This window comes from Monodelphis domestica, chromosome 1 (genome assembly GCF_027887165.1).
Source record: "Monodelphis domestica isolate mMonDom1 chromosome 1, mMonDom1.pri, whole genome shotgun sequence".
In the NCBI taxonomy this organism is placed as follows: Eukaryota; Metazoa; Chordata; class Mammalia; order Didelphimorphia; family Didelphidae; genus Monodelphis; species Monodelphis domestica.
The window spans coordinates 110244701-110316789 of NC_077227.1; the positions used below are offsets into that span (position 1 = coordinate 110244701).

General features: G+C 35.9%; 1 long non-coding RNA gene across 2 annotated transcripts; it reads left to right on the top strand.

Moving 5' to 3' along the window:
• The first annotated feature begins 30638 nt into the window (after positions 1-30638).
• LOC103096549 (uncharacterized) lies at positions 30639-36922 on the top strand. Of its 2 annotated transcripts, none has more exons than XR_460388.3 (3): positions 30639-31080; positions 33827-33902; positions 34684-36922. It is a non-coding gene; the product is annotated as an uncharacterized LOC103096549 (long non-coding RNA). The 2 variants fall into 2 exon arrangements; XR_460387.3 differs by having other exon boundaries at positions 30640-31080; positions 34687-36922.
• The last annotated feature ends 35167 nt before the right edge of the window (positions 36923-72089 follow it).

Below are 72089 nucleotides of genomic sequence, written 5' to 3' on the forward strand. Positions count from 1 at the left end.
CTGCTTCTGCATTCAATCTATTGTGATATATTGTTTTTCACTGTACTAAAATACAGTATCTGAAGAAAATCGGGCTTGAGATATATACTTAGAAAAGTGAAGAATGTTTTCATAAGAAATATATCTTGGTATTATAATGACAAAAATAGCTTTGATTTTGAAGACTCTGAAAGATGTTACTGTCAGGTTCTAAGGAATGTATTTTGAAAACTAAAAACCTAGGTACTGAAATCACTTCCAATCGTACTATTCTATGATTCTCTTTTTCCATATCTACTCACAACACTTGGCTGTGTTTAAATCGTGGTTGCGTGTGTGGGTATGTGTCTATATGTAAGTATACATGTCGACTCCAACAATCTGCTTATGCTATTTTCACAGTAGAACTAAAATGTACCCTTTCTGTGTCAGGGATAGGTTTAATGGAAAGTATATCTTCTCTCAGAAATTACCTGGTAGATGGCATAAAAATGTAAGTAGCAATTTTGATTCCTTCAGTTAAGTAGTGATACCAGGAGGAGCAAGGCAAAGGAAGGCCACAGAGGAGTTTGGCTATAGTCATAGATTAAACATACCAGCTGGTAGATGACTATTTTAACTACTTATTCTTGATAAATAAGAGATAAACTGTCATTTCTGTACTGGGGAAATAAAAAAGTGATCGGTGTTCTCTAAATTTTGGAAACCTCCATCACTTCACCCTTTCTCGGGGTTATGAATCTGGGTACATGGGATGAGAGGATAAAGATATTTCTTTTGCATTTAAATCCCTGCATAGAAGTTGTTTCTTAGAGATTTGGTTTTATGGTTAGGTGATTGTGAGCTCACTTGCTCTTGCTGTCTTTTGAAAAACATCACATATGGCTATAATTTGTGCATTCACATTCTATACATCAGTTTTAGGCACTTGGAAAAGAAAAAAAAAACAAAACAAAACAACTGAAATGCTCATCACTCAATCCATTCTGAGGCCTAGCCTCTGCTGACCTTGGAGAGAATGCTCATCATTGCCATCCAGAACTCCATCGTCTTTAACATGCTCTTTAGAACTTTGAATTTTATTTTTATTGATTGGGGTCGACAGGGAGGTCTCTCCTCAACAAAGGTTTACTGAGGTTTTACTGCATGTCCAGGGAAAATAGAGCCAAGAACTGAATCAGCTCCATGTCTACCTTCAAGCTCATTTGCTTTGCAGTGACATTAGGCTAGGATGTCAAACATCAAGGACTCCAGCAAAATATATTTAAATACATCAAATCAACAAGTATTTATTAAGTACCTCAAAAGTGTGTAGTGTTTTGTAATATAATGTGATCAAAAAGAAAAAAGAAATACTTCCTGCCTTCCAGAAGCATTCATTTTATTCAATAGTACAACATATGTACAGAAAAGCAAAATTCTGTTTATTCAAAGTCCATATTCAATATTTTAATAAGCATTTAGGTTCCTACTGAATGGAAGGTATGATACTAGATATTGGGAAATACATAGACAGAAATTAAATAGTATTTATGACATCCTAGATGTTTATATTCACTTCAGTGAAAATATGTACTTAGAAAAGTGAATATAATATAATATTATTTATATATATATATATATATATATATATATATATAAAGTAAGTAAAAAATAACCACAGGAGAGAAATGCTATTCAAAAGTATCTGGGCATGCCTTGAACAAGATAGAACATTTAAGCTGCACCTTGACAAAATTATCCAAAGATTTAGGAGAGGGAAGATAGAAATACAGACAAAGGGGCTAGCCACCACAAAAATACAGAAGTGGTTCATTGAATATTGTCATGTGTGGAGAGCTCTGAGTAGGCCCATTTTGCTTAAATGAAAAATGTGGGAGGAGAAATAATGTAAAGTATATTCTGGAAGGTAGGCTGCAGCCAGACTGGGAGGTGCTCTAGATAACAAATGATGAAGCTGGTATTTTGGCCAACAGAAACTAAGAAGCCACTGTAGCTTGCTAAGCAAAAGCTAACATAGGCAGACCCATACTTAAGGAAGATTGCCATATAGAGGGATAGTTTGGAAAGAGGATAGACTGAAAGCAACTTAAACAAAGTAGAAGATTCTGAAATGGTCAAAGAAAGGGTTACAGGCCTGTATGAAGTGGTGGCCACATGAAAAAGAGAAAAGGGATAAATTTGAGAGTGGGTTTCTGGGGACAGGTGTTATTTTTGTCTTTAACTGTTACTCATAACTTTAATTTTCAAATCACCTTCATTTTCCAAATCCCCATGCTAACAAAGAACTAAAAAGATAGAGGGGAAAGTGTTTTAACAAAAAGTAAGCAACACATCTATTGAATGCAATAGAAATACAATATTCCATATACATAGTATTCTATAAAGAAGATAAAGAGGTAAATTTTCTCTTCTATGCCAATATCAGTCATTGTAACTGAATGCCCTTTAGTTTCCTTTTTAGGGTACATTATTTCTCTGCTTTTGTTTGTTTTATTCTGCATAAGTTCATATATAACATCTTGTATTTCTTTATCTTCTTGCTGTAGAATACTATCCATTATATCTATGAACAGCAATTTGTTTCGCCGTTATCCAATAAATAGGAATTCACTTTGTTTCTAGGTATGTTTGATTGGTTTTTGGTACCACAATGAATATAATTAGTTAATCAAAAATACTTAGTATTCAGGGAGGGCTAGCACCTCTGACATGAGGACTCGCTGAGCCCTTTTTAGGACTGCTTATCCATCTTTGGTGACTACTCATCACCGAACTCTCACTTATGGATCCTTGATGCTATGGTATACATGGCAGCCATAACCTGGCAAAACCATCTTGGCAGATGGGATAAACCAGGCTGATGATAGCCATGAGACTTTAAACCCATTGGTGATCTGGGAGATTTCTCCCCCAATCATGGGAAAAATGAAAACAATTTGTTCCAAGGGCCATAAAGGAGACTGAAACAAATGCTCTGGAGTGCTTAGAGTTTGGTCAGATATCAAAGAAGCCAAGGTCATCCTCTTTATCTTACATCTTCATTAGCCATCCTAACTTTTGTCTTGCCACTGGACTTAGATGACTAGAAGAGAGAGTAAGGCTCATAAATCGTGCAACTCTACCTCACTTAAATTGGATTCACACTCAAGTCAAGACATCCTCCATGATTTCATTGATCCTCTCCAAAACAAAGGATGAACAACAAGGATTTATTAAATGCCTGCTGTGAGCAAGGCACTGTGCTAAATGCATAAAGAAAGGCAAAAGAAGGTCACAATCTAATTGGGGAGAATACAAGCAATAACTATTTACACACATGGTAGGAGTTAAGATGGATGAATGAGAGTCAGCATTTTTACACAGCTTTTCCTACATAATTGCATAACAAACTATAAAATGTGCCAGTTTAAAATATTTTACAAAATCAAAAAAAAAAGGCATATGTAGCAAGTCATTTGCCCAGCCCAATGCAACTTAGGAAGAGAGAGAGAGTGACCTCGGGACCATGGGGGTGGAGATGATCTGGAGTGCAACATGGTGACAGTTGTAGCAGCAGCAACAGAGATGACAATGGGAGAAAGCATTCCAGCCCCATAGACTGGGTGCCATCAATTAGCTTTGTCACCTATTACTCAGTCCTAGGTTATAGAAACAGAATGAAAAGGAGTAGCTATGACCAAGAGTTCAGTCCTAACATAAAAAAAAAAAATTAGCTGTGTATTTCTGAGTTCATTGGCAGAGAAGTGACTCAGTTGTTAGCATCAGTCCAGCATATAAGCCTGAAGTAGAAAAACCGGGGTTTAAGACCAAGACCTTATGAAAAGATTGGAGCTAAATAGATAACTTAACATTCATATATAGAACTCAAGAGAAGCATAACAAGATCAATCTGAGTAAGAAAAAATGGATAAAAATGGTTAAATTATTTACATTATTATATGGATAAATATACATGCAACCTCTCAGAACTTTGGTACGACTGTATTATGTTTTTATGATCCTAAAAGAAATTAAGTGTAGGGAAGAGAAATGCTCTGGGATAGGTGGGAAGGGAGAGGCAGAAAGGGAAAATTATCTCTAATGGAGCACACAAGGAAAATGAAATATAATAAAGAGTGGAGTGAGAGGAAGTAGGTAACATTTGAACCTGACTCCCATCTGAACTGATTTAAGGAAGGAAGAATTCACATATAGACATAGTTGAATGCAGAAATTTTATCTCACCTATCAAAGAAGTAGAAGGGAAAGAGATTGAGAAATGCATGGGGAAAATAAGAAGAAAGGAAGATTAAGAGATGTAGTGGTCAGAAAAAAAAACATTCTTAAAGAAAGTACAGGGTAAAAATAAGGAAAATAAAATAGAATACAAGGAGATATTTCAGTTAGCAATCACAACTGTGAATGTGAATGGGACAATGTTACACTGTTTTAGAAAGCAGAATTAAATACTATGTTGTTTACAAAGTATAAACACACACACAGAATTGAAACAGAAAGACATATACATAGTTAAAATAAAGAGCTAGAGCAGAATATATTATGGCAAAATGTTAACAGTCATGATCTCAGACAAATCAAAAGGGAAAAAACCTAATTAAAAGAAATTATATTATACTAAAAGGTACTATAAATAATGAATTAGTATCAATATTGAACATATATGCACCAAATGGCACAGCATCATGATGTTTAAAATTATGAGAATGTTTGTAGCTTAATAACTTTATTAAGTCAAAAGTAGTAATAGTAGTAAGGAAAGGGAAAAGTAGGAGAGAGGTTGAGAAATACTTAGTTTTCTAATCTGTTGGCCTCCATAATGGGCCTATAGCTACAATCCAGCAAGAGTCCCCTCTTCTCTTCCACACACACACCAAAGACCACCACTTGCACCTGGTCTGAACTTATAAGCTTTTTTCTCCACCCACTAACTCTTACACATCACATCTCAGGAACCAATCATAGTTTCTTAATTTACCTGGGCCTCCCAGGGGACGCAATGCCTGTGGAATCAGTTTCTTGTCTCATTGGTTCCTTGGTTCTTTAACTTCCTCTTCTGTGGTTCTTCTATACGTGTTACTCAGTGGTATTTGATTTCTAGGTCACTGAGAGATGAAATTATAAAAGGCAATCCTGGAGAGAGAGAAATTTGCTTCCAACAGCATTTAAATTCTTAAGGGAAAAGTTAAATAAGTTAAAGGAGGAAATAGTAAGCAATAACAGAGTAGTAAATAATTTTATCCCTCTAGGATACAGATAAATCTAACCATCAAATTATCAACAAAGAAGCTAAAGATATGAATAGAATTTTAAAAACATTAGATATGATAGACCATTAGGGAATGTTGAGTAAGAATAGAAAGGATAATGTTTATTTCTTAGCTGTATTTTGCAGCTTCAAAAAAATTGACCACATGGTTATAAAAATCAAATGAAGAAATACAGAAATATTAATTATATCTTTTCCTGAAAAAAGACAAATTATGCTCAGTAAAAGGATTTTGAACCTTAGATTAAAATAGATTAAAATTGATTGAAACTAAATAATGTCTGAATGGAAGTCAAAGAAGATATCAGAAAAATAATAATTTCATTAAAATAATGATAATAATGAAACAACATACCAAGATTTGTGGTATATAGTCAAAGTAATACTTAGGAGGAAATTCAAATTTCTTAACATTTATGTCCATATAAAGAGAAAGAATAGACCAACATTTTGGATATGCAACTAAAATTTTAGTGAATCAACTCCCAATTAAACAGTAAAATAAAAAATTCCAAAAATTAAAGAAGAGTAATGCAATTGAAAATTTAAATTATATATATATATGATTTTATAAAAATTATTTAACTTTTTAAAAATGTATAAGAAAACAGCTAAAGCATAGGATAATTTGATTTTTAATGGAAGAAAATTAGATTTCCAGCATCAAGAATAAAAAGATAATTTCACCAAATGATGAATATTAAATGAAAGCAATTATTAGGAGATGTTTGTCCAACTTCATGCCAATTAAAGTGACAATATAAAATGTATTGATATTTATAAAAATTATTATAAAGATTAACCAAAGAGGAAGTAGAATACTTAAATAACCATATCATAGAGAAAGAATTTGAACAAGTCTTATCATGAGAAAAATCATGAAAGATAAAATTCCAAACTTGGTCAATTTATTAGCAAGAAAGAAATTTCCAGTAAATGCATTCTATGGCTTCTTGATGACCAGAGACCTAAGTGGAGATTGATAAGGTATTTTATAGTGATTTAAAAGATGATAAGCAAATTTTTAAGCAACATAGGTTTGCCTTCTTCTGATTGGCTAGAAAGGGAAAAAAAAAGTTCCTATTACACCAGCTTTATATAACATTTTGTCCTCCCCTTCTAAAATCCTTTTGCCACAAAAAAGACACATGATTTCAGGGAATCTGGGAGTTCTTTACAGCAGTTTATATTGAATAAATTTGATCTTTACATTTAGTAAGTTTCTTAGGAATATAAGATATGGGTGAAGTTATGAGGATAGAGATACAAGTCACATGACAAAAGTGGAAGTAGAAGTCATAGGAATAAAATTATGAGTCATATGACCTGAGATTACAGGAGTAAACTTACCCCTGTATAAAGGATAAGGATAAACTTACTCCTAAAAAAAGGATATGGAATTTGGTCTCACACAGTAAAGGAGGATTAATTAAAATCTAAACATCAACTTTCAATTTCATAGCCATAAATGAGCTTTCTAAAGGAAAAAAATACCAGGACCAGGTGGATTTATAAGCAAATTCTACCAATCATTTAAGGAAAATTTAAAACCAATAGTATGTAAATTGTTTCAAAAATAGGTAAAGAAGGAGTCATATAAAATTCCTTCCAAGATAAAAATATGGTCTTAATACCTGACTCAGGAGAGTCAAAGCAAAAAAAAAAAGGAAAACCATAAAATATTTCCCTAATGAATGCAATAATGAGAAATAAAATACCAATAAGAAAGTAACGCAAAGATCACACACTGTTTCCAGACCATATTTATGACAGGAATCGAGGTCACATCCAATATTAGATGAACCATTAGTATAACAAACAATATTAACCAAAATTTTTATTAATTTGAAATATGCAGAAAAATCTTTTCACCAAAAAAGTACCCATCCCTATTTTAAAAAACAGAAAACATAGGAATACACAGACATTTTCTCAAAATGATAAATGGTATTTATCCAAAGCCAAGAGAAAACATTATTTATACTGGGGATAAACTAGAAACCTTTCCAGTAAGATCAGAAGTAAAGCAAGAATTATCACCATCTCTATTAAATGTTTTAGTAGAAATGCCAGGAATACAATAAGACAAAAATATTTTTAAGCAATGAGCACAGGAAATGAGAAAACAAGACTGTCACTCTTTGTAGGTATATGTATGTATATACATATATAGCTTATATTTATATATATGTATAATAGTTTACTTAGAGAATCCTAGATCCCAATAAAAATTGAAATATTTAACATCTTAAACCAAGTTGTAGGGTATAAAATAAATCCACAAAAATCATCAACATTTCTGCATAATACCAACAAAACACAACAAAAATAATTTGAAATAGATTACATTTAAAGTAACTCTAGACAATAAAAATATTTAAAAGTCTAATTAACAAGACACATAGAAACTATAGAAACATAACTTCCTTCATACAAATAAAGACAAATCCAAATAGCTACTGAAACAGGAATTACTCACATGTAGCTTGACCTAATATAATAAAAATAACAATTAATTTACTAAACTAATTTACTTAGTGGTATATCAATCAAATGATAAAAGAATGATACATCTGAAGGAAAAAAGTTAAAGATATCAAAGGATTAAAAGAAAAGGGGACTGGGTAGTACTAGATCTCAAATTCTATTACAAAATAGTAATCATTGAAACAATTTAGAGATGTTGATCTATGGGATACATTATATATAATATACAGAAACAAATTATTACAATCATTGAGTTTGATAAACCCAAAGATGCCAGTATAAAGGCAAGATCTCAATATTTAACAGAAAGTTTTGGAAAAATTAGAAAGTTGTCTGGAAGAAACTTGTCATGGGCCCACATCTCATATAGACAGGGGACCAAACAAAAGTTAGAAAAATTTACTGGAACTAAAATAATTAATTTTTATTACATAAAATTAAGAAGTATTTATATTAACAAAATTAACGCAGCCAACATTAGATGAATATCTGGAGGAAATCTTTGTAGTAAGTTTCTAAGATTAAAGGTCTAATTTCTTCAATATATAGGGAATTGAATCAAATTTACCAGAAGTATCATTCCTCAACTGGGAAATGATCAAAAGATATGAATAGGCAATATTCAAGGAAAGAAATCAAAGATGTCTATAAAAATATGAACAAAATCTCTGAATTACTAATAATTAGAGAAATGCAAATTAAATCCTGAAATACCACCTTACACCCATCATATTGACTAACATGACAAAAGAGGAAAATAATGAATACTGGACAGGGTGTGAGAAAATTGAACAATTGATACACTATTTTGAACTAGAATCACCACCCTAGAAATCAATTTAAAACTATGCTCAAGAAGCAATTGAATTATACATATCTTTTGATCCAGTGATACCACTACTGGGCTCCACCTTCCCTCCCCCCGTAAAAAAGATGAAAGGAAGAAAAGGGTCTGTATCTACAAATACATATAGATATATATTTATAGAATGTTTTGTGTGTGTGTTAGTGAAGAATTGGAAACTGAAGAGATACCCATCAATTGAGCAATGGCTAAACAAATATGGTATTTGAACAAATTGTGGTATATGTTGGTGATGGAATACTATTGTGCTAAAAGGAATAATAAAGTGGAGGAATTCCATGGAGTCTGGAACAACCTCCAGGAAGTGATGCAGAGTGAAAGGAGCAGAACCAGGAAATCATTATACACAAAGACTGATACACTGTGGTACAATCGAAGGTAATGGACTTCTCCATTAGGGACAATGCAATGTCCCTGAACAATCTGCAGGGATCTAAAAAAACACTATCTGTGAGAGTAAAATCACCAAAGAAAAGCCAACAGCTTGACTACAGGGGTGGAGGGGATATTGTAAACCTCAAAATTTCTTAGACTTATAAATGTTGGAAATTTCACCATTGGGAAATTTCATACTTGAAAAATTTCCTATTGATAGTGGGTCTTGACTATTGGAATGTGAACCCCATTGGCATGGGAGGTTCCTTCTCCTACCTTCTTAAGATTACTTTAGGACAGAAACCTTTTGCTGAACAATGGAAAGGACTTTGACCTATGCTTAAGCATAGAACAGGAATTTCTTTGAGTCATGATTGATTTTAGAATTGATACAATGGAGATACTTGGAATCAATCTCCACCCTATTCAGTCCTAACAGGATTGAGTAAGGGCTGCAGCCTAGATCAAAATTGAATTATTCCAATCTCTACCCTACTCAGGTTAACAGGATTTAGAAAGGGCTGTAGCAAAGGATCAAAGATTTAATTATTTGAAAATATGACCTTCAACAGACATGTGCAAAAGCCAGAAACCTCTGGGCGGTCCTGGGTTAAGCTAGAGCCTCCATTGGCACAAGGAAATTGATGGACAGTGATTGGTAGATGGGAGAACTGAGGGGAGGAACTTGGATGGTTTCCTTAAGGATAGGGGGGTCTGAAGACTCGGTGGTGGTTGAGAAGTTGGTCGGTGTGGTTGGTGTGCTCTGAGAAGCTTGCTCTGAAGGAAGCTGAAAGTGGGGGCCTCTGAGACTGTTTTTCCATTTTTGGTCACGTGAGTAATAGGGATTGATCTCCTTCCTTTGCCCCAGCTATCTAAGGGCTTGGGCCTTTTGGCCCAGCCTAAACAGAAGGGGTATTTAAGCCCTATTTCCTTCTCTCCCCTTTCTCTCTCTCTCTCTCTCTAATTACTTCCTCCTATTGTAATTAAACTCCATAAAAGATTGACGGCTGACTTAAGTTTTCATTTAGGAATTACATAGCTGATTCCTTGGCGACCTTAAATTAATATATATCAGTCTTTTAAAGTGATTTCCTTGTCACAATATGACTGAGGAGAGACTCTAAATGAACACTCTAATGCAAATACCAACAACATGGAAATGGGTTCAAGTCAAGAACACATGTGATACCCAGTGGAATCATGTGTTGGCTATGGGAGAGGTGGTGGGGGAAGGAAAAGAAAATGATTTATGTTTCCAATGAATAATGTTTGGAAATGACCAAATAAAATAATGTTTAAAAAAAGATGAAAAACAAACAAACAAACAAACAAACAAAAAAAGAAACAATCTAAACTTGGAATAATTAGCAGCGGGAAGTCACTAGAATTCAGAGGAATTAGTACTCTTCAAGAATATAGACTGTCTTTTACCTTTCATTGGATCATCATCATTGCTTTACATAATGACTGGCACATAGTAGGCTCTTTAAAAATGCTTATTTGCCTGGATTTGTATAGAAGGTGGAATCATTAATCAAACTGGAATACAGGGTATCCAAACCCCCATATCTATTACCTGCCTTGCCTGAACTCCCTAAGGATTTCCAGACCTGTCCATTTGACTTGCATCCTGAATCTTCCTATATATGTTATCTCCTCCATTAGAATGAGAGTTTCTTGAGATCAAAAATTGTCTCACTTTTCTGTTTTATGGCCAGTGATTAGCAGAGTGCTTTGCATATAAGTGATTAATAATTAATCATTCATTTATTCATTTGAGTGCATATAGGACCTGTCTATCTGATCTCTGTCAGGATAATTCAGAGCAGTGGGAGTTGTAATTCAAAGGGCATAGGTATCATTGTCACTTTTTAGCATAATTTCAAGCTAGTTTCCAGAATGATTGAACCACTTCACAGTTCCATAAACAGTATATTTGTATGGCTGTCTTTTCAAAGCCCTTCTAACACTGACTAATGAGACCTCTAGTATTTTCCCTGGAGTCATGCAGTATTGATTGCTGAAAATTCAATATATTGATCTGAACTCAGTCACCCAAAAAAGCTTCACAACTGTCTTCTTTCCATGCCATCTTCCTGCTGTCAGCTCTATATTCTTCCAAACAGTCCTTATCATATGTAGCCAGTCCCAGCTAGCCAACCATTCTTCTTCACTATCTTTCCTTCATATGGTCATGTCCACTTTCCACCTCATGCTCTGGACGCAGTAACCAAATTGTTATTGCCATGCTGTTAGGAAAACAAGGTCAGTTAGCTACACTATTGATTAACATGCCATCATTTGTAAATTTCCAGAAATTTTTTTTAAAGGACACCACTGTCCTATATGTATTGTATCTTGCTATTAGGAAATTAAATTCCCTCAGATAAGGTACTATTGCTCTTTTCTATCTATATCTTTGGTACTTAGCATGGTGTCTGTCATGTAAGAAGTGCTGAATAAAATACTTATTCTTCATTCATTCACCTTTTTGTTGTCTTTGCCAATTTTCTAGTAATGAGGTATAATTTAAGAATTTTTATTGGTATTTCTCATCTCCTGGATGAAAAAGAGTAATCTTTAATATGATTGCTAGTAGGATTTGAAGTAATTTCTAGTACTGTTTATATCCTTTGACCTGCTGTGCATTGAGAATGGCTCTTGGTCTTATGTTTGTGCTAGAACCCTATGCATCTTGGATGTCAGATCCTTTTCAGAGATAGTTGATATGATGACTTTCTTACCTACATGGCAGTTTCCCTTCTAATTCTAGTTTCATTGATTTGTTAGTGTAAAAGTTTTTCCATTTCAAGTCATTAATATTTTAAATTTTTTCTTTTGTGATTAACTATATTCCTTGTTTGGTTAAAAATTATTCCTCTAACAATTGCTATGAAACCTTCTAATATTCTTATGCTGTAGCCTTTCATACTCAAGCCAGAAATACATTTTAGCTCATTGTAGTATATGGTTATAACAACTGATCTAAATCTAATTTCTGACAGATTGTTTTCTAGATTCTACATTGTTGCTTTGGATTTTTTAATCACTGAATTCAACTGTTTCTGATCCTTCATCTAGTCTGTCAGTGAATTATTTTTCTATGATTTAACTAATACCAACAAGTTTTGATATTGCTGTTTTAGAGTATTGTGTCATTCTCTAATCCTTCATTCATTATTACTATTTTCCATTATTTGCCTTTAGAATTAAGACTTTCCTTCCAGTGAATTTAGCTATTATTTTGTGTACCCTTTTAAAGTATTCCTTTAAGAGTTTGATTTGTATAATAAATCTATATGTTAATTTAGGCAATGTCACCATTTTTGTTACCTCGGGATAGTGCAATTATGAAAAATGGGCATCTCTTTAATTAAGATGTCTTTTTTCTTTAGATTGTCTTATAATTGAATCTATATGTTAGAATTATTTTGCAAAATTTACTCCTGGCTATTTTCAGCATTTTGTAGTTTTAAAAAAATATGTAATCTATTTTATCTTACTTTTTATTCAATTAACAAGCATTTATTTTCTATCACTATATTACAAAGAAAAGAAAAAACTTGGGAAAATATATTTGGTTAAGCAAAAAAAAAAAATTGGCATATCCAAAAAATGTCTTATTCCACATCTTGAGTCAACTCTTTTGAATAGTAATTCCCTTTCAATTATTTGCTTTTGATTTTGTGTGATTTTTATACCCTACTATATAGCTAAAGCTATTAATTTTCTCAGTTTCTTTGCCAATTCATTGGGCTTTTCTAAATAAACTGCCACATGAACAGCAAATGGGGATAGTTTTGCCTCTTTTTTTACTTTATTTATGTCCTTAACTTTTTTATCTAGTCTTTTGTTGCACAAGACTTTAAAAGATAACATAAAAGCTGCTGAATCCCTTCTTCAAATCCAATTGTTTTCTATTCTACTTTTTAACCCATAGATATTAGTGGGCTCAACCAAACTCTGCTTCTCTCTTGGCTGAATACAAGCAAGATAAAGTTAGCTTAATGGAGCATGATAAAAATACCCAGACAGGTCTCATGGCTACAATAGTTTAGAATTATTTTGAAACCTTAGAATATTTTTCAAGCTTTATCATTAGCTTCCTATTAAAGAATAAGAGATCAGCTGCCTCTAAAAGCAGCCTCACCTTTGGAAAACTGCCTTTATTGATGGTTATTTTCCCACCTTTTAGTACTTTCTTTTTTCCTCTCTGTTAGCACAAATCCCAATTATCCTTCCAAAAGCTATCCTTATAGAAGTACCAAGCTAGATACCACATGGTACCATAACAAAGACAGAATAGTCCTAGAAGCCTGAGTAATTCACATGAGCCCCCAAACAAGAAAGAATCAGAAAAAAAAACTCTGCTGATGATATAAAAATTGACAAGTTATGAATCCCAGAAAAGAGGAATAAGAGATCCCAACACAAGAAGGAACTTATAGTTATCATAATGGGACCCATAATTAGATTATGACTCTGGTCAGGTATACTTCATTGAATAGTATCATGATACTGGAAAAGAAACATAATATTAAAGAAACTGAAGGACCAGTGCACATTAGGAAGTTACCCTCATCTGAGAAATTCAAGGAATAGGGTTAGAGAGAAGGGGAGGAATCATGATAAAAAAAATTGTATGAAAATCAATGAAAATATGATGTTGAAGAGCCCTTGAGACCTTCTGGACAAAAAGACGACATAAGAAATAAGTCTGAGAAATACATCAAAACCTGGCATAGAGGTCTAAACCAATGGTAAATGGGATTTGAGCTTCCCAGACATCTGCTGAAATATCTTCTCAGCCAAAAAGTAGGTTTTTGGCAGGAATTAGTGATAAGTCCATCCTTTAAATGGTAAAGAATACAACCAGGAAAAAAAGGCTATTCGGAACCAGATGAGGAAGAAACTAATTGCTTAAGTAAAGATGATGAGAAATAAAATTGCTTAAGTAAAGATGGGGAAATTTACCAACTTCCTTTGGGATAAAAATGCAAACTTCTTACTTTCTCTTTCATTCCAAACTGGTCCCAATCTGTTGTTTCAGATTTATTTTATGCTGTTTCCCCTCATTCATTCAGCACTCCAGTTCTACTGACCTACTTATTGGTCCCAATATGCCATATACCATTTCTTCTCAAAAGAATATTTGTTGTGTTTAACACAATTCCTTGCACATAGTAGGCACTTAATAGTTTTTTATTCCTTCCACAAAAGCTTTACATAGATTATCTTTTATGCCAGGAATGCACTCCCTACCCATCTCTGGCTTTTAGACATCTAGCTGCCTTCCAGTCTCATCTCCTACCTCCTACAAAATTTCAAGTAGGTTGACAAGTATTTTGTGTATCTACATCAATCTTTTTAAGAAGTTTCTTCTTTTCCTCTTCATTAATAATGTTTCTATTTGTATTTTTCAGAATTTTATCACTGATAACTTCCCTTCCCTCTTGGGTTGACTATTTCTATGGAATTTTAGACCTGTCTATACGTAATCTGAACTCCAAGAGACCTGCACTGATTTGTCAGACTTAGTGTTTCTCAAATCCCTAAAATGCTTTCTATTTTAAACTTTATTTCAAGTTTGTTTCTACTATGTAAATGTGTTAACTCTCTACATGGCAGAATAATATAGCAGAAAGGGCAGTGATTTGGAATCATAAGACCTGTGTTTGAATCCTGGCTGCACTATTTAACTACCTGTACAACCATGGGGACATCACTTAAATTCAGTTAACTTTGACTCCTCATCTGTAAAAGAAGGGAGCTAGACTAGATCCCCAAAACATGTACTTATAAAGTGTTATTCTGTGCCAGGCACTGTGCTAAATGCTGAGTATACAAGAACAAAAAAAGGAAGGAGAGAAGACAGTATTGGGATTGGGCAAAGGGGTGCTTTCCTAAAGGAAAAATATAAACTGAGTCTTAGAGGCTAGAGAAGCCAATAGGTATATGTGAGAAAGGAGAGTATTCCAGGCCTCTGAGGGCCTTTTAACTTTAAATATCTAGTCCTATAAGCCTACTTAATTTCTATATAGTAGAATAAAAGCTTTTTGATGGGAAGAGCTATTTCATTTTTATCTTTGTATCTCTAGAACCTAACAGATTCTGACACATGATAATCTCTTATTAAATGTTTCTTGAATTGAATTTAGAATTTACAATAGAGCAGAAAAATCCCAGGAAGATTTAGGCATGAACCCTAGATTTGGAGAAAAATGATTTCAAGGAGTTCAGATTAAGTATAGACAGGTCTAAAACTCTATAGAAGTAGTCAACCCAAGAGGGATGGGGAATGATTCACAAAATACTCATCAACCTATTTGGGATTTTAAAAGATATGAACAGCAAACAGAAGCAAAGGTAGATAATAGAAAACAAATATAAAACATGGTGCACCAGCAATTGTCAGTAAACATTTATTACATGCCCAATATGTGCCAGGCACTGTGCTTAATCCTAGGGATAGAAAAGTAAGGGTTAGGAGAGACAGTCTCTGCCCTCAAGGAATTTACAGTCTAATAGGGGAAGACATAATATGAAAGGAAGCTGAAAATGGCAGGTAAGGGTGGATTGGGGCAGAAAATACCATTCTTTGGGCATAATGCTAATGGAGTCAAAGCTAAGCAGGCTAACTGTTGGGAAATACAGAACTGGAAATTCTGAGGCCTCTATAAAGTGAGACTTTTAAAGGAAGCTTTTGCTCTAATTCACCAATCAGAGATGAGAGGCAAAAGAGGATATTGAGGAAGCATTGACGATGGAAGCTATCTGCAGGAAGATGAGATTTCTGGGGGAAGCATAAAGTTCCTAAAGTCAAAACCAAGTAGAGTAGTTTCCTATAAAAATAGGTTCATAATATTTCTGAGGGACTTATGAGAAAGAATGCTATCTACATCCAGAGAAAGAACTGTGGGAATAGAAATGCAGAAGAAAAACATATGGCTGATCATATGATTGGGGATGTTGACTTTAAATGATTGCTCTATTGTAAATATTAATAATATGGAAATAGATTTTGAACAATGATACATGTAAAAACCAGTGGAATTGCTTGTCAGCTCCCAGAGGGGACAGGGAAGAGGGAAGAGAAAAAAAAAAACCATGAATTGTGTAACCATGGAAAATTTTCTAATTTAATTAATTCAATTTAATTTTTAAAATAGGTTAATAAATGCTAAAACTAAGGCCCTTCATAGGGCCTGGTGAAAAAGCTGAAAGACAACAAAAAAACTAGGATTTGATTTTTCACAAATATTGGGGAAAAGAGGACAGAATCTTTTAGTCATCCATAACTTGGCCTCCTTCTGCCTTTCTAGTTTTCTTATACCTTATTCCCTTATCCCCCAAAGCATAACATATTCTCTGATGCTATGTCACTAACTTTCTTGAAATTGCATACATATGTACACACATATACACACATACAAATGTGCGCATGTGCACACACAGACACACACACCCACACACACACCATCTTCCAGTTCTGGTCATTTTCACTGATTGTCCCCCATGCCTACAGTGCTTTACCCCCTCATCTCTTTCTCCTATTTTCTCAAACTTCCTTCAAATGCTAGCCAAAACACACCACCTTTTACAAAGAAGTCTTTCTAGAGTCCCCCTTAATGCTCATATTGACTTGTTGATTAACTCAAATTTATTCTCATATATCTTGTTTGTACATAATTAAACAATTATACATGTTGTCTTCCCCCTTAGACTCTAATGTCCTGAGGGCAGAGGTTATTTTAGCATTTCCTTGTATTATCAGTTCTTAGTACAGTGTTAGGCCATTAATACATGTCTGTTGGCTAACTGACAAGTGCCAAAGATAAATAGTAAAATGATAATGGAGGACAGAGAAGAATTATAACTTTCTAATTCTCATTTTACTTCTGTTTCCTTCCCCAAAGAGAATGATCTCTGGATTGAAAAGAACAAAAATATAGATAATAGCCAGCTAAAATCCAGGACTAGCCAAAAAAATAATAAGAGATCCCTACTTTTCCTTGATGAGTTCATGCCATCGGGGCCAGATTAAGTAGAACCCAGGGTATTGAAAAAAATGGTAGACATGATTGCTGAACTACTGTCAAAGATATTTTAAATAACATGGAGAACATGAGAGGCACTGCAGAACTGGAGAAGGTCAAATATTCTAATCATGAAGGGGGAAAAAAGCAAGCAAATAGAGTTTACAATTTCCTGGGCTTAATTGCCATTCTTAGAAAAATTCTAGAGCACATTACTGGATTGGTGATTTGTGAACATATATAAAAAATGTAGGAGTGATCATTGAGAGTTATAATAGCTTTTCAAGAACAGGCTCTGCCAGATGAATCTTATTACCTTTCTTGATAGGATTACTTAATTGGTAGATTGGGAAATACTATAGACACAGTTTATCTGGATTTTAGCAAATCTCATCAGTCTCACATGTTTTATTTGAGTAAAAAATACAGAGATGTAGACAAGATCATAGTACAGTTAACTGAACTCAAAATGAGTTAGATGACTAGTCATTTGGACCTAACAGCTAGCCAATTTGACATCTCTTTGGAAGGAGTAGAATGCCTTGGAAATCTATTACTGGTCCTTATACTACTTGAAATTCTTATAAATGACTTGGACAAATCCACAGATATGTCAAGTGTTAAGATTAAAATTTGGGGAAACTGAGGCATGTAGAAATTAGTTTCTCTCTGCAAGGAGTATTATATTTTTAGAGGTTTATTAAAGGTTAAGGATTAAAGAAAATTACCGAATAAGAAAGCACGAGTCTAGGCCCAGAGAGGCCTAGATTCAACCTCACCTACATTATGAAAAGAGATGCGTCTGCTTGCAAGTGGAAACAGGAAAGAAAAGAGAGGCCCAAAAGCCTTTCCAATAAGCTTAAATACCCCATCTCGATCTCGGCCCAGGTGAGAATTCAGTGATATTACAAAGCATTCTGGGGAAGTGGAGCAAGGACTTCTGGGGATTTAAGTCCTATATTCAAGTCTCCATTTTTACACAAGCAAATAGTCAGTATGCATTTATTAATTACTTACTATGGCCTAAGAACTGTGTTGGGTTCTGAGATTACAAAAATAGAAATGAAACAGTTGCTATTGACTAGTAGTTTACCTTGTATTAGCAGAGACAAATGCATAAATGACAAAGCTAGAAGAAAAGTAATATGTTAACTAACTTATTAGATATGTTAGAGCCCAAAAGAATCTTGACAGGTTGAAACATTGGGTTGAATCTAATAAAAATGAAAATTAATAAGGATAAATATAAAATACATGTGTTAAAATAAAACTAACTTTATACACAAAATCCTAGATATCAAGATCTTAGAGATCATTTAGTTCAAGACTATCAATTTACTCATAATGAAACTGAGGTTGAGAGAGTTTCTAAGGTAGTATTTGAATCCAGATCTGTAGGCTCCAAATTCCATACTTCTTTGACTATATCACCATGCCTTAAGTGAGGTGCAGCTAGATAATTCATCACAAACAGATGTGAGGATTTTAGTGGACTGCTATGGGTTACAGGATGACAGAAATTTAAAAAAATTAATCAAGGCCTTTGGTGAAGATTGCAGAATAATCCCAAAGATCAAAGATAGGGGAAAAGTACCTACTTGTTCAAAAATATTTATAGCAGCTCTTTTATGGTGACACAAAGAGCTGAAACTAAAAGATTGTTCATCAACTGGAGAATGGTTGAACAAGTTGTAGTATATGGGTATAATGGAATACTACTGTGCCATAAGAAATAATTAAAAAGAGGAACACAAAAAAAAAGAACCTGGAAAAAGTTCTAGGAAATGACACAAAGTGAAGTGAGCAGAACTAGCAAAACATTTTACACACCAACAACAATAGTATATTATGATGAGTTGTGAAAAGATCTAACTGTTATCAACAATGCAAGGACTATATATTTAACTGTAAGAGACACAATTTAGAAATTAATAAGGTGAAGAATGTGCCAATGGGCCTGACCATAATGGTGAAGGACCTTACGATCATGCCATTAAAGAACTAGAGCTATTTAACCTAAGGAAAATACTCAGGGGGGGGACATGATATAATTGGTTTGTGACAGAGAGATTAGATTTATTCTACTTTGCCCCAGAGGATGGGACTAGGAGCAAAGGGTGGAAATGCAAAGAAATGATAATAGGGGTGGAGAGAGGTAAATTCCCAACAAGATCTTTAGATAGAACCAAGCTTAAAAGAGACAACAGTAGGTGTTTAGAGTTTTCATGGTATCAAGTGCTCATCATAGCTGGACTTTTCCCTACAAGCCATGTGTTTGCTAAAAATAGGGCCAAGATGACAGAGGTGACTGTTTCTATGGGAATCTTTGTTTCCAATCCCTTGCTATTTATTCCCTCTTGAGTCAACACTGAGGACATTTTTATCTCTTTTTTTTATGGATACTTGAATTCTTTCAACAGAATATTTGGGAAGGATCTCCCCAGTGTGAAGATCACTTTTGGACAAGCTTTGTTCACATTGCATAAAGTCTCACAAGGGAGAGATGGATATTCTGCCTAGATGGAGGAAGAAACAATCATATCTTTCCTTTTATTCCAAGCTTTACTCCCATCTCCCTCCCTCTAAATCACCGTGTAATCAATCTGAAGCAGCAACATGCAACCGCATTCAAATTAGGGATGTTTGAAGAGGGAATTAGTCTACTTACTCATTATTCTTGATTAATAGAAAATTATCCTGCTAACATTTACTGTTCTATTCATTTGTTATTTGGAAGTGATTAGCCACCAAATAGCAGTTAAGAACATGCCGGTTTTGTGGTTTCAGCTGCAGCTGTAATTACCTCTGGAGCTCAGCTCCCAGCAGACACGCCTCCCTCACTTGGATATAACTCATACCCTCACTTAAATGCCGCTGCTGCCTCTTAGCTCTAGGCTCCATTCTCACGTTCTGAGAAATATCTCTGAACTTCAGCATGTGTGATGGATGGTAAACTTGGTAGTTCATGAAGATTTTCTCACCTGCTTCTTTGAGATGTTTCCCTCAGTAGAAAGTAAGATCCTTGAGGTCAGGGAAAATTTCATTTTTTACCTCAGACCCATCTCTTTCAGATTTCCCTATTAGTGACCAGGGACCTCGCACTAAAGAACGTGTGTCAGGAAATCCATGTGTCTGGAACAACTCAGGACTCTGAACTACAAAATTTCATGTCTTCCACCTTTGTAAAGAAGTCTATACTACACATCACCTACTAACTAGGAAAGTGTCTTTTCTGGACCTCTTCACTCTTCTGCTGAGCAATGTTTCTTTGTTATTTTCAAGTTACTGAAGCAGTATGAAGTGCTAGAATAATAATAATAGCTAGTGTGGTTTAAGATTTGCAAAGCAAAATAAATAAATAAATAAAGTGACCAGGATAATACCACCAGTCACCCTAGTTTGTAACCTCAGTGTTATTCTCAGTTCTTTTTTCCCCTTCAGTGTCTATATTAATTTATTTACAATATTTTGCTTTTTCCACCTCTACAACATGTCTTATACCTGACTCCTCTCTACTCACAAAAATCACCAATAACCTAGTTTAGGTCCTCCTCTTCTCTTGATTGAACTATTATTACAATGGCCCCTTAATTTCTCTCCCTGTCTCAAATCTCTCTCCTTCCTAATTTGTGCTCCATAGAACTGTCAAACATAATTTTCCTTAGGCATAATTTTGACCATACCTTTAAGATCAAAAGTAAGATTCCTATTTGATTTTTAAAGCCTTTAAAATCTAGCAGCAACCTACCTTTTCTAAAGTACTACCAAGAAGTAATTGGTACTACAGCTGAAATTGCACAACTGGAATGATTTTAACTGTTATTTGATAGTTAATAACTTCCAAACAAAAATTTATCTGTTACTTCCTTACTGGCACTCTATGTCCTAGACAAATTGACTTTCTTGTTTTTCTCTGCTTTTTACTCTTTCTAAAATCCAATCCCTCTCCAGCTCTCTCTAAAGCTAGTGAAAGAGATGCCTCTGACAATCAGACTTCTCAGAATATGTTTTAATTGAACAAAATAAAATTCATACAGTTAAAAAGTAAAATCAATTATGCTAAAAAGCAGTGATTGAAATGTATATGCATAAATACATACATATGTTAAGTTAATGGATCTCAGGTTAAGATTTCTGGCTTTAAGATCTTATAAATCTGTGACCTTCTGTTGGTCTCTGATTTTATAAATATGAATACAATCCTTAGAGACAAACCTAAGTCTTCAAGATCAAAGGGGAAACAGAAATAGAAAAGCTTTTGCATGAACAAAATTAATGCAACCAGGTTATAAAGGGAAGCAACTGATCAGGAGAAAATTTTTTATCATATATCTCTTGTAAGTGTCTATTAGATAAGATGTTATGGGAAGCTAACAGAAGTATATAAGACCTAAAGTAATTTCCAAATAGTTAAGCAGTCAAAGAATGTGTACAAAGTTTTCAAAAGAAGAATCTCAATCTATACAGTATATTTGCATTTCATCAGAGATTCAAGATTTTAATCTAATGAATAAATATAAAATGTTGGAATTTCAGACATCAGAAATGAACTAATGGTGGGAATATCTTGGTGCAGAGCTGTCCATCCAAATGCCTTACAAATCATTTAGCACATGAGCCAGTGGGAAAACAGAAATTCAGAAAGACCAAGCAACTTATTTCTAATCACCTCAAAGTTACTGGAAGAGCTGAAAACTGAAACCAGTTTTCTCAACTCATTGACCTACCTACTTCCCTCCTGATGGCTAAGAAATCTTGTACACAGCATCCTGACTGCCAAGCTGCATTTTGCTTAAACAAGTCTTAACGGACATAGGCATGAGTTTATTTCAACTTTCTGAATTAACAAGCAAAGCTGCTTCCAGCACAACCATGCTGGGTGAGTTTTCTCTGTTGGAGGGAATAGCTTTGAAGTTGAGGCTAGAAGAAGCTGTCTTGCAGGGAGGCAGCATTGTGTCTGCCTCTATCATCCCACAAGCTTCAGTCTTGATTGCCAGGCCCCTAACAGGGCCCAGTCCTCCCACCAGAGCTTAAGGAAACTCTGCAGGCTTTAAGCACTCCATATGCCAGGCAAGTCTTTTTTAAAAAAAAATATAAACTTAGAGGATGGAAAAATCAAACAAAAGCAAATGGTGGGGAGGATTGAAAAGAACCAAATGATTCACTTTTAGCAATTGTACTATTTCCCTTCTAATACTCTGAGGCTATTGTTTTTGTTGTTAACCCTGTTTCAGAACATTCTATAGCAGAGCAGAGCAGTTCAACATCTTTTTATCACAGAAAGGTACTGGGTTAGGTTGCTATGCCATAGACTATCCTATGACTTTCTGGTTTTTTCAGGATTAGTTTAATGGTAATGATACATGGCACTATCACTAGATCTTTTGAGCTAATACACTCTGCCCTTTGATAAGACTATTCTCCCTTTGTGTCTCTCAGTTGACAAGGAATAGAAGGCTATTATTTCTTTTACTCTGATTTTCTCTGAAACCATCAGTGTTAAGGGAGAATGCTAGGGGTGAATAATGGACAAACATCAAATAAGAGAAAACAACAGTGTAGCAGCTTCTACTTTCCCCAAATTAACCTATCAGCATTTGGGCTTTGGGACATGGTCACCATGCCCCAATATGCTATTTTGTTTATTATATATAATTTATCATAATTATAAAAAAGCCACCATTTCTTGTAATAGTGAGTATATTTCACTTTATTTGAATCCCAAAGTCAAAATGTTAGCATTGGCATTTGGCAGCAAAATCACTTTTCACTGTAATTCAAGAAAATTTTATTAATTCTCTAGTACATGAAAATTATTGTTCCTAGTTACTAGGAATACATGGACAAAAGAAAGTCCTATCCTCCAGGAGTTTACATTATCCCAAGGGAACACAACCTGTTTACAGTTAAATATTTATTTAACATAAAAACACCAATCTACAAAGAATGATTTACAAAGTATGTTCAAATGGTATGAAATGTTAAAAATGAGAGCAGCTGAGAAGATCCTCATATAGGATCCTCACATAAGAACTAGTATCTGAGCTAAGTCTTATAGGAAATATAAGAGGTAGAGATAAGGAGAGATATATTACATTTGTGGAGATCCCACTGTGCCAAAGCTCAAAGAGAGGAAATTGGCTATTATGTTTAAATGAAGGGAAAAAATTAATGAGAATACAAAACAAAACTGGGAAAGAAGATAGTCGACAGATTGTAGATGACCTTAAATGCTGCCCTTGGGATTTGATATTTAATCTTAAAGATGATAATGAGATGATGAAATGCTTAATCATTAATCAGAATTACTTTTAAATGAAAGTAGGAAGAAGAATTTATCCCTATCATCATATATGGTGTCAGGAGACCCATGACTGAGTCTTGACTTGTCTCTTACTAGTATTATAATTATGAAGAAGTCTCTTCAGTTATGTAAGCTTCAACTTCTTTAAGTATAAAAAGAAAATAGCACTTATATTCCCTATCTCCTATAATGTTTATCAAGAGATTACATTGTTAACTGTAAAATGTCACATAAGTAGCATCTACCCAAAATATTTGGAATTTATTGTCTATATAACTTGCTTATTCATAGTTGTTTTTTATGTTGTTTCTCCCATTAGATTGAGAATGATCCTTTGGAGAACAGGGACCATCTTTTCCTTTCCTTTCTATCTCTAGCACTTAGCACAGTGTCTAACACATTAGGCACAAAATAGGCATTTAATATATGTTAATTGATTGACTCTGAATATTTGACCCAGAGTCAGGAGGACTTGAATTCTTCCTCAGACACACACTAAGTGTGGAACTTGGGCAAATAATTTCAACTCTCTATGCCTAAAGCAACTCTCTAAGACATGGTGTGTGTGACCCATGAAGTCACAAACCTTTGACCTATATGGTTCCCAACTTTATGACATTGACCATGTACCCAGTAAAAGTGGATCACACATAATTTGAATGGTTAACCAACATATTTCAGAAGTCTCCTAGAATCGAGGTACAATAAAGCCACGGTGTATCTGTTATTTCTTTTTCAAAATCAAAATGTGTGTGAGTATGTTCATATGTCAATCTATGGTATTCTCCTGTCAAGCTATATTTTTCAATAGAAATTTATCTGGCAGCCTCTAATGTAACTTTATAGCTATTTTCTTGAAACTTGCCAGTCTACAACGAAGTTTTTTATTGTATTATGAAATCTTCTCCCACCCTATCCACTTTCTCAGAGATATTTGACTTCTTACTTCAGAAACAAAGAGTAGGAGAAGGTTGCTATATTTTCCAAAATAGACAAGACTAGAGACTGGGCTGAATATTTCATTTGTATAAGTAACTCTTAGGTAAGAAAATTATTTTTACTAATCCAGGTGGGTGCTTTCTCTGTAACTTAGAGTCTTAGAATTTTGCCTAGTGCACAGAGAAGTTAAGTAATTTACACAGGTTCACACAGATGTCAGAAATAGAACTTAAATCTAGATTCCCTTGAACCATGCTTCTTCCATGTTTTCCACCATATTTCCTGTTTTTGTAGATATGACAGGTAAGCCAAGGAGTCCTAAGAGAGATAACTAACCCCTTTTGTGTCTCTAGTATTTTTTCTAACTCAGATTACATAACCATCACCCATGAAAATAGCCCCTATGTGTTTGCAATCAGAACCAGTAGTTTTGCAAGTGTCCTTGTCTCCTCAGAAGTCAGAAATACTGACTGAGCATCCAGAAAAGAAAGTAGTTTACATCAAGTACTCATGGCTGTAAAATAGTTCAACATCAGAAATAGATATGGTTTTATCAGTAGAAATTACATTAAAAACACATTACTATCTACTTTGATGCTGTGTCCCCCAAAACATGGGGTCTTTCTATTTAACTTGTAGCTGAAATCTCTAATATATGTGTTATCCTTCTGTGATCTCATTGAGAACAGGAACTATCTCTACTTTTCTATTTGTATACTAATTGTTTAACACATAATGAGCATTTAATAAATGCTTTTCAATTCATTCATTATTTACAGCATGAATTTTTCATGGTACATCCAAACTAACTTTTATTTTATTTTATTAAGCTATTTTATTTTCCTAATTACAAGTAATAATGATTCTTAACATATATTTTCCAAAATTATGAGATCCAAATTGTCTATCTCTCTTTCCTCCCTCTCCCCTCCTGGAGATGATAAGCAACTTGATCTGCATTATATATCTAATATCATGAAAAACATACTTCCTTTGGGGCATTATTGTAAGAAAACACTCACGTAAAACTAAAACTCTAAAATAAAACTATAAATAAATAAATGTGAAAAATGGTATACAGCATGAATTTTTCAAGACTTATCATCTCAAATGTATTGATATGGAAAATGACCATTTTCACTAACTACAATGCCCACTTGTGTTGATTTTTATATTCTACTTGATTTTTACAACTCTATAAGACATGTTGTATATTATTATTATCCATTTGCAAGGATGGAAACTAAGGCTGAACACAGTTATTATTTGTACAAAGACATGCAGCATTCTTGAACTCAAGTCTATTACAATTCCTATGGTCTTTTTACTCTCCCAAAATATCTCAGTTTTAGGGTTAAGAGAAGCCTTATCTGTGTTTAGCTCTATCCTCTCCCTTTTTAATAGACAGGGAAACTATGGTTCATAGTGCCAAAATTTCAATCAGTTACTGACAGATCCTAGATATCCAAGTCAACAAGCCAGCCTCTTTCCACAACACCATAGATGTGGTGGTTATCTATTTTGTGTATTGAATTGATGTCCTGAATTAATTGAGTAATATTCCAAAAGGTTCTCATTATCTCCTACCATTGTCACCTTTGGTTAAAATGACTTGGAAGAGCATTCACTGACATAAAAAGGAGTTCCTTTCCTGAAAAAGGTTGGGAAATCTCTCCCTTAAAATCTCTCCCTTGCCTTAAGCAGAAATCTTCCACAAACTGACTTGACAAAATTCTCTGATTTAGATAGACCTTTATGTTGTATTTTGTACAGCCGTGGGAGAACTAGTATTATTGATTGCAACTCCTGTAGTCAGAAACCAGATGCAGGTCACCTGGTTTCCTGAAATGGTCACGGTTTATATCTCAGAAGTGTATGATCACTATTGGAAGAGATTATTGGTATCCATTCCCAGGGCACTGAGGCAGCTCACTCTGAAGGTCTCTGAGGCGAGGGGAACTTATGCTTCTTTTTTGTCATCACTGTCTCACTGCCTCTGAGTCACTGCTTAACAGCATTCATAAGGCCCAGAGTGGTGCTCAACAGCATATTGGAGGTCTTGAGTATTCTGAGCTGGAACAAAAGCTATAATGGTCAATCAATGTGTGTAAAAGCTGCTTAGGAGAGAATGAATGGACTTTACATTGTGTGTGGCTGTTCTCACAGTGTGGTGATAGGTTTTGAAAATGTTATATTGAAACTCTTGTTTACCATGTTGAAGGGAGACTGTGGTCTTCCCAGAATAAAGACATTTTTTTCTGCATGCATGCAAATCTATAGAAACCTCTTCATCATCATCACACTAGATTTAGAGAGCAAATCAATCTTAAGGTCATATAATTGACTTCTTCATTATAGTAGAGAAACTTAAGTCTTTACATGCAAAGTTAGTCCCCTAAGGTCACACAGTTGTGATCAAAAGAGACAGAAATGAAATTTGGGCCTTTTTATTACCTTTTTATTACCAGGATTATAATCCTGGGCTCTTTCTGCCATATCATACTTTTAGTTCCTAATTACTGAAGATATGGTAATCAATGGACACTAGAGCTACTCTGTGCTGTTGTTTTGATTGTCATTTTCAGTTATGTTATATTTTGTTTTAGCCTAACTAGAGAGCTCTCAGTATGAAAATTCCCTCAACCAATGCAGATCTGCAACTTCTTGTAGCTCATAACCCCAGAGAGTGACTCTGTGCATGGGGCAGTTAAATGACTTCTCCACAGTCACATTGTATGGGTGAGAGGAATGACTTGAATTCATACCTGCAAAACTTCAGTTCCAGCCCTTCTCCAAATGCTACTTCTGCTGACTTCTATAATCAAGAAATCATGGTCCATGAAGATAATTCTCTTGGCATTTTCCTGATTGTTTCTTTTCTTTACTCTCCCTTTGAAATTAAACAGGTTTAGTGGAAGAGAGAATTTGAATTGCTCAATATGAAGCTGTACTAAAAGGTAGGGACACTGCTTATTTTGAGGAGGCTTAGGGATAGTACAGACCAGACTGTAGGGAGAAACCTATCTTCACTCATTCAATAAATCTACCAAGCATCTTTTGTGTACAAGACATTGTCATATGTTCTGTAGGAATGTGGTTTCTGTTCTTTCAGAGCTCATTGTCAAAATTGGTGAAACACGATATATGAAGACAGCTAACAAAGAGAAAAGCTTTCCCAAGTGCCAAATAACTAGAACAGAGAAAATTGAAGAGAGTTCATTGGAAACAAAAATACATCTCTATAAACTGGGATGGTTAAGAAGGAAGGAGGAGGAGGGAACCAGCATTAATTATGGTCTTGCTAAGCACCAGGCAGTGTGCTAAGTTCTTCACAAATATGATCTCATTTGATCTTCACACAATCTCAGGAGGTGGGTGCTATTATTTCCCCCATTTTATATTTGAAGAAATTAAGGAATTCTACAATTAAGGGACTTGGCCAAGGTCACAAAGCTAAAAAGTGTCTCAGGTCTTCCTGCCTTCAGGTCTAGCTAGATCAATCAGTCAATAAGTGTTTATTAGGCATTTGTTATGTGTTAGGTATTTTACAAAGAGCTGGAGATACAAAGAAAGGCAAAAGATAGGCATTGCCTTCAAGGAGCTCACAATTTAATGACTGAAACCTACACTTAAACAGAACTGAAAAAAGGGAGAAGAGAACCCTACTCATAGACATGATGAAGTCCCGAGGAGTGTAGTCCATGGGGAAATATTGAGAATGCTAGGAGTTACAAGGGATGGGCTCTAGTCCTGACTCTGCCATTCATTGCCATGAACAAGTTTCTGGGCCCCATTGGCCACCCTCTATAATTTCAAGCTAGAGAGAGAGAGGAGCCCCAGAAGAGAGCATACTAAGGAGGTGGGAGCATCAAGGTTGATAAAACCCTGTTGATAAGGAAGTATATTCAAAGATGATCTTGCAAGGTAATGAGATTCCAGAATAATACACTGAGCCACTCAGTGGCCCTAGCTGAAAAGATCTCTCAAATGCCATAAAACCTCAATTAGGTATCCTGTAGAATTGGATGGACAGAATTGGATAAATTGCCATTGCCCTCAGAAGTATCAGTATAAGCAAGGCACAGAAAAATGAAAGTCTGAGGTAGGTGAGAAGAGAAATGAAGTGAAGAGCTAGTAGAAAGAATGGAGAATAGGGCTAATGATTTGTGTTTGAGCCTAAAAGGAAATGAGACTAGAAAGGAGGTTAGGGACAGATTGAAGGTGTCCTTGAATGTCAGGCAAAGGAATCTGAATTTTAGTTCTGAGACAAGGTTAAACATAGAAAATCTCTGGGTAAGCTGAACAATTCAGAAGATAACTGAATCCAAATTGGCAAATCAAGTGACATATTGAAAGTATCTAAAGAATGAATTTTCTTTCAATGACTCACCCCATGTTCTTTCCCAATTTTATTCTCAGATTCTAGATAGGTAGAACTTTATTTAGACATAGCTAGAATGTATTTTAAATCTATTTTTGGCATCTTCCCATCTATCCTTTGTCTCCAAACATGGAGAGACCTAGTGTCTCCATATACACTGTAGTGGAAAAAGCACCCAGCTGACTAAGAGTAATAAGGGATGGGCTGTAGTTCTACTGCCATTAATTGCCATGAGCAAATTTCTGGGCCTCAGTTTCCACAAATAGAGAAATATCCAAAAATTAGTACATTTTAAAATTATTAAATCTCAGAAATACACTAAGACTTTTGAGATACTGTATAAAATTAAGGTACTAGATAAAATTATCTTAAACATCCTTCTGGATCTGAGAGTCTTTGACTTTTCTTTTGCTATCTTGAAGATGACCCCAAAGTACACCAATCTCCACCTTCACCAAATCTGTAATTACATGGTATTCTAGCCATTTCAATAAAAAAATAAGTAATTAAACTACTACATATTTTATGCTTTCCATAAGATCTACTGAATCTAGATTTACCTTTCCTATAATGCACCCCTGAAACCTTTCTGTTTTTGAATAACTTGCCTCAGGAGGAAGGGTAATAATAGGAAAAAATTCCACTTGATATTCATTTAGCATTTTAAGGTTTATAAAATATTTTACATATGTTATCGCATTTAAACCTCAAATCAACTCTGAGATAGGCAGAAATGAGCACTAAATTTGTGAAGTCATTGGCATAAGAAATTCTCAGATGAGGAAACATCATCTACCAATGCAGGTGAACACTCTTGCAATTTACAATCTTAGAGAGAGGACTACAACACAAAAAGTGTAAGTGCCTAGTCAATAGTCATGTGGCCATTATATGTCAGCAGGAAGACTTGAATCACATCTTCCTATGTCAAAGCTAGCTTTCTATCAGATCGGAAAGTTTAGGTCCTATGTTTGTTTATCCCCATTTTACAGGTGAGGAAATTGAGGGTGTTAGTGATTATTGTGTTAGTGGGTGGCAATATCTCAATGGAAAAGGGCTAGTCCCATCAGTCCACCCTCTCAATATAGCAAATTGTGTTTATATAGTAATCTCTTAAGTAAAATCCTCCTACTTTTTATTTATAACCCCAAAGAGTAGCTCTCGGATGTCCATTTCAGGTCAGGTCAAAGGGAAGAGAAAGGCAATAGGCAGTAAGTCAATAAGCACTTAAGTATCTACTATGTACAAAATGCTATTAGTATTGAAGTCATAAAATTTGACAAAATACAGAAAAATTCATATTTAGAAGAAAATGTGAAAACAATATATACAAATAAGCTATGAACAAGATAAATAGGAAAACATCAATAGAGAGAAAGCACTAGAAATAAGAGGAATTTACAAAGGTGGAGTTTTAAGTGGGAATTGAAAGAAAGCAAAAGATGGAGATGAGTGAGAACATTTTAGACATAGGCAATATCAAGAAAAAAGTACCTGAAGCCAAGAAATAGAGTATCTTATTCAGAGAAGAACAAAAAGGGTCAGTGTCAGTGGATCCGCAAGTATGTAGAATGTTATAAAGTATGAGAAAGATTGAAAAAATGGGAAATTCTAGTTTATGAAAAGCTTTGAACTCCAGAGAACTTTGTATTTGATCCTGGAGGTAAAAGGGAATGGCACTTTGACAATGGAATGGAGGTTGGATAAGAGTGGGGAGAAACTTGAAGAAGGCAAGCACACTCACTAGTAAGTTATTGCAATAGTCTAAGCATTCCTGAGCCTAAGGACCTGGACCAGAATAGCAGAAGCATGAGAGAACAGAAGAAGTCATATTCAAGAGATGTTGTAAAAGATGAAATCAACAGACCTTGGCAACAGATTGGATATGGAGCTTAAGAGAGAGCAAGGAGTCAAAGATGACACCTAGTTTGCAAACCAGAGAGTGGGAGGTTTCTGGTATTGTAGAGATTAATAGGGAAGTTTTTTGAGGTGGGTAGGAATTAGGAAGAAAGATAACGAGTCCAATTTTAGACATGTTAAAAAAAGAAGATGTCTACTGAATATTCATTTTGAGATGCCTGAAAGACAATTGGAAATGAAAGGTTGGACATCAGCAGAGGGGTAAGTTTAATAAGTAGATGTGAGAATCATCGGCATAGCAATAATGATAATTGTATCTATGGAAACTCATGAGATCACCAAGTAAAGCACTACATAGGAAGAATAGAAAAAGGTCCAGGACAGAGCCCTGTTGGTAAACCATAGTTAATGAGCATTACCTGAATGAAGATTCAGAGAAGGAGACAAAGAAGGAGTGGTCAGTTAAGCAAGAGAATGAAGAGAGAATGGCTTCTCCAAAACAGAGAGAAGAGTATTGGGAGGGAACAGTGATTGACAGTGTCAAAGACTACAGAGAGATCAAGAAAAGATTGGGATTAAGAAAAGGTCAGAGGATTTAGCAATTTAAAGATCATTGTTAACTTTGGAGGAAGCAGTTTTGCTTGAATGATGAGTCTGGAAACTAGATTGTACAGAGCCAAGAAGAGAGTAAGAGGAAAGGAAGTGAAAGCACTTATTATAGATGACCTTAAGGAATTTAGTTATAAAGATCAAAAGTAATATAGGACCAGAATTAGTGGAGGATGGAAGAATTGAGTGAGGTTACTCTAAGGATGGTAGAGATATGAGCATGCTTTACAGGCAGTAGGGAAACATCCAGTTTACAGGCATATTTTTTTTTTTTACCAATTACACATAATAACAGATTTCCAAAATTATAAGATCCAAATTACCTCCCTCTCTCCTTCTTCCCTCTCCCCTCCTGGAGCTGACAAGCATTTATGGGGATAAATTAAAAATAAATGAGTGGGAATGATAAAGGGGTCAATCTTCTTGATAACATGTGATAGAATGTAATCACATGTACAGGTAGAGAGATTTGTCATGTGAGAATAACACCACCTCTTCCTGTGAGATGGAGGTGAAGGAGGAGAGAGTAGCAGAAGACATCTGAATGATACAAGATGAAGAGGAGGAGTTGTTGGAAAATGGTCTCTTTTTTTCAGTAAAATATGAAGGAATATTCTCAGCTCTGGAATGAGGGAGAAATAGAGAACATGGCCAGTTTGAAAAGGAAAGAAGAGTTTTGGAAAAGCTATTGTGGAGAATGTAACAGTGAATTGGTAAGGGAGCTATAGAAAGATTGCCTAGAAGCAGTGAGGGCCCAACTGAGGATATATAACATGAATTTGCAACAACTCAGTTAAAAAAGGTGTGTGGTTTTCTCTACCAAGTGTATGTGTGTAGGAGTAAAATCAGTAGATGGTGGGAGTGATCCAAGGCTCAGACTTGGCAGAACACAATTGGCAAAATGATAAGTAGGGTTGGACTCAAGAGAAGATGACAGTTTGGAGTTAAACTTATTCACTAAGGTCATAATGGAAGAAAAAGGAGAAATTAGGTAGAGAAAGTGAAAGAGAACCAAAGGATAGTGAGATTACCAGGGAGACAGCTATTTAGGGAGCAGGCAGGATTTGTATATTGCTTTGCATACATCATCTTTCCATTTAACATATGGAAACAAAGACCCTGAGTCATTAAATGCCTTGTCTCAGATTAGAGTTAGGAACAAGCTAAGGCAGGATATAAAGTCAGGTAATTCTACTTCTGTCCACTACAATAAGCCTACTCTTTAGTCTTAATATCCAGTTGCTTCCTTTTTCAAATCAGATCAAAGGGCATCTTGTGGCTGTATATATTATCACTTTCAGTCCTGCTCCCCCCTTCTTTCATGAAAATAATATTCCAAGTCTCCTCTATCCCCACTCCTGGGATGCTCTGGGCAAAAGGTGTCCAAGAGCTGTGAGGCAAATCTTTTAGGAGATTTTGCCCTTAGTCTTTACTATCACTTAGTATTTATATCAAATCCAGAGGCTCAATGAGTCTGAAAATGCATCCCTAAACTATTGTCCTTTTCTTCCTCTTTTCCACTTTCCCTCCCCTCCCCTACAGTTTTGTTTGTGGTTAGATTTGTCATTCTGGGAAACCTCATCAGCCTAAGTGCAGGCTGGCTGCTTCTTATCTCAATATTCCTGAACGCCAACAGTGGAAAGTGTTTCAGAAATGGGTATGCAGCCATCATTACTATTTCAGAGACAAAAAAAGGCCTCTGCCAAAATGTCCATTGGTTGCTTACATAGATCTCCTTGAGAACAAAACCAGCAGAATTTCTGATGTAAGCTGCAGACAGAATCTGTGGCACATGTATTATTTAGTGGAAATTGTATGGTAATGAGTTTTTTACCTTTTTATGCTTAAGCTTTTAGATGTAAACACTGCAGCAGTGTTTTCTACAGTACTTAGGGTGCAATTGAGATCTCAGAGGAATCTAGGGGGTTCTCTTTGTCCTCTGAGAGTAGAGACCTTGGAGAGAGTTGTCCAAGACCCAGCCCTTTCCTGATCCCAGAGCCACAGAGCCCCATGGTCCTTAATCATTTGTCTTATTTGTGTTTGCTTAGGTATTTTTTAGCTTTAAAATTTTGTTTTTCTTATGAAGACCAAAATATAAATCAATAAACAAAGCTTACAGTTAACTTGGTTGACCCTTTTTCTACTTGTGTTCTCCCAATTCAAAATGCTTCCATCAAATGTTTTAATGGCCTCTATCTTCTTAAACCTGAAAATGGATTAAATAAATTCAATCCTCAGTAAAATCATTTGGTACTAAATTTTTAGTTTATTCTTCCTCCTTCCTTCCCTCCTTTCTTCTTTTTTCTCCCTCTTTTTTCATACTACTTTCCTCTTCCTTTATTTTTCCCCTTTTCCCTCTTCTTTTTCTTCCTAGGTCCTTTCCTTCCTCCTTGGAAAATGGGTTTTGCTTGACCTTCATATTCACTCTGCTTTTTCTCCCTAGCATGTGAAGAGTCCTTATGCTACCTGTCTTTTTTTTGAGAGAAAGGTTTGAGAGAATGCCTACTGTCTTGACTGCATTATTGCCCCAAAGCAAAGGAGTACTTAACTCTTGGGAGGTGTGGGACATTTGCATCCAAAGAACCCAATCCTGGATTCATAGACTTGTCCTCAGATTAAAGGAGGTCACTCAAAGTAGAGGCAGACCTTGGACCCAAGTGATCCAGAACCAGATTTGATTCAGACAACTAGAGACTAGACCTTGGCATTCTTTCCCCTTCAGCTGGCAAATGTATTGTGAACCAGAAGCTTAGAGTATAAAACTTCTTGGAAGAATACCAGAGAACAAAGCTGATAAGGTCAGTGGTTCCATTTTTTTTCTATCTCTCCCCACTTTTCCCTCCCAAAATTGTGTGCCAACACAGATGTTGAAATGCTGGCCTCACACTGTTCTGCCTGTCTCCCTAGCAATGTTGTATATCATTTGGATTAGAGGACTGAGAGCCAGAAGCAAACTTAGAAAATCATTTGTTCCACTCCTTTTATTTCAGAGGAGGAAACTGAGACCCTCAAGAGCAAGTAGCATGTTCAAAGCTATAAGCTCTCCAAAGTTGTCAAGTGGTTTAGCTCAAGTCTCAGGTTCTTTATAATAAAAAAGATCTTATAGTCCTTGTATTACCTTCCTCCCTGATAATCATAGAGCTAGAAGGGATCTTAGCAGGTATGCCCTCCCTAAGAGAGACTATAAGCAACTTGAAGCTCAAAACTAGATCATGCTGGATCTTTATATCCCTACCTTCTAGAAGAGTACTGTATGAAAAGTCATTAAATAAAAATTAAATAATTTTAATGAATAAAATCATAGATTCAGAGCTAGAAAGAAACTTTGAGATCATCTAAGTCAATGTTTTTAATTAAACAGATAAGATTGTTAAAACCTAACTAGATGAAGTTAATTTTCTTAAGAGCAAGCAGGTAGTTAAAAGCAAAGTCAGGATTTGAGTTCAGGACTTCTGAAGCAAAAAAAATAAAATTTCTGTCACTCTCTGTGAGATTTCGGAGAGGTAGCATAACTTCTCATAATATTTTCCAGTTCTGTAAGTCTTTAATAAGCTACACATTTTGGTTTGTCTGACTCAGTAGAAAGAACATCAGTAGCAGAAATGTTCCCTACACTGAAAAAAGGCACATCTGAAAGTATCTGAAAAGGACAGAAGTCAAAGTAAGACAAGCAAAGGGGCTCTTCCACTGGAAACAGTTTGAAAGGTAGGCAGTAAGAGGGAAATTCCATGTTAAAAGGGGGCAAAACTACAAAGGAAAAGTGCAGGCTGACTACCCATCCACCCATACCTACCATGCCAAAAGCAGAGCCAGGATCAGGGCAATTTCCAAATCCCAGGGTGCTGGCTTAAGAAAAAGCACCCCTGAAGACTCCAGGCCCTGAAAGTGAAATTCAAAGCTTAATATCACTGGATTCACTCCCAGAAGCAGAGTCAGAAGTGCAGCCATGGGGGTAGCAGCAGGGGCAGGAAAGATAACTTTAGGGCAAAATACTGCAAAGTATGCAATACCACAGACCTACACCTGGAAATCCCAGCCCTGGAGGTGAGATTCAGAGCTCCAGAGCACTGGCCTCACTCAACAGCAGGCAGCAGCATCAGTTGCAGCAGCATCAGTTGCAGCAGCAGAGAAAGATAGCCTCACACAAAACACATTGCAGCCTGCAACACCTACAAAAACAAACAAACAAAAAATCACTACCGGCCTGCCTGCACTCACTCAGACCTTTGACAGGGAAGGGAAGATAGCCCCAAAGCAAAGCCCTGCAAGACATAAGCTAATATAAAATTGACCAGCAAGATGCAGGACTCCCAGTCCTCTAGTGGAAAATGAGTAAACAACAATAACAAAAAGGCTCTTGATCCTGGGAAATTTCTACAGAGAAAAAGAACAAAAAACTGAAGCAACAGGAGAGGGTGAGAAATAAGTAAATACATGCAGAATCTCCAAAAAATAAAAGGAAACAAGTCACAAGCTCTGGAGGAACTCAAAAAGGAGTTCTAAAACCAAGTAAAACAGAAGAAAATGGGTAAAGTGAGAAAAAGAAATGAAAGTAACACAAAAAGAAAATAGCAGCTTAAAAGGCAAAATTGCCCAAATGGAAAGAGAGACACAGAAATCAAATGAAGCAATAAATAAATTTAAAAACCAGAGCTGACCTCCTGGAAAAATAGGCAAAGAACTCCAATGGTGAAAAGAGTACCATGAAAGACAGGATCGACCAAATTGACAAGGAGAATAAAAAGATCATGAATGAAAGTCAGTCTTTAAAATCTAGAATTGGGCAACTAGAATTTAATGATTTCACAACACATCAAGAAATCATAAAACAAAATAATCAAAAGAATGAAAAAGAAATACTAGGAAACATGGAATTTCTTGAATAAAACAACTGACCTGTCTTGATTTTTGCATTAATGTGACTTAAATGAAGTAGAGTTGCACAAAGTCATCAGTCTCACTATCTCTTCCAGAGGGATCAAAGAACAAGATGACTGTTGATCCAGGATGCAGTGGACAACTGACATGTTAGATATCTAACTGAGCTCTAAGAGCTCTGTAGTGCTTATTTCCACCTCTTCATAGAGAAGCTAGCATTTCCCCTATGAGTACCAGCTTCAAAAAACTCAACATTCCATCTCTCAGTCCTCCTAAGGCTGTACATATACATGATTTTGCTCCTTCTCTCTGTTTTCCTAAAGTATCATTTGATGTTTGTATGGCCTTTGATATCATATTTTGAGCTTCTGTCTAGAACTTGGGCAAAGTAGGACTCCATTTCTCACTGCCATACTCTTCCTACCTGTGTCTAATTACAGAATAAATAACTTCACCATTGTTATCATTGTTTTCATTATCATCAGCAACATTACCATCTTCACCATCTGACAAAGGACTAACATTAAAATATCAATGCCTCTAAGTACCATTAACTAAAATGGAAGCACTGTAACCCTGCATTGTGTATCTGCTTTGATGATTTTTCTAAGCACAACAGAACCAAGACTTACAGCCAAGCATTCTAATTATTTCATGCTTACATTGCAAAAAAAAAATAACTCCCACCTCTTAAATCACAATTATCTCCTTTTTCTATAAATGCCTTAACTTTGAATCATTGTTTTCCAAACCAATAATTACACCCTTTTCTTCCCCATTCCTTAAAAAAAAAAATTGGATGGGAAGCCAGTTATACTTCCCCAAATTGTCAAAAATAAAGAGAAAAAGCATTATTTTTCTCTTCTTTACTGCTTAGGTTTAGGAATAGCTCATGAAAATCAAAAGAAGAGAAATAATTTCATATTGAGACAGTAGTATCCCACGTGTGAGAAGTATATGATGTTATATACTTGGATGTTATCATTTTAAATTTTAATGGTCTGCATAAAGCCTGCTCCTTTTATAAGGAAATGTAATTTTCTAAACATAAAGTGCTACATAAGTGTTAGATATTATTATTATAGATTTAAAAATACATAGACTTTTAGATTTATAGATATAATTGGATATTTTGAAGGATCAAGTATGCCACTGACGTGAATTCTTCAAACAATGAACATCATAGTTTCTCTTTATCTTTTAATCCTGTATGATTTTAATCTATATTTCTGGTGGGTTTTACTCCTTACCTTCCATTTTAAAATCAATACTGTATCAGTTCTGAGGCAGAAGAGCAATAAGAGCGAGGCATTTGGGATTAAGTGATTTGCCTAGGGTCACACAGCTAGGAAATGTCTAAGGCCAGATTTAAACCTAAGACTTCTTGTCTTTCAACATGACTTTCTATCCACTGAGCCATCTAGCTTCCCTTCCATATTTTCTTATTAATCCTTCATAGACCACTGTACAGTGCTGGAATGATTCCTTTTATTATTATCTCAGGTATATTTATGTGGGGTTCAAATCATCTGTCTCTCATCTCTCATTCTTGTCATATGACTAGCCTTCCTCTTTTGCTTAGGATACATATCTTCAGGGGCAACCATTATATGATTTCTTACTTGCAAAGTCATGGCTGATGGCATGTAGCAGCCAGTTGTTTTTTTTAACACTATAAATAATAGAAATGACCTTAATGACTTTTAAGATCCTTTCTAAATGTAAACATATGATATTAGGACAGTGAGTCTTTCCATTGTCCTTTGGGTTATTGGGGTCAATTTAATTCTTCTAAGATCAAAGTGCTTTGCAGCCATGTGGCAATATGGAGAAAATGAATACTGGGGTTGAAAAGAGGGGCTGTTTTGGCAGCAAGAAGCAATAGAAAGTACTGCACAATATTTCAAATGCCACCTAGCCTAAATTCCTCTTACTCCACAATTCTGAGACCCTATTATAATGACTGCCCCAAATATACAAATCAATGGATTGATATTAGTCACTTCTGTTGTCATTGTTGTCATTATTATTTCCTTCTCCTCCTTCTCCTTTTTCTTCTTCTGGAAACTGGTATTTTTATTCTAATGAATCAAAAAGCCAAAATATTTATTTAGTAAATTCTTATATATTAGACATTTTGCTAGGTGCTAGTGAGACAGGGATGAAAATTCTGTCTAAGGGGAAATGAAGAGAAAAAGAGAGAAAAAGAGAGAAAAGAGAGAGAAAGAAATAGAGAGAGAGAGAGAGAGAGAAAGAGAGAGAGAGAGAGAGAGAGAGAGAGAGAGAGAGAGAGAGAGAGAGAGAGAGAGAGCGCTAACTGTAGATATAATAGATATGAATGATGTAGATGTGTATATTTAAAGGTAGCAAGTTAGCACAATGGATGGAGTATATGGTCTGGAGTCAGGAAAACCTGAATTCAAATCTGACCTCATATACCAATTAGCCATGTATCTCATAACAAGTCACTTAACTTCTGTCTGCTTAGTTTCCTAAATCTAAAATGAGGAAAATATTAGCACCTGCTTCCCAGTATTGTGGTGAGGATCAAATGTGGTTATTTGTAAAGCACTTAGCACAATTCCTGGCACATAGTAATAATGAATAAATACTTATAATTTTCCTTCTGGTTTTCCTTCCTATAAAGGTACCTAAAGAATAAATACAGGGCAAGTCAAGCACAAATAGCTTTGGGAGATATTCAGGAAAGGCTTAATATAGAAGGTGGTGCTTGAGTTGAGTCTTAAAGAAATAATAGGTTCTAAAACAATGGAGGTAAGGTAAGAATACTTCAGTGACTTAGGAGATGTCCAAATGATCTGACTAAAACACGTAAAAGGTCAAATGACTTGTCCAAGGTTATCCATAAGGTAAACATATTCATGACTCCAGGTCTAGCACTCTTTTTGGAACAACATTCCTTACTGAGTATTAATAACTATAAAAATAGAACCTTTCATTAGTTATATGCTGTTGCTAGGAAAAAAAAATATTCATGTTGTAGAAGGCTGAGATTTCTGAGTACTCCACAAGCCTTTGGCCTCTTCTCTAAATTGACTACAATTCTTTTTCTAAATAGTTTTTATTTTTTTGTATTCACTTTTGTAATAAGCCTGATGAATATAGTTGTATTGACAGTTTTAAAGATTTCATCATAGTTTTTTCAATTTTTCATTATATACTTAGTAACCACCACCACCAACAAAAAAGATTTAAGTAGCCAAGTGCATGGGAAAAACTATGTGCCAAACTATAAACTCCACATTTTTTTGCAATTCATTCAAATTTGGAAATTTTGAAGGTATGATAATATAAACCTCCTCTGTTTTGGAGTTCCCTTTGGATTTGTTTTACTTTGATATTTTTTTCCTGTTGATTGTGGTTATTATTTTAAAAATATACAATCATGGTGTATGGATTATTCTTATTCTCTTTTTACCTCTTCATATATTTCCCTTTTTTATTTCATATTTCCAATATTTGTCATTCCTAATAATATAATTCAATCCATTACATTAAAATATCACAATCTATTCAACCACTTCTCCCAATCGTCGCATTTCTATTATTTACAATTATTTTGTCATTATAAACAAAACTTTAATGAATGTTTCATACATACCCAGTTTTTAATCCTCAATAATGACCTTATGACCTCATCCTAGGAATGGCTCTCCCTCCCTCTCTCTCTCTCTCTCTCTCTCTCTCTCTCCCAGTTGTGATGACAGTAGCTTTCTAGTACTACCAGCTTCCACCTCCTCATTCCAGTCTCTGTTGAAGTTCCTCCATTTATTTTTCCCCCATAGGAGACCTCCTCCAGGTCTACAAGATTACCATTTTGGCTCATTCCATTCCATTAACCTTGACCTTGAGTCTTCTATCTAAATACACCCTTTCAAAATAGCATTCCTAGGGGCCATAAATGATATTTTCCCATACAAGAATCAAAGGATTTGACATTTGGTTTGTTTAGGATTAGTTCTTCATTACCTTTGTATATTTCTTAAATTTTCTGCAGAGTTTTGGGATTTTTTGCACAGGAAGAATTTTAACTTCTTTAGTTCATGAAATATTTATTTTTTTTTACCTTTTATAATTATGCTCAGCCATGCTGGATATATTATTCTTGCTTGTAAGCCCAGTTCTTCTGCTCTATGAAATATTGTGTTCCATGCCCTGTTTTTTTGTTGTTTGTTTTTTGTTAATGCTACAACTGCTAAGTCTTTGTTATTCTGACTGTAATTCCACAGTATTTAAATTGTTTTTTTTTCTTGTTACTTATAGTGTTTTCTCTTTAACCTAAGAGCTACAGAACTTAGCAATGATATTCCTCTACATTTTCTTCTTAAGTTCAAGAAAAAATGTCTTTCTTCTGTGATTCTATTCCCACAGTTCTCTGGAAGTGGGTAGTGTTTTTTTTTCATAAGTCCCTAAGAATTGTCCTGGATCATTGCATTGCTGCTAGTAGAGAAGTCCATTACGTTTGATTGTGCCACAGTATATCGGTCTCTGCATACAATATTCTCCTAGTTCTGCTCCTTTTGCTATGTATCAATTCCTGGAGGTCGTTCCAATTCACATGGAATTATCCAGTTCATCATTCCTATTAGCACAATACTATTCCATCACCAACAGATACCACAATTTGTTCAGTCATTCCCCAATCAAAGGACATTTTCCAATTTTTTGCCAGCACAAAGAGTGTGGCTATACATATTTTTGTACACATATTTTTTCCTTATTATGTCTTTGTGGTAAAGACCCAGCTGAGGCATGGCTGGGTCAAAGGGCAGTCAGTCATTTGAAATCCTTTGGGCTACTTCCAAATTGCCTTCTAGAATGGTTGGATCAATTCGCAACTCGACCAGCAATGCATTAGTATCCCAATTTTGCCACATTCCCTCCAACATTTATTACTTTCTGTTGATGTCATATTAGCCAATCTGCTAGGTGTGAGGTGGTATGTCAGAGTTGTTGTGATTTGCATTACTCTGATTATAAGAGATTTAGAACACTTTTTCACATGCTTATTGATAGTTTAATTTCTTTATCTGAAAACTGCCTTTTCATGGCTCTTGCCCACTTATCAATTGGGGAATGGCTTGATTTTTTGTATAATTAATTTAGTTCCTTATATATTTGACAAATTAGATCTTTGTCAGAGGTTTTGATTATAAATATTTTTTCTCAATGTGTTGCTTCCTTTCTAATTTTGGTTGCATTGGTTTTGTTTGTACAAAACCTTTTTAATTTAATGTAATCAATTTTTTTGACTTACATTTTGTGATATTCTGTATTTCTAGCTTGGTCTTAAATTCTTTTCATTCCCATAGGTCTGAAAGGTATATTATTCTATGTTCACTTAATTTACTTATAGTTTCCTTCTTTATATTTAAATCACTTACCCATTCTGAATTTATCTTGGTACAGGGTGTGAGATGTGGATCTAGACCTAATCTCTCCCATACCGTTTTACAATTTTCCCAGCATTTTTTGTCAGATAGTGGATTTTTGTCCCCAAAACTGGAATCTTTGGGTTTATCATAGACTGTCTTGCTGAGGTCACTTATCCCAAGTCTATTACACTGATCCTCCCTTCTGTCTCTTAGTCAGTACCATATTGTTTTATTGACACTGTTTTTGGTACAGTTTCAGGTCTGGTACTGCTAGACCCCCTTCCTTCACAATTTTTCCTTATTTATCTGGATATTCCTGATCTTTTGTTCTTCCAAATGAACTTTGTAATTTTTTTTTCCAATTTAGTAAAAAAGGGTTTTGGTAGTTCGATAGGTATGGTACTAAATAAGTAAATAAGTTTGGGTAGAATTGTCATTTTTATTATGTTAGTGGAGTGTATGGAGTGTTCAGGGAGGGGTAGTATCTCTTGTATGGAAGGCTTGTTGTGCCCTTCTAGGGCAGCTCTCCAGCTTCTGACCCCCACCTGACACCCAGCTCTCACTTGTGGCTCCTAGTAGCTGCTAGCATGCAGCAGCGGCCACACCCTGGGCAACAGCTTCAACAGCTTAAAACTTGTGAGGGTAGCCATCGGGTCGTAGACCCCTGGTGAACTAGGGCTTTGCTCACCCAGCATGTGAAGACTGCTTCAACTGAACAGATGGAAGAAACCAATAAGAAGGTTCAAAGGCTGAGATGGCAACTCAGCAAAGCACTGTGGATGCTCAGGGTGTGTTGAAGCACAAAAGACAACACGGCCATCCAATGCAGCTGAGGAAGTCTCCAGGTATAATGACTTTTTGTGACACTGGACCCAGGCTTCCAATGCTGAGAGAGTGGGACTGTCTCTGTGCATCGACTTTTCCACTTAAATCTCCTTCACACACAAGTGTCTTTGTGCACACTCATCTATCATAGATGAAAACGCATAAAGACAATCATCATCCTCAGTTAGTGAGAGACTACTACTATTATGTTAGTTTGTCCTACCCATGAGCAACTAATGTTTTTCCAAATATTTAGATCTAGTTTTAATTGTGTGGAAAATGCCTTGCAGTTTGTTCATATCATTCCTGTGCTTGTCTTGGCAGATAGATTCCTAGGTATTTTATATTGCCTAGGGTGATTTTAATGGAATTTCTCTTTCTAATTCTTGCTGCAAAGATGTGTTGGAAATACATTGAAATTCTCATGATTTATTTGGGTTTATTTTGTATCCTACAACTTTGCTAAAGTTGTTATTTCCACTAGCTTTTTAGTTGATTCTCTAGGATTCCTTAAGTAGACCATCATATCATCTGCAAAGAGTGATAGTTTAGTCTCCTCATTGCCTATTTTAATACCTCAATTTCTTTTTCTTCTCTAATTTCTACTGCTAGTGTTTCTAGTACAATGTTAAATAATAAGGGTGATAATGAGCATCCTTGCTTCATTCCTGGTCTTATTGGGAAGGCTTCTAATTTGTCCCCATTGTAGATGATGCTTCTTCATGGTTTTAAATATATACTTCTTATTATTTTTAGGAAAGGACTATCTATTCCTATACATTTTAATGTTTTCAATAGTAATGAGTATTATATTTTGTCAAAGACTTTTTCTGCATAAATTGAGATAATCATGTGATTTTCATTGGTTTGGTTGTCTATATGGTCAATTATGTGGATGGTTTTCCTAATATTAAACCATCCTTGTATTCCCAGTACAAGTCCCACCTAATAATACTGAATAATCTTAATGATCACTTGCTTAAGTCTTTTGCTAGTATTCTATTTAAGATATTTGCATCTATGTTCATTAAGGAGATTGGTCTATAGTTTTCTTTCTCTGTTTTTGGTCTGCCTGGCTTTAGGATTTTAAATTTAGTTTTTATTTGGGATTTTTTAATTTGTTCTCTTTCTAGTTTGTTTGTTTGTTTGTTTTTGATTTGCATGCCCCCTTCATTGACCTCTTCACTCTCTGATTTGTTGATCTATGACCTCAGGTTATAAATTTTCCCCTGAGTACTGCTTTTGCTGCATCCCATAGATTTTGATATATCTCCTCCTTATTTTCTTCAATAAAATTGTTCATTCTTTCTATGATTTGTTCTTTAACAAATCAATTTTGGAGAATCATATTATTTAATTTCCAATTAGTTTTTGATTTGCCTCTCCAGGTACCCTTAACAATTATTATTTTTATTGCATTATGATCTGAAAAGTTTGCATTTATTATTTCTGATGTTTTTTTTGCATTTGTTTGCAATGTTTTTATGCCCTAGTACATAGTCAATCTTTGTGAATATACCATGTGCTACTGAAAAGAAGGTGTATTTCTTTTTGTCCCTATTTATTTTTCTCCATATATCTAGTAACACTAATTTTTCTAAGATTTCATTAATACCTCTTACCTCCTTCTTACTTTTTTTTTGGTTTGATTTATCTAGATCTGATACAGGAAGGTTCAGGTCTCCCACTAGTATAGTTTTACTATTTCCTCCTTAAATTCCAATAGTTTCTCCTTTAAAAATCTGGATGCTATACCTTTTGATGCATACATGTTCAGTACTGCTATTTCTTCATTGTCTATACTGCCTTTTATCAGGATATAATTACCTTCCCTATCTCTTTTAATAAGGTCTATTTTTATTTTGACTTTGTCAGAGATCATGATTGTGACTCTTGCCTTCTTTTTCTAATTTTATGCTCAATAAATTTTGTTCCATCCTCTTACTTTGACCCTATGTGTCTACCTGCCTTGTGTGTTTCTTGCAGACAACATATGGTAGGATCTTGGTTTCTAATTCATTGTGTTATTTGCTTACATTTTATGGGTGAGTTCATCCCATTCACATTCAGAATTATGATTACCACCTGTGTATTCCTCATCTTTTTGATTTCCTCTTTTAATCCTGTCCTTTCTTCTTTCACTATTTCCTTCTACATCAATGTATTACTTTTAATCAGTCCCCCTTTTCCCCACCCTTATTTACTTCCCTTCCCACCTCTGCCCTCTTATTTCCCTCTTATTTTTTTAAGTTCTATTGAATTCCCTCCCACCTTTCTTTCCCTCCCTTTTGGCAGTCCCTGCCCCACTCACCACCTTGGTTTTTTCGTCTCAACTTCCCTATAGGGTAAGATAGAATTCTATACCCTAATAGAGCTAGATGCTCTTCCCTCTCAGAATTTATTCCACTGAGAGTAAGGTTTAAGCATTGCCTATTACCTCTATCTTCCTATCCTTTGTAAGAATTTATAATTTAGGTTTTATTCTAAATATGAAAGTTCTATAGTAACATTGTGGTCACCGATTTAAAAATATTATAGCTTAAGTCAAAATGACTTTTAACAACTTTATTTACAAAGAAGTAAAAAGAGTGAAAGTGGAAAAATGTAGCTAAGGAGACAGATTTTAACAAACCTACCATCCCTTCTCTGGTGAAGTGAGGTTCATCCCTGCAGGGGCTTCCCCACATCTCTTGTCTCCATGTGAATTTTCTGGTAATCCTCAACCAAAAGTTTGGTGGTGTCTTCAGCTAGAGTTCCACCAATGCAGCCACCTCCAAAGCCAAGGCAGGAATCTCCAGGACTAATCTCTCCAGAAGCCAGGAAAGGAAGGCCACCTACTCACCAAGCAAGCTGAAGCAGGATCCAGGGAAAGAGTCTCTTCCTTCAGTCCAGCTCACCAACACAGAGTATCCAAAGATGAACTCCAAAGAAGAAGTTTAAAGGAGAAACCCCTTGAACAGGAAGTTCAGGACTTTTTATAGTCCCTTTTCCATGTCACTCGTTGTCCCTTTCCCACTTTAGGAGAATCAATCACAGTCTTTCAATCTTCCAACACTGTCCAGGGATAAGGCAGTGGCCTCTGGAGTTTTCACCCACTCTAGTAAGTGTCTTGTGAACTTTCTTACTTAATTTTAAGTAGGGATACTTTAAGTTCTTGATTTGTTTAGCTAAAAATAGGCAAGGGAGAGTTTATCCTATCTTGGTGTAGTGCATTTTAAAGAGTCTTGCCCTGAAGCTATTTTTCTGTGTCTGCTGTGGTTCTGAGTTCTGCACTTGAGCTTCTCAGCCTCAGGCCCCAAGTCTAGCTGCTAAGGCCCTGTGCTGCCCTCGCAGGTAAGACTGTGGTGCCACAGTCAGCCCCTGAGAATTTAGAGATTGTCCCAGTCCTCACTCTGGTGCAGTAGGTGGTGTGGGGGAGGGATGTTCCACTCCACTCTGGTAGGTGTAATTTTATCCCTTTATAGTGTGGAAATGCCCAAACCCTGGCTACATTCAAGGCTGCACCCCTTGGCAGAGCCCCTTTCCTCATCTGATTTTGATTTTTGTCCTTTTGAAACACTTTGTTTTGATTGGTAGTAGGAACAGTCATGAAGTTCCTTCTACTCTACATCCATCCTAGCCCAGGAAGTCCAAAGCAGATGTTTTTAAAATTTCATTGTCCTCTGATTTTGAGCCGAGGTCTTTTCTGACCCCATAATAGCTATAAATGTTTGGTTCTTTCTCCTTTGCTTGCTTATTTTACTTTATTTTAAATTTTAGCAAGCAGGCCAATAGATTTAATTTTTGACTTTTTACTGAAAACCCAAGGTTCTTACTGTGCTAGGCTATGTTACCTCAGGTTTCAGGATTTTTGTGTATGTGTTGTTTTTTATTGGGTCCTGTTTAGTTATTCCAGGTTTATAGTCCAGAGTCTCGTGTACTTCTGTGTTCCCCACTCAAGTGCCTGTCTGTGCCTTGGTTTTTGTTCCAAACAGAGCCTACAGGCAATTCCATAGCTGCAAGTGCAGTCAGTCCACCTCCCACTGTGGCAGCAACCACTGGAAGTGATCACTAATCACAGCCAATGGGGAGTGCATGAGTGAGCATACTCCTTCCTCACCTTCCCCTCCTACTGCCTCAGCCTGGGATTAAAAATTCTATAATTAATTGGAAAAAATAAAAATTAATTTTAAAATATTAAAATTAAGTCTTTTGGCTTACAATGACCTTAGTTCTACAAAGTATGATGATGATCATGGAATGACATTTCTTATTCTGTCACTTCCTTTCACCTGACTCTAAGGAGTATCCTTGAATCATTAGCCTTGTCATTACTCTTCTTATATATAGTATATAACAAAATTTAAGTTCACATTTATAGATTTATAGATCAATTGCTATGATCCTAATAATCACTTAGTCTCTCTAACAACATCAGTGAGGAATTAGAATGGCTAGAACAGGACTAATAGTCATTTTATGAGTTTTGTTTGTTGCTTTTAAGGTTAAAAAATAGTTTGATTACCCTTATGTTTCCCTAGTATTTGTCATCCGTAAAAAGATCAGAGAAGATTCAGCTGTGTCCTTAGAGGAAAGAATTTAAATTACAGAGAAAATCAGTTTTGTACATCCCAGATTTGAGAGGAAAATGGAACTTAAGTTGGAATAAATAAATATGTGCATGACCCTTCAGGTAATCCTTTCTTTCAGGTAACTTTACCTTCAGTAAGAGTATTCTGCCACCAGGGAGCAGTTGTTCTTTAGTTATACTTGTATGGTCAGGCTAGGTTTTGGTCATTGGGGGGGGTGAAGAAATTTTAAGATGAGCATAATTTTGCACTCATTATTTTTGTTGTTGTTTTTACAAAACTTTACCACAGGAATGTAGAACCTTAGAATTAGAAAGTACCTCAGAGACTGTCTGATCTGATTCATACCTGAAATCTATATTAAAATAGCCAAAACATAATTATCTTAAATGATACTGACTAGAGCTATTTTATAAAATTACATATATTAGTTGATATTTTAAAGAAACAAATATGGTAACAAGATTAAAATAAAAATGTTGATGATAATACCTGATATTATTCTTTAGGGTTTGCCAATCATTGTATATGTTTCATCTCATTTTACTATGTCTATAAATGTGTCTTGTCTATTCCATTTATTATAAACAGGCCTGGACTTATATATAGGCTGGCAAAATTTTGTAGTCTCAGGAATGAGGAATCTTTCCTTGCCCAGGGGAAAAATCCATCTATTCCAGAATTAAAGTTAGATCACAAGATATTCGTACTTGGGTATATATGGAGAGCAGAGCAGTTTGGAGGCTTCTGAAAAGAAAAGCCTACCAATCCTGCCTAGACTTTTCTAGGTCCTCTCACTCCCAAGTCAACTTTCCTGGAAACCAAGGGCATTGTGGAAGATTAAAAAAAAATAACTATACTACAGTGATTTTAAGTCTTTTATTTTAAAGTAGAGATCCAATTGGTTTGAAAGGACCTATGGTTTTTACCTAGGGTTATGGTTAATGTTAAAATGAATTTTCAGACCATAAGTCAAAAACAGTTCAGGCTGAGAGATAGTGAACAGGAAAAAAGGGACTTCAAAAGAGACTTCGAAATACATAGAAGCTGCTCTAACTAACTGGCTAGGTGCAGCTGGCTGGGGTCTATATCACAAAAGAACTAGCTTGAACGTCTCCCACCCAGTGAGGAGAAATTATATTATATTTGAAAACAAGCTAGTGATATCAGTAAATGCAAAAAAATGTACTAAAGCTAAAGACATGCAAATAACATCAGAGAACACTAGCTTACCGATTAAGTTGCAGAGCAGCTGATAACCAGAAGGTTTAAGATGAAAGAAGTGGCATCTCTTCAAAAACATCCAGAAAAGAATGGACATGCTCAGTGGAAAAAAGAAAAAAAGAAAAGCGTAGCTGAGTGCAGATGCTCATAGGGGAAAGCCAAGTCCAATGAACCACACAAACAATCCACAGTGGACATCAATATCTCTGGCATGAGAGGTCACTAGTTTTCCTATTCCTCCATGTTCCTTATATACAATACAATACTATGAATAAATACTTAAGTCCCTACTAAGTAAGTGCCTACTAAGCACTTATACATATTTAAAAAAAAAGGAAAGTCAAACCCTATCCTCAAAGAGTTTAAGGGGTAAGAAGTAACACAAAAGGAAGCTAAAAAAGGGAGTGAGGGGACATAGAAGGTGCCCAGCTCAGGGGTATAATGGTAGTGGAACAGAAACCAAAGAGTACAATCAATGGGAAATGAAGAGTTTACTCAGCTTCAGAGCCCTTCTTACATGAAGGTTTTGGGAAGAGTCTCCTTTTACACTTTCCAGTTAGAGGGGCAGAAACTCCTGAGGGTTCTGATGAAGTATAAGGTACCAAAGCAACCTCCTTGATGATAAGTTTCTAAGAAATGAGCTTTTCAGGAAAACAGCCCCAAAGCATGATGTTGGTGGAGCAGAATCCCAAGAGTACATCTAATGGGAAATGAATGTATTTGTCTCACTCCATGTGTTTCATAATCATATGGATTCCCTATTTGTATATATTTCTCATGGTGTATTCTCTAGTCACATGAATTCCCTTGCATGTAACTTATCCTCCAGTAGTTGTTTAGTGACCTGTGGGAAAGTATCCTTACATTATTTGTGAAAAGTCTTTCTTGTCAAGTTTTTGCCATACTATTTGACTATTTCTTTCAATGAGTGCATTCTTTGAGTTTTGTTGTAAAAGTAAATATATCAGTGGGAAAGGGGGAGCTTGTGATTAGTTGTTTTGTGTTGATATTGTGGAAACAAGTTCTGGACTTTCGGCCACTGTGTGAGAACAAGCAACAGTGGGAATATTAGAGAGAGAAGAAATTGACAAGACTGACAGTTTTTGGCAGAGTTTTTCAACCTATTTTGTCAAGAATTTGGGAAAAAGAAGGCAGTTGGTGGTGTCAGAGAAGTTTCAGAGGATTGGGCCTACATACATTTCAAAAGCCCCTGTGACTGGAAAGCAGCCATTTTGAGAGCAGTGTTGAGTGCTACTAATCTGCCTAGTAACACCACAGCCAAAAGAAACCACTCCTTCTGAAGGGAGGAGGCAACTCTTAAAGGGACAGACTTAAAAACATTTTTTCTGTTGCAAAAGGCTTTTCAAGATACAAGATGGCAAAGAAACTATTACTTGCCAAGGGTTATCTAGCCTGGATGGACATTTCTTTTATATATTTTACAACTTATTTTTTGTCAAGATTCCAGATTATGTTTATTTTCTACTTAAGATATATGAAAGTTTTCAATGGCTGAATATAAGTGTATATCACTTGACTTCATTCATTCCCACATATGCTGGAACATTATTCTTCTTAATCCAATTATACTATGCCCTAAAAAAAAGGCGTGCATCTAACTTATGGGAAAAAAGCAAAAGACAATTAAATGGCTGTGATGATTTTAACCAAGAGGGAAGAGATGATGCAACTAAAGCAAATGATGAAGCAACTGACTGAGGAGAAACAAAGTGGCAAATATATTAACACACAACATGACATACCGAAAAATAACAATTTAGTTAAGCAAGAAAATACAGATGGGACTGAAGGTGGAATACCAATATTGCCACTAAGAGATCAAATAAGCCTACAACCAGATAGCGGCATAAGTCATATTAAAACATATAAACCATTTACAATAGCTGACCTTGAAAGTCTGAAAAACCAGATACCTTCCTGGTTTTCAGGACCTGTGAGATGTTTTAAAGAATTTAAAAGAGCAATTAGACTTTATGATCTAGATTTCCAGGACACTGAAATTCTTCTCTCAGAATTATTTTCATAAAGGGAAAAACAACAATTCATTGATGAAACTAAAAACAATCAATATTTAAAATCATGGCCAGAGGAAGGAACAGACATAGAGTTATCTAATAATGAAAATCTACGTTATCTAAAAAAGGGCAGAGAAGATCTATTAGAGGCAATGAAAAGTTTTTCAAAAAGACCGGATACTTAGGGACAACTTGAGAAATTGAGAAAGGAAAGTGGGGAACATCCATCAAAGTTCTCTGATAGAGTGATTGAAGTAGCAGAGGATGTGCTTGGATTTGAAAATTTAACTGAACAAAATCTACAACACATAAGGAAATAATTTGTGAAAGGCATTAACATACCTATTAGATCATATTTTAAACTTCAGTGCTCAGACTGGGAAACACTAAGCTTGGAAGATTTAAGAAAAACTGCAACTTACATATTCACAGGTCATAAAGAAACCCTAGAGGAAAAGGATGAAATAATAAAAGAGCTTGTAACCAAGCTCAAGGAGGCAAATAGAACAATTAAACATAATGAAATTGGAGAAATAGTCTAGCCACTCTGCAATCATACAAACCCACAAGAAATTACAAACAAAGCAATTAAAGGAGAAATGTACCCAAATGTTTCCTATGTGAAAAAATGGGTCACATGATTTGAGACTGTTATTTAAAGGCACAAATAGTCCAAGCTAATAAAAAATAGAGGTCCTGGAAAAGCAATATAAAGAATAGCAGCAATGATACACGAACAAATACAAAATGCTGTAATTATAATTGCAAGATTCATTGCAAGCACAAAATTTAGAAAACATAGAGAGATACTTCCAACAAGGAGCAAAACCATGTTATTCACAAGTAGTCTCAGGTACTGCCAAACAAAGTCACTTATGAAGCCAGGTGCATGGGGTAACATCAAAAAGGAAAAATGGGAAAGGAAATGGGGAAAATGAAAAGGAAGGAGACTGCATGCAAATGAAATTTGGAGTTTCAAAAGCACAAAATACAACTAAGGAGCAGATAGAAGAAGAAATCCAATTAGATAATAATGTAACAGAGATTAGAGAGAAATTTTTTGGAACAGTGGAACAAAATCCAAAGAAAGGGGAAGGAACAGATCTGGCAACAGTCTGTAATACACAAAACTTGAACTTATTAGGACATTATAGCTTTAAAAGCAAAGAACATGAAAGATTAGATCCAAGTAACAGTGATTTGCAACATTTCTCAGCACAAGACAAAAGTAACTTAGCAGAAAGGAAAGAATACATTTTAGTAAGAGGATGTATAAAACCAAAACCAGAACCATATGAGACACAAATAGTAGAGGGTTATAAAGAGTCTAAACAAACTGCAAATGAATTAATGGAAACACATGAGCAAACAACAGAAGGATACATGGGCCAGAAAATGCAATAACAGAGAACATTCAAATTAGCAGACCTCCTGGATACAGAGACACTGAAAGTAGGGATGATGTTACAAAAGCAAATACCAATGACATAATAGAAAAGTCAACCTTAAATCCTCATGAAGAACAATTCCAACCAATAGTAACTGCACAAGAAAAAAGCAAACACAAACATTATTATGCCATCCTTAAGTCTCCATGATAATGAAATTTCATTGCAAACTGATGATGGGCTACAAAATGAATGTTCAAAGCAACAAGAAAATTCTGTAGCTGAAGAACAAAACTGTGATTTGAACAAAATATAAATACGTCCACCTATGGTCTAAGTGTGCCAACAAAATGAGAACACAGAACCAAGGGTCATGACAAAAGTGGGTAATCAGATCTACCCAGCTCTGATTGAGACAGGGGCAACTAAATCTGTTTTATAAACATCTCCTGAAGACAGCCAAATCACCAAGCAAGAGTCAGGGCCAGACACGAATCACACAGAACCACTATATACAATGATATTTGATTCAGAAAGCAATGAAGACCAAGAACCTTATGAATATATCAAACTTTACAATCAAGATCACAAAGTTTTACAAGAGGGGGAGACAGATGATTATATTAACGACTCAAATCAAGAACAAACGATCCTGTCAGACGAGTTAGTTCCAGACATAGAATACACAAGCTCATTAGAAGAAATGCTGGCAGCATTGGAAGTCAAGAATTATCAAGAACTTTATGAAAAGTATGAGTTTGAGGAAGAAGACACTGAATTAGTAGAACAAAATTATATACTTAATAGAAAACTAACAGAAGAAGAAGCAAACAATGTAATGATCCTATCACACTTTCCTTTCTCTGACTTAGAACTTCTCACAAATGACTGTCAATTAACAAAAATATATACAAGCTTTACAGACAAGAATAGCATAGTTTCATGAAATGGGCTTGACACAACAAACAGTATCCCTGGATTACCATTTGCACAACATCAAACTAGGAGACTGTACACTTAAAAATTTTCAGACTTCCGGGTAATCATGGCTGCAATCTAGACGCCACACGCTTCCTCTCCCCGGCACCGAATGAAATAGACTACATCAAAGGAGCATAAAAATCACTTTGGCGGAACAGGACTCCCCAGTATCCCACAGAGGTAAAGGTATGTGGGGCTTGAACATTTCCACACTATAATAAGAAGGAGGAAAAGCTTGCACAAAAAAGTTAACTAAGCCGCCCTTCCCCCACTCCACCTCCCCCACCAAACCAGAGTGAGCTACCTGAGCGCTCATTGGGACAGCGAGTGAGTGGGGAACGTCGCTATCTGGGGGGGGGCGGCACTCCAGGGTCCTTGGGATCTGGGGACTGCCAGGAAAAAATGTCTCAGGGCAGATTCACGGGAGAACCCAGCGCTGAGCAGGGGGGTCCGCGGAGCTGTACTTGGGGCGGTTGCGCTGAATATCTGGGCGGAGCTAAACACCAGGGGCTGACCACACACTGATTACCTGGGCGGAGCTGAACACCTGGGTAGTGTGGCTGTGATCAGGGGCCCAGCTCTCTAAGAAACCTCGGAGTCTGGGAAGAACTAGTCTGAAGCAAACTAAATTCACAGAAAAACCGCCCATATAACCCAGACCCTAGACCAAAAAGGAAAGGGGAATAAAACCACCAAAGGGATGGCTCACATGGCCCAAAATCAAGCCTCCAGGAAGAAAGGGAAAAAAGTGACTATTGAAAACTTTTATGGTGGAAGTACCCAAGGAAAAGAGGAGAATGAGGAGGAAATCCAAAAAAAATCAGAACATGCCTCCCAAAATGGAAACTATCAACAAGCTCTGGAAGATCTCAAACTGGAACTTATCCAAATGATGGAAACCTGGAAAGAAAAATGGGAGAAAGAGATCAGCAGTCTGACAGATAAGACTGTTCAATTGGAAAAAGAGCTCGAAGCATCCAATAAAAGGGCAGACAAAGCTGAAAAGCAAAACCAATACCTAACGACCAGAATTAAGCAACTTGAAGAAAGTGAGATGATAAAACAGCAAGAATCAATAAAGCAAACCCAAAAAATTAATGAATTAGAAGAAAACATAAAATATCTCACTGAGAAGGTCACCGATCTGGATAACAGAGGGAGAAGAGAAAACCTCCGAATTATCGGTCTCCCAGAAAAACCAGAGATAAACAATAAACTCAATATTATTCTACAGGAGACTATAAAAGAAAATTACCCCCACGTTCTGGAGCAAGGGGGCAAAATAGAAATAGAAAGGATTCATAGATCACCCTCCATACTAAATCCCCAAAAGACAACCTGGAATGTAATTGCCAAATTCAAGAGCTTACAAGAAAAGGAGAAAATCCTACAAGAAGCCAAGAAGAGGAGCTTCAGATATAGGGGGGCTCCCATAAGGATCACACACAGCCATAGCACTGCTGGGTCTGTACCCCAAAGAGATAATAAGGAAAAAGACTTGTACAAGAATATTCATAGCTGTGCTCTTTGTGGTGGCCAAAAATTGGAAAACGAGGGGATGCCCATCAATTGGGGAATGGCTGAACAAATTGTGGTATATGCTGGTGATGGAATACTATTGTGCTAAAAGGAATAATAAAGTAGAGGAATTCCATGGGACTGGAACAACCTCCAGGAAGTGATGCAGAGCGAAAGGAGCAGAACCAGGAAAACATTGTACATAGAGACTGATACATTGTGGTACAATTGAAGGTGATGGACTTCTCCATTAGTGTCAATGCAATGTCCCTGAACAATCTGCCAGGATCTAAAAAATACTATCCACAAGCAGAGGATAAACTGTGGGAGTAAAAGCACCGATGAAAAGCAACTGCTTGACTACAGGGTTGGAGGTGATATGACTGAGGAGAGACTCTAAATGAACACTCTAATGCAAATTCCAACAACAGGGAAATGGGTTCGAGTCAAGAACACATGTGATAACCAGTGGAATCGTGCGTTGGCTATGGAAAAGGGAAAAGTGGTGGGAGTGGGGGAGGGGAGGAAAAGAAAATGATCTTTGTTTCCAGTGAATAATGTATGGAAATGACCAAATAAAATAATGTTTAAAATACAAAAAAAAAATTTTCAAAAGAAAATTGGCTACAGACAAAAAATGGACTGGACCACATGAAATATTGCTTACTACTCCAACAGCTATAAAAATTGCAGGGAAAGACTCATGGTTCCACTGTTCCCACATAAAACCAGAAAAATTCAACATCACTTTAATAGACATAGAAAATAATTAGACAAAAGTTATGCTGAGAAATGAAAACAAAAATGGATTAACATCAAAAAGTACACCACAAAGAAATAATAATGACACATAATGTTTGAGACAGCAAGATCCCAGTAGTCAAACATGCCACAGCAAGAAGACAACTTTCCAGCCCAGAGGAAAAGCATCCAGGAAGAAAAGCATCCCAGAGGATGTAAACACCAAAACTGTAAGAATACTTTTTAGTGTTGTGACTTAAATTCTAAATAAGTGGTCACCTTAGGAAATTCCCAAATATGAAAATACCCAAGTCAGCTGGGATTTATGGAGATTTTAATCAATAAAGAAAGAAGGAATTAAGGGAAGGAGAGAGAGAAAGAGAGAATTAATTTAAACTGCTCTCACTCAGGTTGAGCCTAGCAGTTATTAGAGGCCTAGGCCAAAGTGGCCTTCCTGAGCCTAAGGGAGAACAAGTCAGTCTTTTTCACTCACCACAAGACCGTCTCCAAGCTGGGTTCTTCCACTCTGAATGGAAATTAATCTCCAAACTGAATTCAGTTGTAACTGAATTCAATTAATTGTGCCTGAATTGTTTCTTCACCTCCTTTTAAAGAGATTTTTCTCTTATGTCACCTCCCCTAAATTTTCACATCTACCAATCACAGTATATGCTTTTTTCCAGGACTGCCCATTCTTAGTTTTCACATTCTTTGGTTTTCACCTTCTCTGGCTAGATTAAATATTCTGAGTATTTCATACCTCTTTGCTAATCTTGCCTTTTGTAAGTTACTTGACCTTTTAAGTTACTAATTTAACCTTTACAGGTACTTAACACCTTTTTGTATTAGATCTAAAAATAGACCTAGCTTAAGGTTCTAGCTTTACTATAAGGTATTATTTGGGGAATGGGGTGCTCAGGGAGGGGTGGTATCTCTGGTATGGAGGACTTGTCGTGTCCTCCTAGGGCAGCTCTCCAGCCTCTGACCCTCACCTGACACCCAACTCTCACTTGTGGCTCCCAGTAGCTGCTAGCATGCAGTAGCAGCCACACCCCGGGCAACGGCTTCGACAGGTGGGCTAAACCTTGTGAGGGTAGCCATTGGGTCGTTGACCCTTGGTGAACCAGGGCTTTGCTCACCCAGCATGTGAAGACTGCTTCGGCTGACAGACGGAAGAAACCAACAAGAAGGTTTAAAGGCTGAGATGGCGATGCAGCAAAGCACTGTGGAGTGCTCAGGGCGTGTTGGAGCACAAAAGACAATACGGCCATCCAATGCAGCTGAGGAAGTCTCCAGGTGTAACAATTTTTCATGCCACTGGACCCAGGCTTCCAAAGACGAGAGAGTGGGACTGTCTCTGTGCATCGATTCTTCCACTTAAATCTTCATGCACAAGTGTCTTTGTGCACACTCATCTATCATAGATGAAAACGCACAAAGACAATCGTCATCCTCGGTTACTGAGAGACTACTACTACTACTACTATGATTTGGGGATTCCCATCATTCAATCAGGAGTTTACAACTTTATCTTCCCCTAAGGCATTGTCTGAGTAGGGTGGAGTAATTTTAAAAGTTCCCAATACATTCCTGATTAAGTATCTCCATTGTTACAATAAGGGAATAGCTTAACCAAATCTTCTAAGGTACAGTCTAAGTAGTTTTAAAATTCATAAGGAAAAGCATACCAGAGGAAAAGCATTGCAGAAGAAAAGATTTTAAACCAGCCCAGAGGAAAAGCATCAAGAAAAGCTGATAGAGAGAAGAAACAAAGAGGAAAAGCTGAAATAGACAACTAAGACTTTGAACTTTGTAAAAAAAAAAATTTAATAGCTTCTAGAGAGAAGAAACAAAAAAATGCTGAAATGGATAGCTAAAACTTTTAACTTTGTAAATTTGTTTATAGAAGAAGAGGACAGATGGAAAATGAGATTCATATGTAAGCCTGAGTGTGTTGAAATAATAAAACAAAAGTAATTTCACATATTAGGGAAATAGCATGCATCGCTACATAACTTGGAAGAAAGAAGAGATCCATCAGCCAACATGAGAAGTGGAAATTTGAAGAAACTTAATAAGTATTAATTCAACACAACACTATTAGACACAAAACATAAAATCACAAACTGACATATTGGGAGACCTGGTTTAAATAAACAAGTGTCTGAAATTGTATTGATGAAAAATGTAAATATGTATATAGTTAATTCCAAAAGAACTTAGGCAAATAGGAAGATCAATAGATATTTGTATTTGACTTTAGGATGTGGAACAATGTATATTATTATATTATATGTAAATAATCTCTATAAATAATGTGTATACTATAATTAGGTTAGTAACAGTGATAGTCTATAATTATTTAGCATAGCATGTATATATATATATATTGTACACAAGATTAGGTTATAGATTAGACTAGAGACTTAGATAATAGTTATAATAAGTAGGGAATAGATTAGGAGTAAGTTAAGTTAAACATAGCATAGATAATAGTTATACATAGGAATAGACTTAAGCTGCATTTGCAGATAGTAAACTTTTAATTGTTTACTGTAAAGTTGATGCTGAAATTGTTTTTAATGGAAATATATATAGATAAGATAGTCTGAAAATGATAATATATATAAATAGGAAAACTTTTAGTTAACTTAGCAAGAATAAGTAATATTAGCACTAAGATTCAAATTTCTTGTAATGGCTTTGTTTAAACATTTATTGTACTGAATTTATTGTAAAACCCTAAAACTACCCTTACCCAAACTTTCCTGCATAGAATTCCTTAGAGTAGATTTAGTAAATTGGTAAGTATAGTAAAATAAGTGACCTTGGGAAGGTCAAAACAAAAAAAAAGGGAATGATTGTGGAAAGGAAACTAAAACAAGTTCTAGACTTTCTGACACTGTGTTGGAACAAGCAACAGTGGGAATATTAGAGAGATAAGAAATTGACAAGACTGACAGTTGGTGGGGGAAGGGGCAACTGGGAGTGGCAGTTGGTCTTGTGACTAACCCTCCTGATGTGGGAAGTAGGAGGATCTTTCCTTCCCAGTCTGGATAGAAGTGCCTCTACTTTCTTTAGCCTGAAGAGACAGGCCCAAGCATCTCTGAAAGTCAGAACTTTTCTTGTTGTTTGCTGTCTACTGCTGAGATTTTGAAATTAAGAAAACTAGCACAGATATAGCATAGACAGGAATAGGAGAAACCTTCCATCAGCCTGTGAGGCCTGGCCTCAGCTCCAAAGCTGAGAAAGACTCCAACCTTATTTATGGACATCCTCTTCCCTTTTACCTGATACATCTCCAATCTGAACTGGTTATTAAAATTTATCTTATTTGAATATCACAGTCAGATAAGTGGTCTGTCTTTTCTGGGGCATAGAAGGAGCTGAACCTCAGTTCAGTCATCCAACTATAAACAGTCCTTATTGGACCCCTGCTGGGTGACCAAAGTCTGGGGAAAAGCTTGTCCCGCAGGAGGGTCCGTGTTTACCTGTTCTGGGGCATCTTTGGCATCAATCTATAGAGAAGACATCCCCGCAGTCTATCACAAGTGGCTCATTTTTTGGACACCCCATTTTGTTCAAAAATAGCCTCTCAGCAGGGGGCATCTCTCTCCTTTGCCTCACTGGCAGCCATATTCCCTCTCTCCCTTCAAGTCCTCCATTCCCTGCTAAAAAACCTTCCATATTCCCTGTTCTTTATATCCCACCCCATCTTTCCCTATAAATATTACCATACTGGCACTTAAGGTACTTTAAACCTGGAAACCCAAGTGAGGAGTCCAGGGTCCTGGGTGCTATGTACAAAAACAGCTCATGTAAAAGCCTTTCCTTAAAGCAAAAGGTGAGGGAGACATACGAAAGAAATTACATATATATGTGTATACATATATGCAGTATATATTTCTCTCTGGTCATATTTTCATTCCTAACCCACTTCTTATCAATAGACTACAAGCTTCTTGAGGGCTAGAAGTATTTCACATTTTATTTTGTATCCCGGGTCTTACCCATAGCACATAGTAAGTACTTAATTAATGATTGCTGAATGAATGATTATGGAGAAAGAAGACAACGAGAAGCATCAGAGTTCAACTTTATCAAATTCACAATCTTGCCAAAGACTGGCCTGAATCATAAGACATGGAAAAATCCTTCAAGGCCCTCTAATATAACACCCTTCTTTTTACAGATAGGACAATGAGTTCCAGAGTGAGCAGGTGACTTGCCTAATATCACATCATATGAAAACAGAGGTTGTATTTCAACCATCTGGAATCCCCTGATTTCAAACCCAATACTCTTTTCGAATAATCTGAAATCTTTTCTATCCAAAGATATTCTTTGAAAAAAAAATGCTTAAGGATCCTTCCAAACCTGGTAACTAGAATTGGAAGATATCTTCTAGCATAACTGCTCCCTGTTCCTCCCCAAAATTTCATCATTATTTTTTCACTACTCTGAACTTCCATGCAGTTGGTGGTACATTCCTGGTACTGCTTAACTCAGCTAAGGGAAACCTCTGTGACACACTGTCCAGACAGTGATAGTATTCAGTAAAGTCATTTTGGAACTGCATAGAAGAATAAATATGTCATTTACCAGCAGCCTCCTCTGAGCTCTACATATTTGAAATTTTGTCTAAGAAAATCCTGATAATTTTTAATCTGACTTCAGACACTTGCTAGGTGTGAAACTGTATTCAAGTCTCTTAACCCCTTTTACTTCAGTTCCTCATCTATAAAATGAGTTGGAGAAGGAAATGGCAAACCATTCTAGTATCTCTGCCAAGAAAACCCCAAATGGGATCCCAAAGAATTATACCCAACTGAAATGACTGATAACAATAACAGTATATACATGTTTGTACATATGAATACCAATGAGTTTTTTTCAATTCAATTAACATTTATTAGTACCTATAATATATGGAGCACTGAGTTAAGCACAGGATGGGGATACACAAATGAATAAAACAATGGAGTAGTTACAGTCTAGGAGAGAGATACAATGTATATTCAGATAACTATAATACAAAGCCGAACATGAATAGTGAATGAGAAGTATAAACGGAGTTAGTGGAGCCTTTCCCAAATACGTTATATAGAACATAAAACTACTCTCATTATATCCTGTGACATATTCCCTCACCTCATGCCTTTTCTTAATGATTTTTATGTATTTTAGTCATATTGCTTACTGGCCTGTCCTTATTTCCTTTATTTCTTTTTTTATTTCTGTCCATATGTTGAAAACTATGAACTTAAATATCAACAAAAATGAGCACTTCCATTTGTTGTCCTTTCCTTATTTTAAGGAGGTCTTTAATTGCTTATAGGAAAAAAATAGATAAACGTTTCTGAATTCAGTTTCATTTAGTACATTTTAGAATTTCTATTTCAATTTTTAAATAGCTATCCTGCAATCTTATTTGAAATGTAAGATGTAGCATTTGTAAAATCACTTCTTTACCTTATTATAGATGAGTTCATTGTTGTTGTTGTTTTTCCTAGCCCACAAAGTCACATTATCCAGACCTTCTTTAGGTATTGGACTTACTTTGAACTGACCAGAGGTCATGAATGTCGTATGTTGGTTAAGGGTACACAGCTGGAAGTTAATTATCTCATCAGCCTCCCCATCTGGAGCTGTGATATGGGCACACTGCAGGGGCTAGGAAATAGAGACATCACCAAGGTGGTCAATGAAAATAATCCATTAAATGAATACCCTCCTCTTTCCTTCACTATCATTGTGAATATTACATCAGAATCAAGTTGGAATAAGATTAGCAAATAGCTTCATTACCTAGTTTTTCTCTTTCTGTTATTTTATGTTTTCAGGAAAGGATTTTCTACCTCTTAGACCTCTCAATCTCTTTGACTATCTTTTCCTTCTGATTAACAAAGAGAAGCTGAGCATATTATTTGAGAAAGAAACTGAGATTTGCATGCACAAGAGTTTTGCTCCTTGTGAGCACCTCTTTGCTTTTTCAAAGGAATCGTTTTTCAGATCCCCAAAAACCTATGCCCATTTCTCTGTGGCATAACAATAATTACAACTAATCTGACTATGCAAAGACAAAATGTTCATAATTGCAGGTGAAAAATCATCCACCTGACTCCTAGCCTGAATTCCCTATTACATCCAATTTAAAGAACCTTTCCAAGGAGAGACATTGAATTGAACTTTGCTTTGGGTATTAAAAGTAATAATTAATAATAATCATAACACTTAAGTAGTGTTTTAAGAATTGTAAAGCACCTTATATGTTGATCTCATTTGATCCTCATATATAATTGGCAAGGTAAATGAAATTATAATCTCCATTTTATAAATGATCGGTAAGTATTGAGACAGGTTTTTAACACGGGTCTTCTAGAAAACAAGTTCTGATCCTTGCTATGTCACTGCTGGATTCAAATTCCAGTATTGCTAACTAGTATCTGTGTGACCCTTGGGAAAGTCACTTTTCTGGACTTCATTCCTCTATAAAATGAAGGGGTCTAGGAAGTCAAGATGGCAGTATAGAGGCAGCATAAGTACAGACCTCTGAAAACCCTTCCTTACCAATTACATACCAAATGCTACTAGAGGACTGAAAATCAAACCTAACAAGACAGAGCCAAGGAACCCTCCTGATAGACTCGACTTAAAAGATACTCCCCCAAAAGCCAGAATTTGAGAATACTCCAGTTTAAGGGGAAGGAAGAAGGAAGGTCCTGGGACCCCTCCCCAACTTATAGCACTAATGCTCCAGCAGAAGCTGGAACCTCTGGGTGGGCAAGGGTGCTGGTCTGGAGGGAGTACCTTGAAGGCAAAGCTATGCCAGGCTCAGAGCATCAAACACAGGTGGTAGGAAAGCAGTTAGAGAAGAAGGGCAGAGCACAGAGTAGGGAGCCTAGTTGCAGCAGCAGAGACACTCTATATTGTTCCCCCCTTCCTGAGGTTTTGGCCTCAGGGCACATCCACCTCAATCCAGCTGGACTTAATCCCATCAAAAACTTCAGAGGGCAGGGAAACTGAAGTTCCAACACCACTCCCCCACAGACTGGGCTGAGAGATTTGCTGACAATACTCCAAGGGTGAAGACTGACAGAAAAGCCCCAAACCACAAAAAAAAAATGAGAGGAACAAAAGCAAAGACAACTGCAGGGAGTAAAGAAGGGGTAAATATGAGCAAACAACAAAAAAGAAAAAAGAATTTACAATTGACAGCTTCTATACAGCCAATGAACAAAGAGCAAACAAAAGAGAGAAGGATGAGGGAATACCAAGCAAAAAAACAGAAACCCCAACAAATTGGATACAGGCTTTGGAAGAACTCAAAATACAATTCAAAATACAATTCAAAGAGACTGAATACACCTGGGAAAAGAACTTAAAAAGCAAGATAAACCATCTGGAAACAGAAAACAGTGTTTTGAAAGCCAAAATTAATCAGCTTGAAAATGAGACAAAGGAGATGGAAGATGAGGCAAAGAAAATGAAAGATGAGGCAAAGGAGATGAAAGATGACCTCCAAAGAAAATCAGACCAGAAGGAGAAGGATGACCAAAAAGCCAGGAAAGAAATCCAGTCGTTAAAATCCAGAATATAACAACTAGAAGTAAGCGACTTCACAAGGCAGCAGGACACTATAAAACAAAATCAAAAGTACTAAAATGAAGGGTTCTTCTATCTTTGCAGGATCAGGAATTCAGAGAGACAAGGGACCTTCTAAGTGACCTAATGAAACTCCATAATTTTACAAATAAGGAAAATGAGGTAAAGAGATGTTATGACCCAAAATCACACAGGTGGTAAGTACTAGGATTTGGATTTATGCCTCAGTCTTTTGACTCCAAATCCCCCACCCTCTCAACTGTATCACAGAACTTTCCATCCTGTTTTCAAAAAACAGTTTGGACCTTTAATAATGATGTTTATGCATAAGGGCTTAGCAAAGGGGGATGTTGAATAGAATTGTGTCATACTGCAATGAACTAATCATTGTGAGATGCTACTTCAAAGTTGTTAAATGGAAGAACACTAAAGCACCCCTCCCCATTTTAGAAACATGGAATATTTTGGTCCAAAAGGAAAAGTCCAGGACATCTGTAATACTTAGATGCTAATATAATGGGCATGTGAGTGTATTAAATGACGCTTAATGAAATAACAGTGCTATAACCATGTGATTCATCTGATGACAGGGAGAAATGAGGTGTCTTGAATCTAAGTGAACTTTCTAGGTACCTAAAATGACAATAAGCTTAAAGAAAGTCATTGTATTAGTTAGGTATCTTTCTAAAAAGAAATAGTATTACATATTTCCTTACATGAGCAGAGCTCACTAGCATCATGTAAACTTTTTTGACCTTTCTTTTAATGGATGATCTACTTCTGTAAATAAGACAATAAATCCTTATACTATGTGACTTCATATTACTATGCTTCTATAGATGTAGGGGAAAAGGCCTTGAACTGGGCATGATGAGGCATGGGTTCTAGACTTGATTCTCCCACTAACTCATTGTATGGCTGTGTATAAATCCTTTCACTTTTCTGTGTCTGTTCTCTGACAGCAAATCAAGGTAATTACAACAGATGATTTCTATAATCTCTTATAACTCCAACATCTAATGAATCTCTTCAGCTTCAGGCTTTTCTCAAAGACACAGCTGTCAATAGTAGAAACAATGGCATTGTTGATGATAATGATGCTAGGCTATGTGCTTTAGTGGTTAGATAGCCTATCCTCAGGACATTCTGGATTCACAGTTTTCCTATTATACACACATACATATACATTCAATATACCCTTTTATAAGTCACTTAATCCCTCTGTGTCCTAGGAAACATTTAAAAATTGCTTATCTGCCAAGATAGAAGAAATTGCTATATTGGAAAGTCTGTACAATGATTTAATCTTAGATCTAGGCAAACAATAATAGTAGGACTAATAATAGGAACAGCAACAATTGTGATAATAATGATAGTGATGATAATATTAATCATAATAATAGTAATAGAAAAATAATAGTATTATCAATAATAGTAATAGTAATGATAGTAATGGTAATAATAATAATAGACTTTATATATGTTCAAAGTTTGAAAAATGCTTTACATATTTTATCTCATTGAGCCTCAGAAGTCCTGGTAAAACAATTTAACTTTAAATTTTACTAATGTTATATTTGCTTCCTTTTTGCCAGTCATTCATTCTCAATCATTGTTCCCATGGGTGAATATGTGTAATGTAGGTTCTATAAAAGCCACTATCAATTGCAGGACCAGTGCTGGGAAATATTGTGAAGTGTGTCTAGTCTTCTCTCTGAATTCATGCATCTTAGCTTCCTTTTCTCTTTAATATCTAGTATTCCTGTGCTGTTCCAATCAATCAATTGATCAGTTAAAAAGTATCTACTGAGCACCAGCTCTCTGTAAGATCCTGTAGGAGGGAAAGGATTTGATCCCCTTATTCTTACTAGGGTCGGGGGTTTAATATGCTACCCTTCCAAAGAGCATTTGCATTTTAAAATAAGATTTATGAATTAATACCACCTCTGACCCTCAGGGTAGGCTCTGCTCTCCTTTTTCCATGATTAACAGCCCCATTAGCAAGTACAGTTCTGCAATTACAGTGGAATTACCTGCAGGTGCGAGTGTGGTGAATGTGATTAGATACATACTCCATTTATGCATACTCAGGAAATGCTGCCCTCTTGTACTCTGAGAGTTTAGTTAAGACCTCATAGGGCACAGGAATTGCCTAGTGTCACTAGTCCATCAGTAGAAAGTTTCTGGTTATTGTTACAGAGTTAAGAAAGAACATGGGAAAGTCTCTAGTAATTTCCATTTGGACATAGTATTTCAGGATTGGAAGGTACTTCAGAAACAACGTAGAACAGGGGTCAGTTAGCAAACTACAGAACAAATATAAAATCATTTCTTATCTAGGGCCATGCAAATGTAGAAGGTTGAACAGATTGGAAATAAGCCAGTAGTCTGCAGACCTTTGATCTAGAATACCCTCTACATAATAAAGAAACTCCAAAATGCATGCTTGATTCTCTAACCTTTGCTAAAAGACTTTCAATGAGTGGGAACCCAGCACCACTCTAGAAGCCCATTCTATTTTCAGATAGCTTGAATTATTAAAAAGATTTTCCTCACATTCAGTCTAAATTTGCCTTTATGCCACTTCTTTTCATTGTTTGTAATCCTTATTTCCAGCAAAAAGGCTTAATGCCCTTTCTCACATGAAAACTATCCACCATTAGATCATGAACTTTTTGAGGACAGGGACTATTTTGACTGAATTTGAATGAATCCTATTCACTTAGCACATTTCCTGGTATGTTGTTGTACAGTCATTCACTTGGGTTGAATTCTTTGTGACTCTGTGGACCATTACACACCAATACTGTCCATGGGGTTTTCTTCACAAAGATACTGGAGTAGTTTGCCATTTCCTGCTCCAGTGGATCAATGCCAATATAAGTTAAATGATTTAAATGATTCACCCGGGAAATACAGCTAGTAGGTATCTGAGGTCATAATTGAATTCAGGTCTTCCAGACTTCAGGCCCATTTCTCTATCAGCTGGCCACCTAGCTGACTCCCTACGAAAGAGGAATCCCCTTTGATAATATCAGAGGGCAACTGTCCTTGTAGAATCCTTCCTCTTTCTCTTTTCTGTCCCTTATCCCCACTGAACCCTGTGTGAGATTCACCCACCAAATGTGTAAGCTTCACAAGAAACCCAACCAATAATGCTTGTTCCTGTCTGTGTTTCAAAATTCCTACAAAATGGGAAATGGTCTGGTCATTTAACAAACTGTTTGTGAAAGTTTTATTGGAGTGATATTTTTCAACAAAACTTAGTAATGCCACACATTTTGCACAATTTCCTTAATTAATGAAGTGGTAATGGCTTCCTTTGATTTCTCCTCATCTGGAAAAAAAAATCTCCCAGGCCACAAGCTATTGCTGTGCCATTTGAAGTTCCTGCAGCTCCTCAGTGTTGAGCCTTTCTTTACACTCTAAACTAACATGTGAGCCTTAGTTTCAGCTGCAATGGCAATACACTTCCTGAAATTATGAAAATTGCAACACTAACAAGTCCTAGCAAGCTCATTGAGTGCCAAGCAAATGCCAAATACCACAACACATTTTTTCTCATCAAAATGCATCGTGTTCTGATCTGATGTGCTCCAAAACAGTTGAGTACCATAGTATGCTGAGACCTTTTTTAATACCGTTTTCCTTTACCTGTGTTAACTACCTCATCCCAATTTATTTTTTTTTTTACTTCTTTCCCCACATATTACTTGTGCTATTGCCATTCATTCCACCCAGAAGTAGATATCAGGGACATAAATGATTAGGGTTTGGGTCAAAAGCCTTCTATAATGTGTCCATCCTGGGTAGTTAGTTAAAAAAGTGTATAGAGCACTAGGTTTGGAGTTAGACTCATTTTCCTGATTTCAAATCTAGTCTCAGATACTAGCTTTGTGACTCTAGACAAGTCACTGAACTCTGCCTCAGTTTCCTCATCTGTAAAATGAGTTGGCGAGGGAAATGGTATCTCTGCCAAGAAAACCTCAAATGATGTCATGAAAAGTCAGGCATGACTGACACAACTGAACAAAAGCAAACATATGTTCATTAGTAGCATTTTAGTTTATGGGGAGTCAGAAACAAGGTGTGCTGAGTAGAAGAAATTGTTATGGGAGCAAATAACATAAAACATCTAGCAAAAGGAACTCCAAATTAAGAGGTATTTATGGGCACCAGAGAGGTAGTTTGGCTATATGTCTACGCTGAGGAGATTTGAGCAGTAATAAGGAAAAATCAGTCTAAAAATTAGGTAGAGATCAAAGAAAAAAAACATCTCCACTAATTGGAGTATGAGAAAAGGCATCTTCTCATACTCAAAATGTTGAGCTAGCCAGCATTTATTATTGATTATTCCCCAATATGGAAAAATGTAAACTTCTAGTGATAAATATATATACACATGAGTATATTTTCATATAAATATGCTTATGAATACATACATATGTTCTATGTGTATTATTCATATATTAATGTTTTCAAGTACTGATCTGCTAAATCCAACTTCTTATTTTTCCAATTGAACTTCAACTATGTATAGTTCCTGGGCCTTCCTAGATTTCCTCTCTAGGGAAACAGACATCCCTCAGAAATTATTGATTCCTGGGATTTTACCCCTTCAAAAATACCTATTTCTGTTAACCGTTGCTTATTTTTTTTGCTATTGTTATTTAGCATTCAGGTGGCATTTGTTATGTGTAATTATTAATTTGCTGAAGATAAACACAGATGGATATTTTGGCTTTCAAATTATTTTGCTCCCTTGAAATATCTTTATATATGGATATATTCCTAAATTATTCTCTTAATTATGAAATTTACCCTAGGAGACTTTTAAAAGACTAATTTCTCTTTATTCTTTCTTTATCATCTAATGTAGATTCATTTGAAAAGACTGATGACTACTAGACTATAAGCTCCTTTATGGAAGCCACCGTGTCTAAATTTTTATGTCTCCCTTAGGGCCATCCTCAAGGCTTTTCATATTTTAAGTACTTCATGAAAGTTTGAAAGTAAATAGTTAAATTATCACAAAATATCTAAATCAGTTCTTGTGTTTCAGTAGCATAATTGCTACATTTCTGAGACTCCTTATCTTCATTATAAAATAGGGATATCTTAAAAAATGAGAACATTTTATTATTTAGCCTTGATTCCTTGATGAACTCTAAATCCTTTGAAGAAAGGGATTCTGATTGTGATTTATCCTTTAAAACTGAGTTTATTTAAAAATGATGAAAAGAAATAAAATTTAGAACAAATAAAAGGAAGTCCTTCCTCACAAAATGAGTATAAACTTAAGGGACTCATTACAACAGAAAATAGAAATCCACAAAAAAGTGTTAAAAAAAAAGAATGGTTAACAGAAACACAAGATAAATGAAATTAAAATATTTGAGAGTTCTCAAAATTTTGAGGTCAATTCAGAGAAGACATTAATGACCTCCTACATGTCCACTGGTAGCCCAGTCTAATACATAATCCTAAAACCAGAAAGCCAAATTGTGGAGTTGTTCTACTGAAGCAATTTGATAACTTTAAAACTGTCATTATTTCAAGGAAAAGGTATGGATAGTGGATAGGCTACTAAATTTGGAATCAGAAATCCAAAAGTTCATCTCTTGTATCTATTACTTACTAAATATTTGACTTTGAGAAAGTCATGTTCCCTGAGAAAACATGAATTGATGCAGAGTAAACCAAACAAAACTAAGTGGGCAAAGAGTAAATCACTGCACTTTTAAAGACAACTCTGAAAGACTTAAGAACAGTAACCAATATTGTAACCAATCATAATTTAAAATCATTAATCAATCATTAAATCTACCTCCCATCAGAGAAATGGCTTGACTCAATATAAAGAATGAGACATTTTTGTACATAATTAATGTGGACATTTGTTTCACTTTACTATGCTCATTTGTGGCAAGGGGATTGTTTTTGTTTCATTTCTTTTCCACTGGATGAGAGGTAGGAAAAAGAGAAAATAGATGCTTGTTAATTGAAAAAAATATATATGTTAAAACAAGTCAGGCTAACTTTTTGAACCTGTTTTCACATTTCTAAAAGAAAGATAATTATCCTTTCCCTGACGGCGTAGTTCACAGCGTTGTTATTTTTGCGTGTATTTTTTTGAGAACCAAATGAAATTATGTCTGTGACAGTGCTTTTAAGTATCACATGCTATTCCTTTGAGAGCAACTATTCCTATGAAGATATAGTAATAAATCAGGCTGTGAGTATCATGAGAGCTTGGACTGGAAAATAGAGACAATAATCTCACCATTCTTCTTGCCTACCTTTCTCCTGAGTTGTGAGAATCAGATGAGTTTAGAAATGTTAAAGTGCTCTGACAAGCAGAGAACATTATGCAAATGCAAACTATCCAAGGTGTTTAGTCACATGTAAAAGGTTTCCATCATTTCTGAGTGGTGTTAACAACTCTGCTGAAAGATTGTTTCTCCAGCTTGGCTTAATGGAAAGTAGAATCGAGTGGAATCATGAGCTACTCTTCTTACTAGCTATGCCTCCCTAAAAACAAGGTCTTTCACACAGTAGAAACCTAATGTGTGGTGAGATGAATTGAACAGTATAACCATGCTAATCACTTCACTTCTCTTAACCTCTTTTTGCTCATTTGTAAAATGGGGATAGTGGTATTTGATCTCCCTACACCAGGAAGATTGTTGTGAGGCAAGTAAGTGCTTTTGTAACCCTTAGAGGGATGTTGTGGTGACCTGGGACCTCATGCAGTTCCCTGGTAGTTTGGGTCCAACATTAGAACGAAGTAAGACACTTTCAGGTCACATACCAGATAACAAAAGAAAGTTTGCTAAGTTATAGCATAGAAAAAATATTCAACAAGTATCCAATAGTCTGGGAGATAAGGCTACTCCAATGTCTCCATATGGAAAACATTGTCAAAAGTGAAAAGAATATAGTGCCTTGAGAAGGATGTAGACTCCACTCAGATGGACATTTTTAGGCCCTTGAATAGACAAGAAATCACATAAACATGGTCTGAGGCTATCCAGGAACCATATCAACAGCAATAAGGCTGGACCAGTCAAGTTCTAAGAAGAGATAAGAATCTCTTCTTAGAGATTTGTCCATTTGGAAAAAAGCGAGCCCTACCTATGTGTCAGATAGGGAGAGTGGCAGGATAAATCTGTGTGGAACATTAATATTGAATCCTGATATTATATGAAATTATTTCAGTTAAACTTCCCAAGATCAGAATCAAAGAGCTTGTTGCCAGCTACTCCCAAATTCCACACTGGCAATCCCACCATCACTGCTATCAAACCTGGTTGTGACCTTCCTTTTTTTGCTGAGATCTTAAAAGGATAAAAGGATTAAGGGCAGAGGTGATCATGGTTAATCTTGTCCCATTTTAAAAAATAAGTTGGTCCAGTCAATGGACAGTGGCAGGGAGGAAAGGCTGTGCTAGTGTCTTCCTTGTATAGACAAAGACCCATCTCCCCTCTAAAGAAGTAATGACAGAGGAGTTGAGGCTTCTAAGTCTACCTCCTCTTTCAAAATATTAAAAAGTGGGAAATGTCAGGGGAGATCCAAAGGACAAACTGTCAAGTCAGTCAGAAAGAGAATCCAACTTCTTTTATAAGCAAGAGGCAAAACCACACGACCTCTTTTTCTTAGAAGGAGGATGGTGAAAAGATCTATTCTTTGTTAATGGGATGGCATGCCTCCATTAATAAACAATGCTAATCTTTCATAAATAGCCTCAATATCTTTAACTGGTTTAAATTTGAATGTTCTGTCTGGTAGACATATATCTGACCACAGCTTTAAATGTGTGAAATATAATCTTTTATCTTTTTGTAGGTTTTTGGATTCATAAAGAGACTATTAATTACATTCATATAAACATAGTATCTAAAGCAAGGGTGGTGATAATTTTATTATATTTTGCACTGTTCAGTCCATAGGTAAAGCATCATTTCTAGTCCTGTTATATGTTAGAAGGGGTGTTAAAAAGTTGGAATGGGAGAAGCCATGTGGTGAATTTCAAAGAGTACTGACTCTAGAAGCAAGTGAAATCTGCCAGGCTATGGTCCTTATAAGTTATGTGACCATAGATAAATCAAATAACATAGCCCAGGTTCCCATCTATGAAATAGGAACATCTTCCCTAAAATGTTATCATGAAAGGGGCAGAGTCAAGATGGTGGCTTAGAAGCAGCAGAAGTTCAGACCTCTGAAAACCCTTCCATACTGATCACAAACTGAATGCTCCTAGGAGACTGAAAATCAAACCTAACAATAAGACAGAGACAAAGAACTCTCCTGCTAGACTCAATCCAAAAGGTAAGCCCCCCAAAAGCCTGAATTTGAGAACACTCGAGTTTAAAGTCCCAGGATCCCTCCCCCCACCCACCTAGAGCTCTAAGCCTCCAGCAGCAGCAGTAACCTCTGGGTGGGCAAAGGCGCTGGTCTGGAGGGTGTGCCTTGCGTACAGGGCTGTGTCAGGCTCAGAGCATCAAACACAGGTGGTAGGGAAGGAGCTAGAGAGGGAGCGCAGGGCTGGCATCCTGGACAGAGCTAGGAAAACCCTCCATATTGCTCGAGCCTTCCAGGAGGTTTTGGAATCAGGGCACATCCAGCCCAACCCAGCTAAGTTTAATCCCATCAAAAGTCTTCAGAGGTCAGGGAAGCCCAAACTCCAACCCTCCCTCACAGACTGCTCTACATTAATTTAATCCAATCAAAAGCCTGCAGAGGACAGGGAAGCTCAAACTACAACACCCTTCCTCCATAGACTGCAGGAAGAGACCTTCCATCAAAGCTCAAAGAGAGGAGACTGACAGAAATGCCTAAAACCAAAAAAAAAAATGAGGGGAACAAGAGCACAGTCAAATACAGGGAGCAAAGAAGGGGTAAATATGAGCACACAACAGAAAAAGAAGAAAGAAATTACAATAGACAGCTTCTGTACAGGCAAAAAGCAAAGAGCAAATGAAACAGAGGGGGAGGGATCAACAAACAATAAATCAGAAATCCCAGCAAATTGGATACAGGCTTTGGAAGAACTCAAAATGCAATTCAAAACACAATTAAGAGAAGCTGAAGTCAATTGGGAAAAGAACTTAAAAACTAAGATAAGTCATCTGGAAACAGAAAATAGTGTCTTGAAAGCCAAAATCAACCAACTTGAAAATGAGGCAAAGGAGATGAAAGATGAGTCAAAGAGGATGAAAGATGACCTCCAAAGAAAATCCAACCAGAAGGAAAAGGATGACCAAAAATCCAGGGGTGAAACCCAGTCTTTAAGAACTACAACACAACAACTTGAATTAAGTGACCTCACAAGGCAGCAGGACATTATAAAACCAAACCAAAAGAATGAAAAAATTGAGGAAAATATGAAGCATCTCATTCACAAAACAGAAGATTTAGAAAATCATTTGAGGAGAGACAATTTAAGAATCATTGGTCTACCAGAAGACCATGACAAAAGAAAAAGCCTGGACACAATACTACAGGAAATTATTCAAGAAAACTGCCCCAATATTCTAGAACAAGACGGAAAAGTGGAGATTGAAAGAATCCACAGATCACCTCCTGTACTTAATCTTCAGCTGACAATACCCAGGAATATTATACCCAAATTCAAGAACTATCAGACCAAAGAAAAAATATTACAAGTTGCTAAGAAAAAGTCATTCAGATACCATGGAACCACAGTGAGGATAACACAGGATCTGGCTGCATCTACACTGAAGGACTGAAAGGCATGGTATTCCATGGAATATGATATTCCATAAAGCAAGGAAACTAGGTCTACAACCAAGAATCAACTACCCA